This window comes from Schistocerca piceifrons, chromosome 4 (genome assembly GCF_021461385.2).
Source record: "Schistocerca piceifrons isolate TAMUIC-IGC-003096 chromosome 4, iqSchPice1.1, whole genome shotgun sequence".
NCBI lineage: Eukaryota > Metazoa > Arthropoda > Insecta > Orthoptera > Acrididae > Schistocerca > Schistocerca piceifrons.
Window position 1 is genome coordinate 264631658 of NC_060141.1, and position 72089 is coordinate 264703746.

The following is a 72089-nucleotide window of genomic DNA, read 5'->3' on the forward strand; positions in this document are numbered from 1 at the left end:
ATGATTTATTGCTGCCATTTAACGATCATGGGCAGATAAATTATTAATACTGGACTTCATGTCTACTTTATGGAAGACAGTTGTATTTAGAAATAAATTATTATCATTGCACTACATTTTTCTATTTGTGTCAGCAGTGTTATAGTGGGGACGAAATGAAAGCTTCACATGAGGAATTAATTCTAAATGTTCTATATCAGCACTATTCCCAAGATGAAATAATATTGAAGTCACATTAAATTATTTTCCAATATTTCCAAGGTTAAAATGATTTGCAGTTGGGGGCCTGTACACTGATAGGACTGCTTGCTATCTTGTATGTTTTTAAGATTATTACTGAAGTGCATCATTCAAAAGCTGTTCAGTATAGTATTAATTCAGGTCTATAACCTGGGACTTTATTCTGATTTTACCGTATATAGCCGCTCCCCATTTCCCTTTTCTTATATTATACCTACAGTAATGTGTTTCTAAATTGTACCCACCTAGTTGCACCTGTTCACTTTCTGTGACTTCCAAATATTGTCCTGTTATGTATAACACATTTGTAGAACCACCTTTAGAATCTGCAGTTTCCAGTAGTGACATGAGAAGCTTATCCTTATTATGCAACAGGCTTCTTACGTGCATGGAAAGTACAAATTTATTATTACAGCAACCCTTTATGCTCTCCGAGCTACCACTTGTTACTCCACTACTTACTGCAACTGTGTCTATTATTATTGGCAGCTCTATCTTTCAGAAAACATGTTACATTAAAAAAAGTCATAAAGAAATATTAAAAACCACATACACACTGTGCTCTGGTTAAACTGTTATACTAAATGCTTCTGGAAATTAGTTCTTCAAGTAACACTCAACTGTAGACCATGCAGTGTGTAGCATGACCATGTGAGGGAGAATACATTAGTCACAACCACACTCTCCTCTGTTGAGCATTTCCTGAATCTCTGCATTTACATATTTGGCAGAACACACTATACAGGCTTCTTCACATTGCTCAACAATAGCACAATCTTCAAATGAATGCGAATTAAGCATTTGCTTAGTTTGGCTCATGATCCAAAAGGGTCCCATCACTTTAAATAATCACTACATGATCTTTTTATGAAGATCTTTTCCCACAGCACCTAAACTGCAGATAGCATCTCTGAACTGTGCTCTTGGTTCAGAAATACTAGGTATCTTATATTCACTACCCAGATGGTTCTGTATTAATTTGGGCATTTCGTTTCCATTACTGCTCACTAGCAGAAGGGATGTTAAGATCTTTTTAATAGTTTGAGACACTGTGGAGAAATTTTGGAAGACAAAAAGAATTATCTGTCTTGCTCTTGCCCAAAATCCTCTAGTCATAAATAAAAGGTACCATTTAAGAAAGCACTAGTGGTCTGCTATTACCTGTTGTCTTCATGGAATTAACACATGTGAATACAAAGTGCTGAGAGGTTGTGTAGGAGCAATGTTCTCCATCCCAGCTTCTGCATTATTGGCTAAGGCACATGACCTTCTACCTCATTTCTACCAGTAGTACCCTTGGGTCAATCTTCTGCTGCAAAGGACTCTAATCAATTCAGTCAGTTTCACAGTGATTGCTTCAAAGTTTTTCATACAATGCTTACTGGGATGCTTCTGGGTTATGAGGATTCATCTTCTTTTAGTATTCAGTGGCTCTAATATTCAGGGAATTCCTTTCTTCTTGTCATGGGAGTCCTTCAGCTGTCACCACATCCCACATCTCTGTTTCCAAATGCTTTGATCTCGCCATTCTTCCTAGTCCTCTTCTATTCCTCTTCTCTACATTGATCCTTAGACACCCCTTAGGCAACCTTTTCTGGTTTTCCTCTTCTTCTCCTTCCAGGAGGTTGCTGCCATAAAAGTGCTCTCTTGGATCATCTGTCTTCTTCCAGTCGCTTGATATGCCCTAACCATCCTAGCTGTCATTCTTCTATTCTATATGTAATACTGCAATGGGTACGCGTCCTTTATCTTATTTCCTCATTTATTGCATAGTCAAGTTGGAAAATTTTACATGATCTTCTCAAGTGGTACTTTTCTGAAGCTCTTAGTCTCTTATTATTTCTTTCTGTGATATCCCAACAATCATTCACATAACCTGTTATTGGTTCCACTACTATGAATTTATGTAACTGAATTGTAATCTTTAAACTTATTTTTTAAGACTGAAGTACAGGATTTTTGGATAGCTTCCCTCCCTGCTTGATCCATTGCTGGATACCTCTGTTACATCTTTCAGGGAATTTCCAGAAAAAAAATATACAGTTACCTTGACTTAACATTTTCCCAGATATGGATTACAGATGTGTAGATTATTATTTAGAGGCGTGATAGGAAGGAAAAAAAAAAAAAAAGAATGAGTGATATGGATCTGTAACTACAAATAATTTTCTCACCTCCATTTTTTGCAGATGGATGCCACTTCTGAAACTTACATCCAGTAGAAAATATCCTTTGTGTAACTGACTGATTACAATCATAGCTCAAGGGAGGTCCTGGCTCAGCACAATATTGTAAATCATTGTAAATAATTATAAAAAGAATAATTATTGCTTTTTAGTGGTATAATGGTTTTGTAATCTCATAGGTAATATATCTGAGAGTTACGTGTGTCAGTGGAGTATCATGTATATAACACAGAAATCGAATTACTTGTTACATGGAAACTTAATTGCACATGCTGCATGGATTTTGTTGTTTAATGATACTGATGGCTGTATTTAACTTACTATTGAAGAATTTTTGTGTACATGGTAAATTTGTTTTATTTTTTATCATGAACTGAAGAGTTTTACAGTCTTTTTTGTAATAAAATTAACTCTAGATGGCAGCTTGTCGTCTTAATTAGATACAGGGGCTCTTTTCCTACCATGAGATACTTTAATCTGTGTTGTTATACATACCTTCTCTTCAGTTCTGTTAAATTTTATCTTTGTTTGTTTTAAGGATCAATTTTTCTCGTGTCCCATCAACTACACATTTCCTATGCAGATTATGCCATCTTTGGCCACATTTACAAGTTACAGCTACCACAAACTTGTGCTGAAGGAATATATTTAAAGAAAAGTTAAATTTCCATCAACCCTGTCTGATTTTTAAATCTTTTCCCCATGTTCCTATCATAACTATTCTCTTCACATCAGTACCAGTCATCATCAGTTTCTCTTAAACACTATTTTTTCTTCCTGATCTGAAACCAACTATTCAATATGTTTTATTCTCAACATTTGATCATCATGATCAGGTGAACCATTTACATTTGAATGATCTGCATCTACATCTACATCCATACTCTGCAAGCCACCTGACAGTGTGTGGTGGAGGGTACCTCGGTTCTCCTTTCTATTTCAGTCTTGTATTGTTCGTGGAAAGAAAGATTGTCGGTGTGCCTCTGTGTGGGCTCTAATCTCTCTGATTTTATCCTCATGGTCTCTTCATGAGATATACATAAGAGGGAGCAATATACTGCTTGACTCCTCGGTGAAGGTATGTTCTCGAAACTTCAACAAAAGCCCGTACCGGGCATCTCTCTTGCAGAGTCTTCCACTGGAGTTCATCTATCATCTCTGTAATGCTTTTGCGATTACTAAATGATCCTGTAACGAACTGTGCTGCTCTCCGTTGGATCTTCTCTATCTCTTCTATCAACCGTATCCCACACCGGTGAGCAGTATTCAAGCAGTGGGCGAACAAGTGTACTGTAACCTACTCCCTTTGTTTTCAGATTACATTTACTTAGGATTCTTCCAATGAATCTCAGTCTGGCATCTGCTTTATTGATGATTAATTTTATATGGTCATTCCATTTTAAATCTCTCCTAATGCTTACTCCCAGATAATTTTTGGAATTAACTGCTTCCAGTTGCTGACCTGCTATATTGTAGCTAAATGATAAAGGATCTTTCTTTCTATGTATTCACAGCACATAGCACTTGTCTAGATTGAGATTCAATTACCATTCTGTGCACCATGTGTCAATTCGTTGCAGATCCTCCTGCATTTCAGTACAATTTTCCATTGTTACAACCATCTGCAAAAAGCCTCAGTGAACTTCCGATGTTATCCACAAGGTCATATATATATTTTTTTGTGAATAGTAATGGTCCTATGACACTCCCCTGCTGCACACCTGAAATCACTCTTACTTCAGAAGACTTCTCTCCATAGAGGATGACAAGCTGCGTTCTGTTATCTAGGAACCCTTCAATCCAATCACACAATTGGTCTGATAGTCCATATGCTCTTACTTTGTTCATTAAACGACTGTGGGGAACTGTATCAAATGCCTTGCCGAAGTCAAGAAACACGGCATCTACCTGGGAACCCATGTCAATGGCCCTCTGAGTCTCATGGACGAATAGTGCGAGCTGGGTTTCACACAATCATCTGTTTCGAAACTCATGCTGATTCCTACAGAGTAGATTTCTAGTATCCAGAAAAGTCATTACACTCGAGCATAATACATGTTCCAAAATTCTACAACTGATCGACGTTAGAGATATAGGTCTATAGTTCTGCACATCTGTTCGACGTCCCTTTTTGAAAACGGGGATGAACTGTGCCCTTTTCCAATCTTTTGGAACACTATGCTCTTCTAGAGACCTATAGTATACTGCTGCAAGAAGAGGGGCAAGTTCCTTTGCGTACTCTGTGTTGTCTAAGAAGACACTGGCTGCTGTGCTTTTACCTTAGACTCTTTGTTGTGAACAGTGCTGTTGTTTTCTGTATCACTTAGGATACATGCAGAGTTATGTTTGTTTCCACACCCCATTTCTGTCCAACACATAAACTGCTGTGTGTCTAATTACCCAACGTCGATGAGACATTTCTCAAAGGCAGGTAGAAACTATGTCATTTTAGAAGTTTAAATTTGTCAATTACTTTGACAGCTCTTGAGTAGTTCACCAGAGATTTGACATTTAGCTCTTACTGTATCATTCCATGAATAACACACACATTTTTATCCTCTACAATTTCATGTTAACTGGAATTTGCTCCTTTAGATAAGAGCCATGTGTTATACAAATGCTGAAAAGTAACAGATAGAAAATAACTTCAATAAATGATAATTTTTTCCCCTACATGTTTGTATTTTGCCCTGTCCATTGTACACTTCCTGGAGCTTCAATATTGCTTAACATGTTTACTGTCACGATTCTGCTGGCACACACTCCTGACATCATGTGCCCACTGGCAGCCCCATGTTCCACCATGTTTAATACTGTACCATTGTTATTGTTATTATTATTATTATTATTGTGGCCTTGACTGGACCACATTTGTTAAGTATACAAAGGTTTATACAAGCAGCTGTTATTCAGTGGTACAAATTAACAATACAGGATTATAATAATTCATTTTTATAGAAAGGGCTTTTTGTCTTCTATTTTCCAAATAGTTATTCATTCTTCCAGTTTTTTTCCTATTTGTTTGAGGTCACCCTTCCTGTGGTCATGTTATGAATTTTTGTTTGTTGTGTTACGTGTGTGTGTTTTGTTGTATTTTGGTTTTGTTTGTTTCATTTTTTATGTAATCTAATGTAATTTGAAGTCCTCTTTTGTCTTCCTTAATTTCTGTAACTAATTTAATGTTGCTCTTGCTATTCTATAGTTTTTCTACTACTGTCTTGCACACACTTTTTCTGGTGTTCGGGATCAGATATCCAAAGAATGAAGTTTATATTTTCCTGATCATTTGAAGCTATTCTCCAATGTCCGTTTACTTGATACTGTTTCTTTCTTGAGTATTCTTCCAGTTTCTGCTCTATTAAATGTTTCGATGATGACTACAGTATATAATATTGTATTGTGTATTAATTTGTATTGCTTAATCAAGCTGATGCTAGTGATGAGAAATCAGATCTTCTTTGACATTTTGAACTCTGTCTTTTGTAACCTTACATACCATCCAATGATATACTATACTAAACAGAATAGAGCATGTGGCCTCTGGCATACACTTGGTGTTAAGTGTCATCTGCTGTTGTGTTCGCTGGCATGGCAGTTAATGTGTTCAGAGCACAGTGGGAGTTACTGCCATCTTAATATTGTTCATTTCAACAAATTATAGGTTGAAGTTTTATTTAGCAAAGCATTTGACTGCTTGAGAAATATGCTCGAAATTCAGTTTATTCACCTTAAATTTATTAAATTATCAATATTCCACTTGATTCATTTCTCAGATCTTTTCAGAAACATGGCAAGTATTAGTTATGATGTTGATACTGTAGAAGGAATTCTGCAGTACAGCCCTGATTTATTTCTTTAGTAACAGTGAATTATGCTTCTTTCAACTGTTCTTTATGTGGTATGTGGTGGGCTTATAGACCTGAATGAGAAAATTTGTGTGTGTGTGTGTGTGTGTGTGTGTGTGTGTGTGTGTGTGTGTGTGTGTGTGTGTGTGTGTACTTTATTATTAAAGCTGGCATACAGTCAAGCAGAACCAAAGCTGTGAAATGTAATAAGTTCTTAATGAAACTGCATATTCATTCTAAAAATAACTTATGTGAGTTTGTTCTAGTTTAGCCTGCAGTGCAGTGTAAGACATGGCTCTAAAAGGACTGAATGAGTTATTCTGAATGTAGTATTTTCTGCTGTCTGTGCTCAATCACAAAAACAAAATACAGTAGGGATACCATAAGACATCTAGACAAATACTTCTGAATTAGTCACTCGAATAATTCAGCATAATTGTGTTGTTTACCAGGAATTGAATCGAACAACTCAGATGGCCTGCTTAAACTTGTAGGGATTGGTCCAATATCTTCCTTACATGAGTGTTTATATTATGTGTGTCTTTTCGAGTTAAGATGGCAGTTCAAGAACATTCACACACGTAGTGCCTCCACCTGCTAAGCTCCAGGGTCAAGAGATGTATTGTTGCTGACTGTTCTGCACCATCGCTCGATAGAATATCATGGTGAGATGAAATTAACACAGCACTGTTTATTTTCTGCAAAAAAACTGTATGCCATCACCTCTTTGCCTAACATTCCAATTCTGATGAAAAATATTGAAGAAACAAGATATTCACCAGCTCTCTTCAAAGCTAACACTGTATTCTAATGCCTAGATCATAAATGAAGCTTATTTTTCAATGAAAATGGGTGTCCAAAATATTAAGGTTATTTTACGTCTGATGGTTACAATTACAGTTTTCCTGACAAATCATATCTGTTACTGAGAATGTTAACATTTTGTTGCTATTAGATGCTATGTGTTTTATAAATCCCTTCATCATTTCATTTCATTTCATAGTACAAATACAAAAATCCTGAAAGTTATTTGTTGTACAAGTGTATTCATGAAGGAGGCATGCAATGTGTTACAAGTAGCTACCATAGAGAGTGAACTTATGCACTGAGTGTATGATTGGCTTGTTTTGAACACCTGAAAATGGTTACAAGTTTTTATCAATGGGTAAGGATTAGGACACACACTGACACACCAATCACAAAATAAATTCTGTGTAAGTTTTAGTTGTTTTGCAAACCACTGTTTATTGCTCATTGCTTTCTTTCCTTCTTCTGTACAAGGACGATTGTGTACCTATTTATAGCATCTGAAATAAATACATCTACCTAGTTTGATAAACTATTTTTATAAAGCACAATATCTCTTTATGTTAGTTGCCATATTCCCTAATCCATAAAATATCTTTGGCTTGCTTAAAAAATATACAAATTTCTTTGTACATTAATGCCATTTTCTCATCCTGTGCTTGAAATTTTCATTTAGTTATTAAGTAGTGAGGCCTAATATTTGGGGTGCACTGTAGTTTTGTCAGTATTATGTAAAGTTTGCCTGGTTGTACAAAAATATCTTCATTTAAAAAATATCATACATAAGGTACATCATGACTTCCAATATAAAATTCCTGTGCAACAAATATTGGCACAAGTTAACTGCCTAGCACGACATCAAGAAAAACCAGTAATACAATAATATAAAATCAAACTATATTATTAATTTATGTAAAGACCATATGAAACTGTTATTTATAAAGGAGAGCTATTCTCGTTGGCCGTTAAGCTTTCAGACATGTTTATCATAAACCAATCTGTGTAACACTTTTTGAAATGTATATGACAAATTATATCAGCATGAAGGACGAATTTCGTACAATAGTATAATCTGAAGCACCAGAGGCCTTTGCAAACGAACTGTTGGTATTATGGATGTATGTTGTTAACTCAATTACATACTAAGCACCAAAGATGACTTCATTGTGTCACTTCAGTCACTGCCAAATATTGTGACATTGTGAAACTGAAAAATTCTTCTATTTTACTAAATGAATTCATTCCAAAAACAGGATGACCATAAAATTGTGACACTTAAAGGTACATTATGTGAAAACAAATTTGTGTGTGTGATGTGACTGATGCTGAAGACAAATACTCCAAACTTGACAATTTTATACACATTCTTGAGACATCACTGTTTTCTAGCATGGGGAGATGCATTTTAATGCCTTGTTATGTATTTTATATTATAGAGTATTAAACCTTAATTTCTGTATATTTTTTTGTTTGACAATGCCTTCATCTCAATTCAGTCAAGTTGTGGGAAAATATAAAAATTCAGTCAATCATGTTTAATGTGTTTTTTTAATGAACTTTCAGTACAAATTGGACATGAAAATAACAATTTTTGTAGTTTAGTACTAGTGATTGTACGTTATTGTTCCATAATTTTACCTGGTCATGATATTTAAACAAATAATTACTGAAGGAGATGCAATGTTCAGTTTGGTCATACATTCTGTACCGTATTTCTTTCTTCCCAGAAAAAAAAAAAAAGTGTCAGAAGGCATTTCAAATAATATCTTCAAATGCCTGCACATTAAATTAATTTTTACAAACACATTCAATAAAAGAAATGCAGGTCCCTGAATAGAATTTCATTTCACAAACATCCAAGATGCCAAATTGATGTAAAAATATATGGATACAGTTAAATTCTTACAGTAAAATAATATTTTGTCTTTTTATAACTATCTTGGTCAATGTATAAGGGAACTATTGTACAATGCGTGTTCACGAAATAGAGAACTGAGATGTCATTTACGCAATTTCAAGATATTATTTCCCCCTATTGCAACAAGGTGCAAGTGGGTGAAATTTCACGGCTGAACAACAAAACAGAATGGTGAATTGGTATAATTATTTATTTATTTATTTGTTTTTCTTTTAAATAAGGGATTTAACAACATGCTTAATATTTTATATTAATTTATTGCAAATTCATCACATTTTATCTACATATATATATATATAGATATATATATAATCATGAATACCTACCTAACATTAGCAGCCAATATTTTAGATTTAACAGAGTTGTACACGACAATATCACAGCACATTCATTTAAAAATTTTCTTCTGAGGGCACCATTTATATGCTTCACTTGTCATATCATTTCTCCATCACAACCAAGTACTTTGGCAATAGAAATAAATGTCCATCATATAACCTTAAAGAGCACTTCACAGCAAACAATCTACTGAGTTAACTATAATTTTGTTTGCCATTACTCAAGGCACTCAACTGAGTTTATAAATTAGCTTTGAGCAGAAATATCAACATACATTCAAAATTAAGAGTTTAAAAAAATGAAATAATCTCAATGAATGATAACTAAAGATTATTTCACTGGAAAAATGATACAGCATACAGTGAAGTTTCAACCACTTTGTGAAAACATACATAATGGTATCCTGCAATACACACAATATTTTCTATTTGTGGAATTGTGACAGTACTCCTCACAATAATACTCAACCATCAACATGACAGCTGCAGACAGCTGGGACAGCCAATATCTGGGACAGCCCAATTTTCTGACTCCAGCTTTAAACGTCAAAATTGTGACGTTTTTTTTAAAGGACTAGATTTTCATAATCAAAATTATTTTAGTGCAAATATTCCTTCTGGAACATTTCAAAATATATTTATATAGACAATATATTTATGGCATATTTTTATATTTATGTATATACTTTGCAACTATTTACACTCATTATGTAGATATATTTACAGCAGAGTACACAGAAAATTGGGCAATGCCTGGAAATCACTTCCAAATGACTGTCAAATCATAATGTGAAGGGACTTCTTTTTACATAAAAGAAATCTACTGTACACTAAGCCTACTCTCGAGTAGGATTATAAGTAGGATTATTTTATACTGTTTAGAGCAAATCTTCCACACATTCATTAGCACTGTAATATCTCTTCAAAATAAAATATCACTCAGTACTGTTTGCACCATTGAACAGTTTCTTAATTGCTGAATCAGCAATGATTATTTAAAAAAGTTAATTTGAATGATCTGCAAAAAAAAGCTTCTTAAACTGCAACAGAGTGATTCCTTTCTGTAGTTAAAGAAATCTTAATATTGTAATTTTAAAGAAGAGTCTGAAAGGACAATGCAGTACGGTTTCCAGTCGTACTATCTAAACAGTACATAATAGTCCACTTTTATATACAACTAGACACGTCACCAACGTTACAGGTAACAAGGGCTTTTCCATCACTAATTTCTCCTGGATTTGTTTATATACTTAAGTGCAAATCATCACTTTGTATATAATCTAGTCATCTATAGAACCATTTCATTATACTGACATCTCTTCACAAAACCAACAAGAACTATATCTTTAGTGCACAATAAGTTCTTCAAAAATATATTTTTTAATGCAAAGTTTAACATACGTATTACTCTGAACAAGGGAACAAAAACATGAAAGAGGACAAGCTTTACGAAAAAGGGACAGAGGCATATAGATAAATGAAGCATACAACCTATGTAAGAGCACCTCTTGACAAAAATGTGGATGTTACCCACATGACTTTTTACAGAGACCTGAGATATTAATTCAGACAAGCTTCAGACACCTCTCTCTCTCTCTCTCTCTCTCTCTCTCTCTCTCTCTCTCTCTCTCTCTCTCTCTCTCTCTCTCTCTCTCTCTCATTCTCCCTCCCTCTCTGCAGAAGAAAACAAAGGTATTAAGACTATGCCCAAACATTGGTAAAAGCTCTGTACTAGAGAACCTTCAAAATAAACATTCTATAAAAACCTTTTTACGCAACAGTCACCGTAGACCTACATCCATTTTCTGCTGTCGAATTGCAAAATGTACAAAAAGTACTGTTTAAGTGATAAAAAGGTGTCGAACGGAGAACGAAAATATATTAGTTCAGACTAAACGTTCTTTTTAAGTAAATTTAAAGGACCACGGGCTGCCAAATTGAAATATAAGAATATAAGTATCAAATTGAACAGCCCTTCACAACCTGAGCACATTTGAAGATCAATCGACTGACCAGTAATCTCACTCCCATTCGATGATACCGAAAGTGGCGCACTCGTCGCGTCCCATTACGTGCCGACAAGGACGTGCATAATGCTGTCCAGTTCGCCCTCGCCCTGTCGTGCCGAGAACTCCGACGGAGGGACGGACTTGAGAATGTCGTCGGCACTGAGAGGCGTCAGTTTCCAACTGGGAAGGAAATCGTCGAACTCGTGTCCCAAGTCCACGTCTCCGAGCAAACTGAGCGAACTGTTCGAGTCCCCGTTGGTAAATCCGAACGACGACGACGACGAGTGAGGGGGGGAGGGAGAGTAGAGTTCATTGTTATTGAGTGGGTCGAGGTCGGACTGGCTGGAGAGGCTCAGCACGGACCCCCAGTTGATGCCCCGGGCCGACTCCTCGTCGCCGACGCCAGAGTCGGCGTCGTAGTTGTCGGCGCAGGCCGCGGGGAACGGCGTGGCGCGCCCGCTGGCGGAGAAGTCCCTCAGGGTGTGCTCGTACGGCGGGATGAGGTCGGCGCCGTGCGCAGGGACGCGGTACTGTGGCGCCGCGTAAGCGGGGGCGGCCGCAGGCGAGGGGGCGGACACGTCGGCAAAGTGCGGCTGGTAGCTGGGCTCCGGCTCGGCGGGCGGCTGCGGTGTCGGAGCCGGAGGCGGGGGGGCGGCAGCCGGAACGTGCGTCACGCCGCCGCCGAAGAAGCAGCCCTCCTGCTCCATCTCGCGCTCGATGTAGCGCAGCGTGTTGCAGATGAGCACCGACCTCCGCAGGCTGGGGTCGGGGAACTGCCTGTACCTGCCTAGCTTGCACATGGAGATGTTGAGCACCGCGAGCCGCCTCTGTCGGTAGCAGGCCGCGTCCGGCCCCCGGCCGCACCAACCGGTCCTGCCGTCACAGCACTCCACGTCCTTCCCGGGGGCGGCGGGGGGCGGCGCGGCCGACGCCGGCGGTGGTGGCGGCGGCTGCGGCAGTGGCGGCGGAGGACACCTCGCGGGGACAGTCGGGGCGGCGCTATACCTGGCACTGGAGCTGCCCAGATCCAGGTACGACTTGCCGTTCTCGTCGCAGCGTATCGTCTGCTGCGAGTTCTGCGAATAGTACTCGCTGCTGCCCCAGTACTGGTGCACGGGCCTGGGGGCGGCCGGGGACGGCTGGTAGCGCACGGCCAGGCGCGCCTGGGGGCCGTACGGGGGCGGCGCACCGCCTCCCGCCCCCGCGCCGTAGCCGGACGCCTCCTCCGGGTAGTAGCCGGCGGGCGGCGGCGGCGAGGGCGCCGCCTTGAGCTCGGCCACGGAGACGGGCACGGCGTGCGGGTAGCAGACGCCGTCGCCCTCGGCGTAGCGCAGGCAGTGGTAGGCGCGCGCCGCGGGCGGCAGGTACTTCTCGGCCTTGTCGTCGTCCTCGTCGTCGTCCTCCTCGTCGTCGTCGTCCTCGTCGTCGTCGTGCTGGTGCGGCACGGGGCTGGCGAGCGCGCCGCCCAGCGCGGACGCGAGGCGCCAGTCGTCCAGGTCGGCGGCCGCCGCGTCGTGCGCGCCCTCGTCCAGCCGCACCAGCTTGGCCGGCTGGCACTTGCTGTCGTACTCCAGCTTGCGTTTGCTCGCCGTCGCTTGCAGCCCCATCATGGCAGGGCTCTGCAACAACACACAGACGGCGACCGTCAGGCGCGAGCGACAGCGACAGGGACGACGACAGGCCGGAGCCGCGCTTACGACTGCTCCATGATAACTGTACACGCAGCCTCGCGGCGCCGGCCAATGTGGGCGAGTTTATCTTTCTGCGGCTAATCTACGTATAGGCAACGGGCGATATAAGAACTGATAAAGGGTGCAAGAAAGATAAGTTCTTGCGACGCTCGAATCCATTGTTTCCTCGACAGAAACTCACAAATTTTAACGAATTCGTAATGGTTTCTCATGGTTCACACACAGTGAGAGAAATTTATTTTATAAATTGTAACTAGTCTCCTCTCTGTATTTCAGTTTTTCAGATTTTCCTGTACTTCAGATTGTTAACGATGTATTTGCAATCAAAACGAAAGAACTTAGAATTTCAGTATGGATCACCCGTGAAGCAAGTGCGTCAATTTCGTCAGACGTCCAGTGAGTCTGGAAAGCCTGACGATGGATCTTTCGTCCCGAATTACGCACCGGAAATAAAATCCCGAAAAACCGAAACAGATTGTGGTGGTAAATTCCTATGGAACCAAACTGCTGGGATCATCGATCCCCAGTCTTACACACGACTTAAAACTAACTTACGCTAAGGACAACACACACACCCGTGCCCCAGGGAGGACTCGAACCTCCGACACGGGGAGCCGCGCGAACCGTGGCAAGGGGCCTCACAACGCGCGACTACCACAAAACGAAACTACCAGTCGGACTTCTTATAAAACAAACACAGTATTTCGTATTTTAACACACCAGGAACAACTGGTTATCGTTATACAACTATTATTACTACATCTCTTCACGACCATGGTTGTTGCCGTTTGTTAACTAACGGAGCGGGCCGGAGTGGCCGAGCGGTTCTAGGCGCTACAGTCTGGAAACGCGCTACCGCTACGGTCGCAGGTTCGAATCCTGCCTCGGGCATAGATGTGTGTGATGCCCTTAGGTTACTTACGTTTAAGTAGTTCTAAGTTCTAGGGGACTGACGACCTCAGACGCTAAGTCCCATAGTGCTCAGAGCCATTTGAACCATTTGAACTAACGGAACCACGTGCGTCCTTAGTAGGAATCAACTCTGATGCGACAGTCAAACACAATAATGCTTATACAGTGTGTCTCGGGAAGAGTGGTAAATATTCAGGTATATGACAGGGACGATCATTCGAAGCACGAAAGTCTAGTAATCATGGGTTCTAAAACGCGTATCTTCAGAGCTATGAGCACTTGTTCACTGTAAGTTGTGTTTCACGGAAAGGAAGATCAGCAAACGCCCATACCTCTTAATGCATGCATTTCAGAGCCCATGTTTACTACACGTTTTTTCTTCGAATCATCGTTCCTATCATATCTCTGAATACTGGGATACTTTGTAGTGACACTACCACCTCTGCGACATATACTTAGTATACTTCTATGCCGAGCTGCTTTGTTGTATTTCTGAGTCTCTTGTCACAAATTGAATAACCGCCGCTTCCGATTTGTTAGTGCGTCGTCAAATGTTTTGAATCCGGTACATCGTAACTCGTCAGTTTTACACGCCAAGAGACGCGCTCTCTATGTGAGCCTGTTCATTCGTCGAGTTATTAAACGGAATCAAATGGCTCTGAGCACTATGGGACTTCTGAGGTCAGCAGTCCCCTAGAACTTAGAACTACTTAAACCTAACTAACCTAAGGACATCACATACATCCATGCCACGGGCAGTATTCGAAACTGCGACCGTAGCGGTCTCACGGGTCCAGACTGAAGCGCCTAGAACTGCTTGGCCACTCCGGCCGGCGCCTACTCTGCACTCATCTATATTATCAGCGATTAGAACCACATCGCCAGAACGGAGTGCGATATTTCTTTTTATGCAGATTCGAATCCATGAGCCTTCTCTTTCGGGAACACAGCTGTGATGGACAACCACAGCACGTCCTGTATGTTTTACGTGCACAAGCAGGCTTGAAGGCTACTAAATGTTAACAGTTGAACACCCTCCTTAACTATCAATAACGTGGCTAATTTGACAGGTGGGACTCGTCGTCAAATCTGATATTTATTCCTCTTTTATTCACGTAGTAAACAAAATTACCAATGCTCTAAGATCAGCGCTTCCTACAATAGTGTTCTGTGAAATCTCTGAAGTTCCATGACATGAAAAAACGAACATGACGGCTTAGAGTTAATAAATTAAATAATGTAAATGAAAATTTTAATATTATACTGTAAATCGACTTATCTGCTACAAGTATAACGACATTAAACTTATTCTGCGTTACAAAATAGCAGCATTCGATATAACGGTCAGTTTAAAAGCAGTGACTATAGGTTCTGAGAGTTTGGATTCGAAGTATTCTGTCCTCATAGCCCTCGCGTCAGCACCAGTTCAAGTAAGTCATCAAAATATGATTACGGAGGCACACAGGTGGTACAACGCGTAAGTTATCTGTATACTACTGGGTGGTTATAATTACAGGGCAGCTACTCAGAGGACCAGTGTGGAATGTAATTACCGTATTGCTGCGAAACTTCATAAATATTCTAACGTTTTAATACGGGAGCTATTTACGATTGAAGAAAATTAGTTCCCTTCTTCGCCACTAGGCGAAAATCCGACGGTGTGAATGCGAGAAAGGCGTATAGAAATGTTTCCATTTATAATGGATTAGGAACGGGACATGGGCAGTAAAGGTCAAACGAGTGAGAAAGGGATAATGTCGATTTTATTATTAACTGGCACTTACACAATTGATTCAATATGAGCGCCGGTAACATCGAAGAAATGCTATACAGCGCCAGATTTGCACCTGGAACTTTTTTTTCCAGCGTAGATATGTTCCTCATTAACGGATTACAAGTTTCGCTGCCATAATGTAATTGTAGCCCATACTAGACCTCCGTGAATATTCAATTGTAACCAACTGACTAGGCTACACTGATGATGCTGAGTCAATCCCTGTGAAATTCGTGCAAGTTTCCTCTGGTGGAGGAAATTGGGTACAATCTTTTGAACTGTAAAGTGATATATGAAACAGAGCAATAGACCAGTTGTCAGTTGTACTATGATAGGTCAGTATTTCGTTTCGTCAGTACTGGTGATAGTAAGGAAATGTTTCGTTTGCCCTCGATTCGTAACAGGAAAGTAAGGGTGGGTGGACGATGTCCCTAGAAGGAAAGATGGCCAGAAGAATGGGCGGAAAGCGTGAAGCGGCTGAGCTCGTCGGTGGCGCGGCCGCTAGCCTTGGAGACAAGGCCCGGCGCGCGCGCAGCGCCACGGGCCGGCCTTCAACCATACGCCGCAGCCGCAGCGCCAGCACGCGCCTTGCGCAACCAACAATGCCGACTGCATTATTGTCGCGAGGCATGTCCGCCCTTCCTCACTACTCCACACCACTCATCTCTGTATCTCTTCTGTACCACGAACTCTGTCGGGGAACGGAGGCTCAGAGAGTGGGCTTGCATTTCCGGCGCCAAAACTCACGAATTTACAGGGCACAGCTATTTCAATCTCTGATTCAAAAGCTATGTATTACATTTTGTCATCGTTGAAGGCAGGAACTTTGTGAAGGTGATATTTACAGCTGGTGCCGAAATGCGCAAACTTGCTTTGGAAAAGAGTAGCTTGCCTACAAATATTCCCAAAATTTTTAAATATTATTTACTATTACGCCACGATATCACATTACGTTTTTTTGTATTAGTATAGACTCGATGGTATGGGATATTTTTAATAACTAAAACATCTGACTACTCAATACTTTCTCTTTTGTTTCAGAGATGGGGAGAGGGGGACGACCCCGTTGCGATCATCACTGTATGAACAGACAATCTTCGAAACCGGATCACAATCACCATCAGCATAGCACCACTCTATAATGAAAGTTCATTTTCATCTGTACTTTAAATCTCAGGTCCCAACGAATTAATTTCGAATAGAACTCGAGGCCACCAAGTCGGTTTTCGTTATCTTATTCGTTTCTTTCGGTCACGAAGATTAACGTCTGCATTTACTGTAACGGATATGTAAGTTTTCGGTTTTATAAGAAGACTGGAGAGAAGAAGTTTTCAATGAAATGTCGGGCAATATATGTTGAATGTTACGTTACTGTCTATCTTCGTCAAGTGTTATTCAAATACGTATTTTACAGCCAATGAAAATCCAATTTATTGATTTCAAAATGTTTCCTATACGGCCTAACTCGTGGTCGTAAAGAATAAGCTACAGAAGTAGTTTTATTTCTTAGAGTTAGATCAACATTTTTATTAACCGATACAGAATTTTTTATGGCAGACGCTAATGTGGCCCACGCATTATTATTATTATTATTATTTTGGAAAGAAGGAAATATCTAATGGAGTAGCGCTTCCTCTTAGCATTTGTCGTTTACTCGTCACAGTTCCTTACTCCACGTTGCGTGATATAATCACGTTGCCGAATAAAGACGTATTACCCTTCTCCACTTTACGGTAGCTAAAAATTTACGTAGCCAATATAGTAAAACTTTTCGACAGACATTTCGTTTATGATCGGAACAGTGCGTTAAGCGATACACTTCATTCTAGTTGGTGCGTTACTGCTCACGAATTATCTAACCCCAGACAAGCAAGTGAAATTAACTATTGCGCACAGGAACAAAACGTTTTTTTTTTTAATTCTATAGCTACGAATAATGTTACAGAATCGCGGGTAGAAGCACTTTTAAAAAATAACTTTTCATTTTATTTATACATTTGATATTACGTAGGAATAGTGATTTCGTTTTCCGAAGACGATACAGAAATGAATCCGTTCTGCTGCAAGACACGCAGCTGTTTATTGAATGACGACGAAACAAACAAAAACCTGTCCCGTGCTGACAGTGGTATTCTCTGAGTTGAGCAGGGCACCAGCTAGCAACTCGACTAGCAGCAGCGCAGTTTTGTTCTAGCGAGCGAGTGCCAACTGCATGTGTTCCCGCGAAGCGCGCGGCGCGGTCGGGGATTTCCCGGCCCGCCACTAGCCAGGTAGTTTCTCCTGGTGCCTGTCCTACTTGCGAGCTCCTGGGACCTTTGCGCGCAGTAGCCCGCGAGCAGCAGCAGCAGCAAAGCCAGAACTCCCGCAAAGGACTGTTCTGTGTCTTGTACAACCGTTGACGACAGCGTTTAGCGGGAAGATCGCACCTGTAGTCACGCCACAGCTCCGGAAACTCATCCCATTACAACAACGTACATATCGTTCACGTGTTGAAAGCCTAAGTTAAAAGCACGACTAGTTAATTCCTACAGTAAATGAAATCAGCAGCTAGCCCCAGTCTTCTGACTGATACAGCGCGCCACGAATTCTCCTCTTGCACTAACTAACCTCTTCGTCTCAGAGTTACACTTGCACCTTACATCCTCAACTATTTGTTGGATGCATTCCAATTGCTGTGTTCCCCTACAGTCTTTACCCTCTACACCTCTCTGATGTCATAACACATGTTCTATCATCCTGTCCCTTCTTGTTGTCTGTGTTTTCCGTATGTTCGGTTCTGCGCCTGCTTTGTCAGTTCACGTAATTTTCACATATCTTCTGTAGCACCCCTTCTGAAATGCTTCGACTCTCTTCTGTTCCGGTTTTCCCACTGTCCACGACTCACCTTCACACAATGCATTTGTTGTTGTTAAAGATATCATACATCAGATTTCGAAACTATTTCAAATTTTTTAGTAAAATTTAACCCAAAAATTTATGTCTTTTGTGAATGTGATTTTTCACAACATATGTTGTGATATTAATATTTTCAGTTTTAGGAGCCTTACTCATCTCTTATACTTAAGTTAAACACATTTAACGAAACTGGCTTGTTCTACGGTTTTTTGCGGTATGCGCGAAATACCCCTCCCCCTCCCCCTGGTATTTCACATTATGGAAAATGCGTTGGTGTTGGTAGGGTTAACAGTCTCGTAAATCTCCTCTCTATAGTAGTTGTACTATAAGAGATTAAGAAAGCACCTTTGTTTACTCTAGGTAATTTGGAGGCAGCACGGTGAATCAAAATGTCTATGAGCTCAGCCCCCATCCTCATTCCCATTCCCCACAACGACAAAATCCTGGTTTCGACTGTGTGTAGATCATAATCTCTTACGTATTTTTAACGTAAACAGCCGTCTGATGCTGAACCTGGCAGTTTGAAACCAAAACCACTCACGGCGCTGTTTGTTCTTAGTAACTACCATTATTAAAAGTTTCTGGTTGCTCTTTTACTAACTATAAAAATCAACCTTATTTTCACTCAGCCATGATCTACTCAGTTTTCGACGAAATGTTGTTAGAAATAGTCTTCTGTTCTATCGAACAGCCCCTTACTGAAAATCGTGTGAGGCAGAATGAGCTGGGGCCCATAGGCAGGGCGGTCCCAGCCAACGTGTTCCGGCCTGGCGCGGAGCGGCGCTCGCAACCCTCTAATTTCGTCCCCTTCACTCCGCCACGCACCCTGCTCTCTCCCTCTGCCATCCACCCCTCCGCGCAGCCGCGATGCCTGCGCTCTTTCCTATTTGTGTGGGGCCGGTCCCCTCTCGGAGTGAGGTTCGTGGGGGACCCGGCGAGGGATGGAGGCTCGGCCTACGTGCATCTGCGCCGCGGCTAGAGGTCGCGTCGGTCTCTGCTCACCTCTCTACGAACCTGTTCCCCGGGCACGGCGTTGCCTCTGTGAGGCGCCAAAGTCTGTGCGCTCGCTGCGCCCCCAGAGTGCTCACTCTGCGGCTGCCAGAGACCTTTATTGTCGCCCTGTGGCTGAGCCCTTGTGGAGCATTGTTGCTGCGAGGCAGCTAGTGGGGCTGCGCCCACACCAACTGGCGGCGCTCGTAGACTTGGCAGCGCCGCAGCCGCGCGCGTTCCGTGCTGATACCCACGCTCGGCTCGGGCCTGGCCACCCGCTCGCTGCCCAGCGGCTGCGCTAAAACTGCTTCACTCTCCTACTGACACTATCGTTTTACAGTCCTCTTTAACACGCATACTCTTCATTGCTGCGCTGGTTCTGTTCCCTAGAACACGTGTCGCCAGATGGACACTGCGCGCTGCGAATCTCCCGATCGAGTGATCTTTTGTCACCTCCGCCCAGAATTTGTTATCTGCGCATGCGCCGTGCTTCGCGCCTGGGCTACTGACTGCCCAATCTTCGGCAATTTTGGCGACAAAATAGTCGGACCGTTACTAAAGTCACAACACTCTTTTAAACATTCTTTGCTTTGCAGAAATACCAGCGACAGTGGCGATAACTTCACAACTAAAAATTTGTTGGAGTGGGCAGGTTCGGCAGCAAGTGTACAACTATTCGTTTCATAAATTAAAAGGCCCTTTCTTGCTGCAATTAACAAAATTCAGTTTCCAGAAGCGTTTCGCCTAGCATATTAAAGAAATCTTCTGGAAATTAAATATTATTAATTGAAGCAAGAAAAACGCGTTTAAATTTATGAAATGATTATTTTACTAGCACCTCCCTGGTTGTGAGAAGGAAGCTGTCTATTGTATCAAAACAGTGGGGCCTCTGACGAGATAACTGAATACTGACTAAAAAAAGAAAGTTGTTGATCCGCTCATCTGAGAGAGACTGGTTTACAGCTAACCTCAATATATTTTTTATGAGCATTTAGTTTTGATCCTCTTACTCCGCATACATACGACGACCTGAAAACTTCGGCTACCTCGATAGAATAGTTATGTCACGGATTACAATGTAAATAAATGCTGTCGAGAACGTTATTACTTAATGACGTGTTTGTTGGCGTAACGAAAAATTAAAGAAATTTAGTGGGACGGACGTAAAATCCATCTTTCTACAGACTATCAATAACGTAAAGACAAAAAATTCAACAGCTTCAGATGAAATCGTGTTACTGAAAAAACAAAAGATGGCTGAGCTACTACTTTCGCATGATAATTTCTGATCAAACAACAACTACAAGTAACGATTCTTTCTGAACCTTTTCTTTTTAGTTCCGTTCTCCCAAATGCAAACACGAGGGTTTTGTAGTGAACCACAAATTCCTTAAAAATTCTATGTACTTGTTTACAATACCGGTTTTACAGCGCAAAATATCAAATATATAAAATATCAAAATGTATTTGACTACCCGAACATCCAACACTAACATCAATTTACTGATTTCAAATACCGAATAATCTCTTCATTTGGAATAATTGTTCTTTCGGTTCCGAAGTGCCACAACAATCACAGCGCCATAGGTTGCCTAGGTAACGAAGGTGTAGCTTTAGTGTGACAGACTTCCCTATCCTCGTTGTCCTCAGAACTCCCCACCACATGCGAACGTTTGAGTTCAAGCTTTCAAAGACGGACGCTACGCGGCGCTGCTTGTTCTGTTATATTATCAAGTTCCTAAGCGAAGTATTAAATTAAATTACTTTTGTGGAACTGATCATCGCAGAGAGAGAGAGAGAGAGAGAAGAATTTAAAAGTTGATGGAAGGAAACTGAATAGGTGGCATTGACTGCTAGAAACTAACTTTGTGAACAATATTTTGGAGTAATATTAGTTTCATCCGAAACATATCTAAAGTAATACTAGTTTCATCTGAAATAAAACTATGTTGTTAATGGTAGGTTCGACATTGGCAGGGACTACGCCATTTTTAAAAGAAATACGAAGGTCAAACATGTTTTACAAGCGGTTTTGAAGCTACACACATTTCCGTAGTTTCTGGTGTCATAAATGGAAGTACCGTAATAGGTTTCCTTGTATTAGGTCTGTTTAACTAGGCCTAATGTATTACTGTAGCGAATTCAGTGCAGTCTGCAGTTTACGGCTAATTGCTTAATGTAATTCGGACCTGCTTAAGCAAAATACAGTTTTTAGTTTTCTTAAGACTGATTGCAAAGGCTTTTATCTGATCTACTTTTGCACAGTACAACAGACAAGAGGAAGCTTTGTTTTCCAGCTAGTTTCAATTCACGCATGGAGTGTCACTAACTAAACCCTTAGTAGTAATACTTGTGCATGGTGCGAATGTTTTCTAGCGCAAATTATACGAACAAGTATTCGTTGTGTGCGGAAGGGCCACCATTTTTTTCAGGGATGAACAACTGTATTCTACTTACGGAGTGTTGGTAATAACGTTTTATAGAACAAGGAACTAGGGTGACATGAAACATTATTTTGTGTGACTTCGGATGCACCAGAATTCAGGTGAAGGAATCAACAGATCGTAATTCTCAATAGCAAAAATCTTGCGTGGGAAAATCGCGGAAACAGTGTGGTCATGAAAGTTTTGTCACGACTAACCCGCACCGATTTCTTGATTGTTGCGACACTAATGATCACTTAAAGGGAAAACAAGTGTCCGTGAAAATCTTATCTGCAGTGTGAATCCGAACTCCGACAAATTTTCTAAGGTTATTGCAGATTACTAGTGTGTGTGTGTGTGTGTGTGTGTGTGTGTGTGTGTGTGTGTGTTTTGTTGTTGATAACAGTATGTTCAGTTCAGTGCTCGCCCTCAAGTTTGCGTTCCGTGCTGGTCGGTTCTTTCTCGGGTTTGTTTCCCCGGCAGTGTTAATCGAACGTTAACAGTGAAACACAGCAGTATGCGTAATTTTACTGATTTAGAATTGGCCGAAAATGACCTCATGAATGAGAGTTTACTCATTGTTGTACACGTATTATCGCAAAAATAAAGGTAACTATATAAGAAACCGAACAACACAGTTACATTATTAATCTGTAACGAATCACCACAGATTATGGGTTCCTTATACCAAAATACTCTGAAAATAGCCCCGAACAGGCTACGAAATTTCGTCGGTGGAGCTCGTAAATGTAGCTCAAATGGTTCAAATAGCTCGGAGCACTACGGGACTTAACATCTGAGATGATCAGTCCCCTAGACTTAGAACTACTTAAACCTAACTAACCCAAGGACATCACAAACATCCATGTCCGAGGGAGGATTCGAAGATGCGGCCGTTGCAGCAGCGCGGTTCCAGACTGAAGCGCCTACAACCGCTCGGCCACAATGGCCGGCTCAGCACAGGTATCAGGGCAATATAGGCTACATTTCATGAAAATATGTATCTGGTCCCGCTAAAACACATCTTTCTCTTGCGTGTATTTGCAGGATTAGGTTTCGTTTCCTCTGTCTCCTTTGTGGGGAGGTAAGTATGAATAGGTGTATTCGTGATCAGCATTGTGATGATATTTCGTGAATGCGGTAGCCCGGCAAAGTGCCACCTGGAGGCTGTATAATCTAAAACATAAAAAGAACAGTCTGCATGCGAGCAATGCCAAATACAGTAAATGTAGTTTCTTGAGTGACCAAAATATTACTAGAACAAACTGCTATCAATTTACAGTACTTATTTCAAAATATGGTATCTTATGTTTTTCTGTTGATTGCTGCTCTTGTGTTTGATTTCCGTGAGTGTTGAAATTATTACTACTGGATCTTTTGCGGCTTGTGTGTGTCTGCTGTTGTAAAACCCCTTGTTTAGCTGTACGATTGCCGGAAGTGTCATGTGTTCTGTAGTAATTATTTGTTCTTTACTAAAATCTAAAATATTCCACGAGTCCACGCTCTAAGAAATAAATGTGCACGCGGAGGGGCCGCTGGATTCACTCTGTCCCAATGTGCTCAATTACAAAGGGATCTGGCACGTTTGGATGCCGGCAGGCGAGGAGAAGCGGGCAAATGGGGTGGGGGGAGTGAGCAGCCGAACAATGAGGGGGCGTGTGACAGGCGTCGCGACCCAACAGCTGATCGTCAAACGGGAGCGGGCCACGGCTGGCAGCGGAGCTAAGGCGAGACACACAGGAAGGCAGGCACGGCAAGCCAAGGCGGCTGCGGCAGCCGCGCTAGGCCGCTATCCCCTCCTAGCGGCGCGGCGCAGAGAGGCTCCCCTTGGGTTGCCTGCCGCTGGCTGAGGCAGCTGCGCGCCTAAAGGCCGGCCAGCTCGTCTCGCCTCTACACGAGGAAAACTTGGCCCGCTGCCGCTGCCAGCAGCACTGACTTACGGTTATGGTGGCGCCGCGACTGCCGCCCGCCTAGTGAAGGAGGTGGGCGCTTGGGGCGCCACAGTTTCAGTACATACAGGGCAAGCCCAGGCCTGAGTCGGTTAGACGTGAAGGTAGATCCCAATCAGTGTTCATCTATAAATCTTCACTTGTTCAAAGGGAAACTGCGATGACATTCGGTGCTGGATACATTCACGAAATGTTTTCCCCACAAACTAATTTGCGGCAATACTTTGTGATGAAGCAACGGTTATCCTTTTGTTAACTGTTCCCATGAACCTGGTAAAATGTGTTAACGTCACCGTGCTTTCTCTGAAGTAGGTGTGAGATAAAAAAAATGCGGCGCGCTCTTACAATGTAGGAACTACTTTTTGACAAGAGACATCGTAGTGAATGGCAACCCAAAAAGACGAATTAGTCTGCAGATCTGGGTGCGCCAAAGTTCTACCGGTTACAAGAACTAGCCCTATCTTAACCACAAGGTGTAGGCAAATATATTACATGTCCCAGAAAAACTATGCAGCAGACGAAAAGCTATACTGTTTCCTTCCTAGGCATTTCAGACAGATTAATTCAGTGGCTCAGTGAACCATTTCAAATACATCTAGGACTACTTTTGCAGGAGCCAGCGATACAATGCCCTTAGCTGTAATTTTACGTGATCACTGTCACATTTATTGATTTTTTTCGCCTCATCCGATAAGTTCCTTTAGACCCACGCAATTCGGGACAAGAAATAATATTTTAAACGGAATTATTGAGCAAAAGGGCGGGAGCTCATTTTAAAGATTATCATAACGTGAAGCAATGGTTCAGATGGCTCTGAGCACTATGGGACTTAACATCTGGGGTCATCAGTCCCCTAGAACTTAGAACTACGTAAACCTAACTAACCTAAGGACATCACACACATCCATGCACGAGGCAGGATTCGAACTTGCGACCGTAGCAGTCGCGCGGCTCCACACTGTACTGCCTAGAACCGCTCGGCCACGTGAAGCAATGTTAAATTATTTATTTTGGGTTGGACGGAAATTAATGGGATAGCAGAAACCATATCACTGAAGAAAGTGCTTTAGATAGATGAAGTTTAACGCAAGTGCTCGTAAGTCTATATTACGGATGACGGCTTTGATACGTGGACAAAGAGTGAATGCCTTCTGATTCTTGCGCCACGGTGGAGGCAGGGCACGGCAAAGACAGTGCGATACGGCGATGGGGCTGATAGGTCCGCGAGGATCGAGCGCGCAGTCGACGCTAAGTATCGATATGCTCCGCGGCGAGGGGCGAGAGGCGAGAGGCAGGAGGGTCTCAGCTCAGCGCAGCGCACACACGCGCGCTCTCTCCTGCTCGCGGTGAAAGCAGTTCCGTGGACGGCGGTTGCCGCCGCCGACACGAGCACCGCCACAGACGTCGGCGGCAGGCCGAACCGCCGTGGCGCTCGGCGCTTGCTCGCTGCCTCCACTTCTATTTGTTTCTCCGTCAGGCTGGCAAGGCACATGCGGCTAACTATAGCCAGTATGGCGGCGCGCTTGGCAACGCCGCCACTACCTGCGCCGCTGCCCCTGGCGCTCTGCCACCCGGCCAGCACAACGGCCGGCGTCGCTCCTCGGCGAGGGGACCGAGTTCCGCCAGCCCACGTGTGGCACCGCCACAGACACGTGCAGAGCTTTAGCGAAACCGGCGCTACGCGGCGCTCCCGTTGCGGCTCATTTCGACGTCATTTACATACAGTTAACTGCCAACTTCTAAAAAAGGCTGTTGAAGAAATCATCTAATTTCAACGAGCATACGATTTCTCCGTCTGGACAGACATCAAATTATGAAAAAGAAAGAGATTTCAACCAAATAAGTCTAATAAAATTTAGTTTTTTAACCCCCGTCTCAGGACACACGAGCAATAAAATAAACATCACTTGGATACTGTACTTCGCGAGTCATCTGGCCAATAAACATTCATACCTTTTCAGGAGATGCGCCCATTGGCCTGTTTACAAGCCATGTAGACGCTCCCGATGCTGTATCTTAAGTCGTTTAACACAGGTTATAACTGACCAAATGATTCTAACGATATGGTTCTTCAGCAACACGAAAGTTGTGGATTTACACCCATACTTAAAATTGTACGGTATATTGAGAATGTAGGCGTAGGCTCCGCCTGCATTTTTTTTTTTCATAACCCAGACCTATCATCTTATCTGCAAAAACACTTTCTATTGGAACATCACAAAGCGAATGACGAGGTGCTCTGAGATTCCCAAAGCCGACCTACCGCTAGTTCATTCGGGATATTTGGGAAACTGTCTCCATGCAAGAGCGTACCTCGAACTTAACATATGCTTTTCTTCTTAATGTAGCAATCATCTTTCGGCGTTCAAGAGACGGGCAAATTTAATAACAGATCTAAACAAATTTACATTATACCCATCCAAAACTGAGTCAAGCTTTTGACAGGAAAGCAAATGATCAGGACACGGAGTCATCTACTCTTCATCTCCTATTCCCGAGAAGCCGCCCGGTGCTCTAATCTTACGTTGGCAATGAGATAAATTTTCATAGTACGGCTTCTGGTAGTGTATAAAATATTTTGGTGTGTAGTCTTTAAAATAGTTGGCTCACCTGTTTTTTTAAAGACATTTGATAGCAATATTTATCAGAATTCCTATCTTAGAACATGTTCTATCATTTTTTTAGTCTAATTTTGTGTGAAGAATACGCAAAAGTCTTAATTAGTGCTTGTTTCAGTATGACTACCTACTACATCATGATGGTAAACCTTTGAAGCACTATCACACTATTTTATAGAGGTCGCTAATAACAATGGTGTTTAGTGCCTTTACAGTATTAGTAATAAACCAGAGAACATGCCATAGACTATTCATCTACAATGTGGGCAGAGTATGGCTGTTGAATTGATTACGTAACAGTGCCTAGCACGTGGAGCTTATTATATTTGTTTTCTTTTGTGGCAAAAAAAGTTGCGCACTTTCACGAAGCTCCGTTTGATGGCACTAATTATACCAGTTTTCATTTAATATCACACGAAATAAACAGAACCATTTCCGCTTCTATGTATTCGAGTGCTCGTTGCCCTCATTTGAGAAGACTAATCGACAACCAGTAAGAACACACAGAACAGACTTGGGGTATTTTAAAATGTTACGGTTTTAAAAGCAAGTCACACAAACAGACATCGTTACCGTAAGTGTTAGCTGACAGACTTTTTCTATTTTATTTTTTACTTTTAAATGTTGTGTGTCTACGGTCAGTAAAAGAATCCTCCTAATCAACCTAATGACGTGCATAAGTTATGGCTGTGAAATAGTAAGACAAAGCATCAAATTACTTCACGACAAGAAATCGCATACAATTAAATAGATAAAACTTATTGGAATAGATTTATCAAAATGTAAGATGTGATAAACTATCTGTTTAGGGCTTCTGTCATTTCGACTATTTTAAAGTACCTGTCTGTACAGTTCTATTACACTTGTTTTTATGTTAAACGCTGTCCCATGTCCTACGAAACCAACAGAGGAGATGGCTAAAATACAGTAACTCGCAAACATCGAAGAACATTACAGGCTTTACACTCACTAAGTTAGTCTCGGAACGGGTCATCATATGGCATTGTTTAAAGGGGTCATCTTATGGCATTGTTTAAAGAATCCCAGTATTGGTTTCAGATAATTTAGGATTCTAGAGAATTCACGCGAAGTGTGTATTGCGGCGTTCATAGACTACAGGTTTAGATGGTGGAGGGAAACAAAGCTGTTATTCTTCCTATGGCTGCTATGGGACATGCCACCAAAAGTGGCATCATTTCTTCAATGTGGTTGATTCTCGGTGCAAGCCAGTTTAGCGTGGTGGATGTGTGAGTGAGGCGCGGAGGAAAGGCGCCGCGGAGAAGCGATAGCGGCCGGCCAGCCGCGGCGAGCAAGTTTCGCAACGCAAAGGTCGGCCTCGCCGCTGCTGATACCACGGCGCCTTCCTCCACTGCGGCTGCGTCGCGCTCCTGTCCTACACCTCACTAGGCGTCTCAAATCCATCTCAGTTCCTCATAGCCGAGCATGCTTGCTGAATTAGCATCAAAACAATTGCAGCCCCAAAGTTTCTTATGCAAAATTCGTCCTACTTCATGTTCGCACTGCTATCTCTGACTACCGACTACTTCATTCTATGTACAGGCAGATCGTAATGCACCCATTACTCTGCTTAGCCGTAATGTCAACCAGTTTTAGTTTTACAAGTGGCTGGTGTCGGCTCAGTGCTATTGGTGCTGCTCCCAAAGCATCTCAGTATAAGGGCCATAATATTTTGAATTACAACAATCAAGCGTATTTGTGAAATTGGAGATCATTGTCCCGAAAAGAACCATGCGGCGTTATCGTAACTGTACAAAATGTACGAAGAGCATCCTTTCCCTCAAGTATCGGAAATCATCTGCAAGGAGCATCTGTTACCAGTGATACAAAATGCGCTTACAAGTGATTTGCCTTCAGAGAAACAATACGCCGTCTACCAACATCACGATTCAGTTTTACCTCAGAGCATTATTCCGCAAGCAGTTCAACTCATACGAACTGAAAAAGTTACTGAGGTGTACCCCGTTTAATTCATTTACAAATATATCTAACATGTCATCTTTTACCCATTAAAGTAACGTCAATGTCCAAGGGAACCTAGTTCCTACTGCACCGAGAACAAACAGTATTCTAGGGTATCTGATCAATGTACGCCACACCCTGTATCTGCTAGGTGAAAAGTCAGGAGTCCATGCATGGGGAATTTCCATGAATACCCATTCTTCACTTTTCCAGGGTGTCCCCTAATTTACATGACGTACTTCACACTGTTCCGAAGCCTGAACTGATGCCTGAGGTCCACCGGCGTATTAAGAGTCCGTTATTTCTCCGAGACAAGCGTGCGCAGCAATACAGTATGTGTTCACATTACAGGGCTAGAACATTGTGTCAGACTGGAAGAATTGCCCGCGAAATGTGAAAATTTTCAAAGGTGCAATTGGATAAAACATTATATTCTGAATCGGACTCCTTGTCTACTGCAAGTACAGCATACAGACTTACAGAACCGTGTAACTACCCATATGACGGCGCTGTTACAACACCTTTCTAAAGTTATCCTGAGGATAAGCCGGCCGGAGTGGCCGAGCGGATCTACGTGCTACAGTCTGGAACCGCGTGACCGCTACGGTCGCAGAGCCATAGTGCTCAGAGCCATTTGAACCTGAGGATAACGGCGAAAGGCTCCGTGGCGCCAGCATCGGCAACACCATACGTAGGAACTGCGTGTTGGAAGGAGCTACTTATTGTTCAAGTTACACACAACACACTGCACTTCAGGTGTCGCCAAAACCCTCATAATGACTTACGCTTCCTAACTGAAGAATCAGCCTTTACTATTTCTGATGTAACTAAACTAAACTTGGTTCAGGTGAAGGTAGCAAATCCGTGGCTACAGGATGACACCCTAAGAAATGGAAACCCGGACACTTAATCCAGAACTGTTCTCGAAATGTCAGTGCGTTACTGTAGGACGAAAGCGTTCTGAATATTTAGTTCTTTTATACAATTTTTCCATTTCTTGGTCTTATAATGTTGAACAATGAATACGAAACAAAACACAAAAAGTTCGCTTTCGCCCAAATCTTTGGAGAAGTCTGCAAGCACTTGGCGACGCGCATACAGTAACTTCTGCATTGTTAGCTGGGATATACTCTTGGACTTACAGTTTCCACCGCCTGAATAAGAAAGGCTATTAAATCTCATCCGTTGGGAGTATCCCTTTTCGCCCCTCCATACTTCTGCTAGCTGTACGATTCCATTTCTACCTGTGATCCATTCTGCTTGGTAAGATTATGCCATCTACCGGGTGTTCGTTCATATAGTACACGATTTCCAAATAATTTATCCATCAGAAGTCTTACATCTGCTGGCAGGAATGAGACAGGTTGAATAAGTAACCATGTCTTATGCGACGGAGATACTGCCGGAATGCTTTATGTCAATCACTTGTGGATACTGGCAGTCCCATGTTTTCAATACATGGCACGATTAGAAATAAATTTCTAGTATGATATCCCTGTAAGTTACACCTGGACAAGTACTTTTTTTAAAAAAGTAGGGGAGCTCGGAAGCTGGTAGGAAAATGAGGGGCATTAAACCGGTAGCCGGGCTAGCAGGGGGCGGGCGCTATTAGCTGACGACCGGTGGTGACATGCGGTGAGCTCGGCGGCGCGGCGGGACAATGACAGCGAGGCTGGTGCGCGCCGCAGGTGGCTGAGGCGGGCACGCCCCCTCCCCTCCCTGCGGCCGATGATCGGGCCGGCTCTGCGCCGCACAGCGCGCGTCTGTAGCATCCGTCACTTGGGGGGCGTGGGAGTGGCCGCAACCTGCCCCACTACTGCCATTTGTTTACACCGCGTGCCCGCGCCGCTTGTCACTTGTCAACGCGCCGCGCCGGCCTGACACGTGCTCCGGCCTCTGCGGGTCGGGAGCGCGCAAAGACGCCGGCGCCTGTGTGGACACACTGCGCGCGCTGCCGCGACTCTTACTTGTTTTGGATATCTGCCGTCCCGAAATCGCCAAGTTAGAGCTCGAGTGGCACGTTTTTACTATTTTACGCAGTATAGCGACATACAGCCGGAGCAACTGAAGAATTTATTTCGACATCATCTTCACTACGTTACCATGAGAAAATAGTAAAGACAACGCGCAAAATACTGCATAATTCCCTAAAGTTGACAGTCTATACGCCCTTATGCTGTCTCAAATAGTTAACCCATAGCTTCAAAGTTGCATTTACAGTGGACGAAAACGTAAAGCAGTATTCAAAATTTGGCTTCGTTAGGAGCGAACTGCTCATTTTCTTTTATGGAGAATGATTCCCTTCATACTTTTACATTCTGCTGTGTTTCTTGCTTAACTTATTTGCTGCATACTTCGAAGCAACTATAGCTCCATCTTCAGGCATTTTGGTATTCATCTCGTTTATGTACTCAGCATCCTTCATAGTCTTAGAGGATTCTCGGGGGCATTTACAGGATATACTTGCGATGGTATATCAGATCGATAACAGTTCCTGAAAAAGCCGTCGCTGCTTCGAAATCAATTGAAAGTAAATTAAAACAAGCAATACAGCAGAGTGGAAGAAAAAATAGTAAGAGCAATACTTTATTCTCAATAACAAGATATTTGATAACACCACAGAAGCAAGACGTTAACTACATTGAGACCAAAACAGTTTGTGACACAAAAAAAAGGCGACAAACCATGTATATAATCAGAGTCTATCGCAATTCCTTAGAGAAGCCTAACTGATCTGTAGTAATTGCAACTGCATTTCCGAAAGTCTATCGAATCTCGATCTTTAAATTTCGATGTCTTATCAGTTGCGATCAATGATTCCGAACAGTCAACATAATATTGCATGAAACTTTCTTCACGGCCCAAGACACTTTAGTTCTCCACGCATTAAGAATCGAGTTTCTCATATGTTATCACATGATCGTTTATCCTTTGTGTTAAACATGCCGAGCTAACTTATGCTGTATTATGGAAGTTCTCTCCTGGACAAAGCACACTGCTTTTAGCCGAAACATCGACCTATCATTGTCCTTCACATACAAGTTTCGTATTACACACAATATCAGTATTTAGGAGTATACACAGGCCCCAGTGTAAAACAAAAACTTTGATTCTTATTGTTGGGAAATTCTTCGGAATATAAGATTTTCACTGGTCGCGGAGCGTCCGTATTGTTGTGCACTTTGAAATTATTTGTCGACTGAGTTATCCTGCAGAAACGTGGTTCTAATACGGCAATCTACGGGGAGCAACAGGAAATAGTGGATTAGTGGAGAGCTAGTATGTATGGCCTGTTAAACGTCTGGAGATGCCGGTATTTCTATGGCTGACAGATTTAGTCTGACGACCCAGCAACATACGCGTTTTTAGAGGGGTGTTGAACAAGGCCGGGGGAGTGAATCGGTTGTGACCTTTTTGAGGAAACGATGCCCCCTTTCGTCGTAATTGATTTACGGAAACGGCAAAGAACAAATTGTGATAGTGTGACGTAAAATTCACACTCTAATCGTGTCGAGTATAGCGACCATGAATATATGGAACACTTAGCGCTACTGCGAAGTACAACAAACTTTCTCCAACATGAAAATAAATGTTCTGCGACTGTAACAGTTTGGTCAGTGTGTGCTGTTTACTCTTTTCCCTGTTTTGGAACAGTATTGGTGAAGTTGACTTTCTCCGCAGCAAAACTGATTTTTACTGAGAAAATATTACGTGAAAAAAAGTCACGTTCCTGCTACAGCGTACAAGATCGGCACGTTTGAAACGAAGTAGGGTACAAGTGAGCTGCACGAACAGAGAACGCTGTCGAGTTGCTTCTATCTGAGGCTGAGATACGGAGATGGCAAATAAAATGTTATCTGCCATTTCTTCACTAACTGCTTCGCCGTATCTCTACAGCGTTTGCCGGTACCAGTAACACATACTGTGTCTATTGGCTAGGACTCTTTTCCCCTACACCACCTCTGTAGTACATACTCCAGGGTGCAAACATTAAAATACGAATAAATATCTGCTGTGACAAAATGAATGAGAACAGACACCGCTCTCGGCGAGTCCTTTATGCCGTCGTTTTTGTTTCGAAATTACTGTGTTTTAATGTTCGAACGCGTTTCGCGTTTTCCACGAGATTACATGGCATCGTAAGGGTCACAACTCTGTCCCGCACCCCTTTCCATTGGTTTAAAAAAATCAGGAGAGCGAGTATATACTCCAGGAAATCACCTATCCTATTCTTGCCCGAGGAACATTGTTAGTAAAAAAAAAGTACGAATTATTCTTTCGGAAATGTTAACTAGTTCGAAATAATTTGCCGAGAATGACGTAACAATGTCCAACAGTCTATTCACCGTGTCCATATAATTACATAAGAGAACATTAAATTGCCGAGTTTCCTGGAAACTTTCAAAACTACACTCTTAATTTGCAGCTTCAGTACAGTGTAGATATTCCCGCCACCGAAAAGATGACACCTTGAATTCAGAAACCTTTCTCGAATAGAAAGGGAGCTTGTTTCTGGCGGCAGGTATCTCATGCAAGATTTTGCAGCCTAGCACGCAAATCGCGAAACATAATCGGTAAGAGCACGTGGCCCATCACAGACGGAGGTACTAAGGTGGAGCATCGATTGCCAGCGACACCGGCCACGTGCATAGGCCGGACGCATATGAGTATAAAACCGCGAGCACGCTGCAGGTAAACTAAAAAACGATGCATTTAAAGTTTGATGAGTACAGGCTAAATATGTAGGGGGGGGGGGGGGGGGGGAGAACACTCCACAGATGATCAAAATCAACACCCAACTTACATTTCTGAACATACTCGCGTTCTTACCTCCACCGATAATACCTAAACTGGCTGAAAAAGACATTCAGTTACAAAGAAGCTCGTTTACAGCTATCATCAATTGACTAACACTGTGAAAACTAATTGGAGCATTTGTCAGTTCTCGCTAACTTTTGCAGCGGTTCTTGCCATCGATGCGCTGATACGTTTCGTGCGGAGTAATGCACAGCAAGAATAACTCACTTGGAAATGTGTTATAGCTTTGTAATAATTTGGACAGTAACTGGCAGCTCTTTCTACTCTGTCTACGGAATATCACTATGTGCCTGACGATCACCCGCTGCACAATGACGGAAACACAAAACTGTCACCTGAACAGCAACCGCCTTTAAGTGCAGGCTGTACGAAGGTAATAACTTTCAAATATTTTGCACCACCGCGTCAAACAAATGGCATGAATACTTCAAAATCTTATCTTAATAATGTTATTGTGTTGAGACTATGAAACTTCTCTTTATGGACACACAAGTCGTCAAAGTGGCGTCCAATTGAAAGACTTGCACCAGGCCGTAGTGCCACACGATATTATTCATTAATAATGCTGGCAGAATTTTAGTTTAAGTTGGTATGCTACCTTGCTAGACGATAGACACTCCGAATCGTGATGCCACAGGCTACCAGGACTAATGACCGCTCTTCATTTCTTACGGATAGGGATCGGCTGTTGCGCTTTTATTAAATTCTAGCAAGTGGAGAAAAAAAATGAAAGAGCTAACTGAAAATTATCCGTCCAGCGTGACTCCGTCACCACGAAATCCACATAATGTAGTGGTTCGTAAAGTAAAGCTTCAAACGTCAAATTTACATTTCGTGTGTGTGTGTGTGTGTTTTTTTTTTTGTCGCTTTTCATCGATGCCAACCGAACAAAGAATTTAAGTCATTGGAATTAGGGCAAAAATATAACTGTGAATGCATTTCTTTATTGTACTATTAATCGTGTCTTCAAAATATTCTAAGGAAAACATTCAACGTTTTCCATGTTCTTTCAGTCAACTGACACTTCGAACACGAACTTTCTTAAGTTTAGCTAAAGAATTGTCGGTCGGCGAAATCTTTTTTTTTTTATCAATGAGTTTCATCATCTAGATCAAACAGAACCGAACGCCAACTGACATTAAAAGGTGTTAAGATACGTTTTTCTTTTTGCTTAAAACTTCTCTTACGTCGTTGCTACAGAATAAAATTCAACAGTCAGTCCCGTCGCAGCACATGTTACGTAAGCGAGAGACAGAGGGATATGTAGGAGGCGTTCCGTCGTAACCATAGCAACGCCAGTCGTAAAGCAAGGTGCTAGAACTTCGGATGTGACTTGCTGGGTTTGATAACAATTCCCCCTTCCCACCCCGAAGGGCATTGGGCGAGGGGGAAGCGGAAGAGGGGAAAGGATGTGCATTCCGCTCCCCCTTCCACCGGCTGAAGACCCGCTCAAATTCAAAACGATGAAACACACGCGGACAGTCCCGAACTTATCTCCCCCACCCACTGCCAACATGTGGCTGCCGAAATGTCAGCCGCGAAATAACCTGCTACAATATATCTAGTGTCCACTGGGCAACAAAGCAGCGGCTCTCAGTGACAAAGTACTATGTTTCACAGATCTTCCAATATGCAAGCACGACAAAGGACTAGAGATAAACGTAAACAAGATCATATAATTACATTAACAAACACCAATATACATAACAGTAAGTTACAATAATTTTCCTCACACATTCCTAAATTTAAGGTGAAATCTCAATTTTGCAGGTACCAATTTAAATTAGAATTGAAAATGAATCTAGACAAGGTAAAAAGCACGGAATCAAAAACTGTCAATATTATGCGAGAACTCTATGGTATGTTAAAATAACCGCACAAAAAACAACTACATGCGATTCTCATAAATATAATTTTTGACAGTAATTAAGTTAACCCCGTACAGCAATGACAGACGTGTTGTCATACCATAACAGCTATAATACACAAAATTATGGACCATAAGGACGGTGACAAGAAATTTTTGAGTTACTTCTTACCTGTAAATCACACCACATCTTGTTTCACGTCAGCCAGAAGCCATATCCGCCTATACTGGCCGGTTGCACCATGTCACACACGTAACACCTCTGCTTCAGATTCTTCGCAGTCCGCAGTCGGCGTACTGCCGTTGCCGCCGGCGAACAGCGGGCAGAATTACAGGCAACAGCGACTTGCTCTCTGCAGACCGGTTTGTTTAGCTCGGGTACGAAACGGCACGGAACCCACCTGCGCCTGTCGCACCCGCTACGACTCAGCTCTCAGCGGCTACACTGCCCACAGCCTGGCGAGCTTGGCTCGGCACAGCTCCGCTACGAACACGCCGTTCTCTTCCCTAAGTCGGGTTCGTACGCCACGTTCCTGGAGCCTTCGGCTATCTCCGGCAGAGCTCGGTTGTTGCCACCACCTCGGCAGTTTCCGTTGACGCTCGGCTCAGATTGCGGTCGGGTGGCGTGGGGGCTTCGGCTCCGCTCGGGCCCCATGACCCGAAAGCCTTGGGCTGTGACGAAATTGTCATGACGTGTTCGGCGCCGCTAGTGGACGAGCGCACCAAGTGGAATAAAGCTCAAAGCTAGATCCCCTCGCTCTCCCCCCCATCATGGAAATGGTTGGGTTTTAACGAAACGGGCTGGCTGGTTGACTAGGCTCGTCCCCAGCCCTAATGAACAATAGTTCGACCGGGTCGACGCTGCTGCCCTCTGTCAGAACTTTGGAGGCTGCATTGACGATCAACTTGGCGTCTGCCCGTCGTGCTGGCTACAATGACAAGAGGGGGGAGGGGGGGGGCGGAGGGTGGGCATTGCGATTTACAACGCAATTCCATATGAACAGGATATTCGTACAGGCTCAACGTCATAAGAGGGTTTCTGTAGGGCAGTAACATATTGCGCGCAGAACACTACTGAAAAAAAAAAAATTATCTCCGTATTATACTGTGTTTACCCTTGAGTGGAACACAGCTTCTTATTTTTTTTTATACTGAACTTATTTATATTGTTGTTGCATTTGCTGCTGATGACGAAATTTTACCAGACCCAAGCTCAATAAAGACCGTCCTTTTCTTTTTAGCATGTAGTAACTGTAACACAGAGCGTAGTATACAGACAAGGGGAATCTTATTTTACTTGAAATAGAAGATATAGATGCTTTCCGCTTTGTACACATACGCCCCCACTTCTTACGATCATCCGCCGGGAGCAGCATCGGCTTCCAACCTGTTCGCTAGATGTCTCTGGCGTTCCCTGGGAAACGCAGGCATGACGCGATGGAAGTTTCCTCGAGCCACTCGTTGTTCCCAGCTTGAGGAGCGAGATACTGTGGAAGGAAGAAAAACGTTTTCCGATCAGATGAGGAAGAGGGTTGGCGTTTACATTTTCATATGCCGTAATGAATGTATTCTTACAGTAGCGGATACGTCTGACTAATGCCGTAATGAATGTATTCTTACAGTAGCGGATACGTCTGACTGGCTTAGATTATAACTTAATGTAATCATACTCGGAAATGTGTTTCTTTCAAGAGGAAACAGCGTATCTGTATACCGGTAAGGAGTTTCGCATTTTCCAGAACGTTGTTTCTTCGCTTCGAAACGACACCTGTTATTGAATATGTTGAAAGCTTCATTGTAAATCGACTCGGATACTCCTAAGCTCCTGTATTTCTGTACTATCTAATCTTTCTTGCATACGTTCATTTTTTGGGAAGTGTTTGACGCATTCCCTCCATCAACGTTATCTCACCGAATGTATGCAGAATATAGTAATGTTTGGTTACGCCCTTTATTTATGCATTACTAATTCCATGTACTTTCGAGACAATGCACTACGACAATGCCCCACCATAGCATGGAATCCTTTTCTAGCAAATTTGTATACTACTGTCGGATTGATATTATGAACATTATGAAACTTTTTATAAACAAACTTAAAAATCTCCTGAATATTTATGTTTAGAAATATGTATCGGACGAAGATCTGTTCTGCTTTTTTGTTTGGTCACTGATGAGTGTGAAGAAACAGAAATAAAATTTGTTTTTCCTTTTATGATATGGTGAAAAGATGACTTTCGCTCTTGCACGAGCTGAGCAGTCGAATCTAGATTTCAAAGAGCCTCGTTTAATAAGAAAGCAAACATTACCCACCCACTTACGATGAAAATATGGGAAAGCATCTTAATCATAGAGGTAGCATATCGGCTGAACGAAGTAAAAGCACTCAGGTTTCGATTTGGTCACATCGATTCCCTGAAGTCATGACTCGTAGCGCATTCAGGTAACTCCCTGTTCTTTCCTTGATCAAAAGAAATTAATCGAGCCTTTATAAATACTGGACAGGAGAAACCGTCACAGAAAACATTCTTAAGAAAGCATAAGAACTTCGCTTTTACTCTCGAATGCTAATTAATGTGTGTCTTAAATCTTAGCTGGCATGAATAATTGTTGACCGCATTGAATATATCCACAGTCAAGGTGAAAACGCTTAGGACAGTCACGTCAGCACAATGGTTCGATGACTTCATAGATTATGGGAAGTGCGCGATACTACCTTCGGAATATTGTAGTTGTGTTCTTACACGCTATCATTTGGGGGAGGAGATGAACAATCTGATTCAGCGATATTTCACCGGGAGGCAAACATCATCTGAAATCTGAAGCCTTTACGTAAGTATCAGAAGTGCTTCTTTGACTCGGCGTTCATCTGAAATACGTTTTGGTATAGCTGAAAGCTAGTGAAAAAAATTCACTTACCTGCCTATTAGAAATACCAGGCCTGACTCCCATACATACGGCAGTCAAGGTCAGAGTGTTAAAAAAGATCAGGAAATTATCAAATTTCTGACTTCTGATTTGGGAGGGGATAGATGAGCATCCACTGTCTTAGATCAGTTGACAGTGATGGAACTAGAGACATACATGACTATATGTAGTTGAGATTTATTGAAATCAAGATCAGTGTCATAGGCGTTATAGGGCGTTATAAAAGGAAAAAAAAGTAGGAAAATAAGGTTTAACGTACTCCCGACGGTGATGACACTGAAACGAAGTACTAGCTCAAATACGATGGAGTTAGAGAGTGAAACAGACTGTTCGCTGTTGAAAGGAACCATCCTTAATCAGTTCAGGGAAACAACGGAAAACCTAAATCTGGATAGCTTGATGATTTGAAACCCACTGGAAGTGCCTCAGTGACGTAATCACTGTGTCCCCCCCCCCCCCCCCCCCCGGTGCTCGGTCTGAACGCTGTGAAAGCTGAAAAGACGAGTTGAATGCAGAATCGGAACGTCCAAAGTAAGAGAAAATAAGACAACGATGTTATCGACGATGGATTTCTATCCACTTCAGAGACGCTCATCCAACGGAAAAAGGAAGGTATAAACTAAAATTGGATCAGCAGCGGCAGTGAGGTAACAACCTAATGTCAAAATAACACAGCCGTTGCGTGCTTCAGTCTAACAATAACAGAGCACACATTAATTGGTGGAATTTGTTGTGAAGCTGCGGCTAAGGACAATGTTTTGACAAGCGATGAAACTTGAAAAATCTATTTCAGGAAAGTGACAATTTTTATTGCGATATTTTTAAAGATATCCTTAAACCGATCTAAAGGAAGAAACTTATGGTGGAGAACATGATGGCATGTATCAGGCATGAAGTCACTCCTCGCATCTACCGTTTGTTCCATGAGGAGGCCAATGAAACAGTGTCACGGCGTAGTGTAAATAAAGATTTTGCTTCCAAAATGTTACTTCTACACTCACTCATTTCGTTTTCCAGTAGACCTGTCAGAGAGACGAAAATGTATTAGCTTTTGCTGAAAAAAAAAGTTTGAATGTAGTTAAGATTACCTGCTGTTCACTTGTAGCGTTCTTAGACTTCATGCGGTTTCCAAAAGTCTTTGTTTTTGCTAAAAATTGAAGTTTGGATATAGCTCAACTTACCTTTGTTCACTCAATTCGTGTTGTTTCCAAAACGGGTGTTGTTTCTTCGGAACTTTTTTTCTAGTAGATCAGAAAACGGCAAATGGAGGGATGAAGGTACTGATCGTGTGAAAAGTGGGAAGAAATGAAATATTTAATGAATAGTCTTTCAGAATGTACAAGCATTTCGGTGCCCAAGGAGAGTATAGAAAATAGTTTTAACATGTTGTTTAAGCAAATCCTTCTGGATAAAAACTAAAACCTGTAGTTATAATACTTATCTGAAGCCATAACGCTTAATCAGTTAGTAACAACTAACAATGTGCTTTATTTGTAGACGACAGTGATTTAAGCGTAATGCTCGTACCAATATTCTTCCTCCACTTCTTTGCAGTGTTTTGAAATTATAAATGTTTTGAGGAAGTAAAGAAAACCCCTGTTTTTCTGAATACTTACTGTCACGTCTAAAGGTTATCTTATTTACGTTAACTGCAACGAAGCGTACTCTCGGTCTGTTCATGGAATGCTCCAAGGTGTTATCTTTGGGAATACTGTTCAGGAACACTTCGTAGGCACAGACAACTGCTTTCGGAAACTGACAAAGATGCGCATGGATAAGATTTATTGCTCTGAGGAAAAGAAAGAAATCATGTAGGGTCACATCTTTGCTCTAAGAGGGCCGGAGAAGGGCTCGGATACAGGACGCCTCGAGAAATGCTTAGTGTTTTAGCTAACCTGTAAGGAGACATGTTGCCTCAGTGGAAGAAATTTCCGTGCAAACCCAGTTTTGATCCCTTCTCCCAGATTCTTGTGGAAAGGCGTCCTCCAGCATTATATCTTCTTCATAAATGGAACTGGAGAAGTCTTCATTTGCAGCGAAGAGTATGCATACCTTTCCTTCGCTCGCCATCTTTATTCTTTTCATTTTTGTCGAACAAAAAGCATGGTGGAAGGTGCAGATGCGTGACCCGACCCTCCGTGGCTATGTTGGCCGATAGTCACGCTGGGTCACCTGTAACGATACTGAGTGACGTATTGGAATTAAAGTCATCGTGTATCTCTTTACAGAAGCCATAATCGCTGATGCTTTTGACACAGGGCTAGACAGTGTCGTATACTTCAGCTGCACACTCTATGGTATAAAAACTCTTATAGATAACTTCAGATCCAGTTCGAAGAGTATGCTCAAGATGCTGGAAGGTGCACTAAATAGTGTCTTCAGTCGATGTCAGAAAATGATACAAATGGTTGTTGCTGAGTCCCAGACTGATTTTTTTACCTTCAGCGACCTAAAATCTGAATAATCATATCTCTTTCATCACTTGTCGTATTGTAGAAATATCTCAGGGAAAGCCAACAGTTACGTTGTTCTCAAAATATAGAGAAAACGGTGTGTAGACCATCGGACTGTAACCCCTAAATCATTCTCTGGGAGACCCGCAAATGCTTAGACGGTAACTTTCAGTCTACACCTGTGTTCTTAGGTAGCAGAGCAACACCTTATGTCGTATCCGAGGAAATAAGACTTCGAATGAGTTGAACTATTCAATGTTAACGACTTCGTGCTTCCCTAGAGACACGCAAAGTGAATTTGTTCGTCAAGAGCTTGTCCAGTTTATCGCGAAATCCTAACGAGTGCGCTCTCTTTGTAACGATCCGGTGTCGTGGTGTCGCTCAGCTCAGGGGAGCCATCCGGCGACGTCACATTTCAAATTTATTCCTTTAACAAGAACCAGTATTCTCGTTATTACGGAGTCGGTATATTCGCTTTATCCAGGTTCGTTCCACAGCTGTCCTGATTTCTTCAACTAAACGAGTGTTTTCGACAGACTTGTGTTCGCAGTCAACCACCAAGGTACTTAACTAACGCGGTGCGTGTTATTGCCAAGTTACTGCGTACAAGCGCACAGATTTGAACTTGACCTACTGACGAACTTGGCACGCGAGGCTTGGGAATTGCGTTTTGCTGCCCGCCGTTGCACCGAGCCCCCCCCCCCCCCGCCCCCCCCCCCTTCCCGGCGGGTCGGTTCAAACCCCCTCCCCATAACGCCACCGCGCTCCCCACCACCAACCACCATACCATCCATTCCCCTTGACATCAACTTTGGTGTTGTTGCTGGAAGCACGGAAGGGGGTAAACTATCTAAAACTGCTGTTGCGGAACACACATGAGAAATACGTAGATGAGGTGATAATAGTAAATGAGACTACTGTCAGTGTTGCGAAAGTTACACAAATGCTATTGACATGACCAGTCTTAACATACCTTTTAGTAGGTCCCACTGCTGCGATTACTTATTGCTAAGAACGGTTTTAGGATGGCGACATTTTAAAGTTGCTGAGCGTAAATAATTTGTTTTTATCCATGTTTCACTGCACAAAACATCAGCAGCAGAGCGTTATTTGCTCGAATCTGTCAGCTTATGATGCGGTTCAGATGCACATTTATTGCACATTCATATTATAACGCAAGCGTAGAAATTGTGTAGGGAATGCGAACAACTAAAGTTTTGATGAAACTATTGTGTTCTCTCAAACCTTCACAAGGAAGTGTCACTAATGATAGTTTCCAAAAATTAAATAAAATAAACAGGAAATGGTAAGCAGTAAGAGGTAAAAATGGTAACTTAAATCTTATGTTTGAAATGTATCTAGGAAAAATGTAGCGTCTTACTTTCCTGTTTTGGAGTCTTCTGTAAACAGATGAATCCCTAATATCTTAACTTGCGTGGGGTGCATTTGTCCCGTGGGCGGTTTATGTCAATCATTTTAAAAACTGTGTGGCTGTTTCCACCTAGTTTCATGTATAGGAAAGGAGACAAACCTGTCTGTTGTGTGAGTTTAGAAGTGTTTATCACTGAAGCAGAAAAACTGACTCAGACTTGTATTTAGATAAACACGCGGTCAACGTGGAAACTACTTTATATGGCGCAGAGACTGCTGTGATATAATTTTTTTTGCGTGTATACACAGTATGTTATAAACATAAACGAAAACATCTTGAAAGTCCACAATATTGTTACTGATAGGTCGGGGAAGGAACTGATTCTACGGAAAACTGAAATAAGTTAGCTGGATCAGGTTTTTAATAAAGTTCCTCCAGAATACGAAACCATCCATGCAACAAAAAATGTAAATTAATGTGATGGTCATGATGATTACAGAAGGTAGAGGATGAACATAGCCTACTCCTCTCAAAGAGTAGCACTGAGGAAGCTGCACAGCTTAACGTTCCCATCCGAAGGACGGATCGCCATCAACAGTGTCACACGCCCTCACTTCATGAGACACTGCGGAGAATTTGGAATTAAATTCAGGACATTGAAGCAGAGACTGGTGATCAGTAACTTTTCGCACCCACCTCTCATCCACTTGGCAGCCAAATACTGGCAGTGAAAGATTCATCCACAAACAGGGTTCGGGTTCGAATCAGGTTACCTGCGCGTCGAGCACCACCGCACAGGCGTGCCTTAGCTACCTCGCCTTCGGAGGCGGATAGGTACCTAATACTTTTACTTAGAGCCTGACTGTTAAATGTGAATTTCTTTTTTCGTCACTCACGAAGACATCGCCGCCAACAGAATTGCTACCATAAATTTCTTCATGAATTTGCAGGTGGTCGCTTTCGTGAATTAGAGGTCTTTAGACTGGCGTGTAACATTATGACTTCCAAATTTGTTAAAAAGCTCTATTGACGCCGGTTGAATGAAGTATGAGTTAAGAATATTCTCAATTTTGAACTCTCGACTTTTGTAGGAAAATCTGTCAGCTATTACATCGGATGTGAGTGTCTAAGTGCCACGCCAATCAAGAAGTTCAGTGGAAATGACTTCAGTTTACTCAAAGTTTTTAATGGGAAAGTATACCTCCCTTCACTTTGCTTCTTTTGCTTTCACTTTTCTTAATACTGGTGTCGGAATGCCAAAACTGTGTTTCTTTAACGACCATAAATGTTTGTAATCTTCAGCACAGGTTCAAATGGCTCTGAGCACAATGGGACTTAACATCTGAGGTTATCAGTCCCCTAGACTTAGAACTACTTAAACCTAACTAACCTAAGGACATCACAAACATCCATGCCCGAGGGAGGATTCGAAGCTGCGGCCGTTGCAGCAGCGCGGTTCCAGACTGAAGCGCCTAGAACCGCTCGGCCACAACGGCCGGCTCAGCACAGGTATCAAGGCAATATACTATGTCATGAAAATATGTATCTGGTCCCGCTAAAACACATCTTTCTCTTGCGTGTATGTGTAGGATTAGGTTTCATTTCCTCTGTCTCCTTTGTGGGGAGGTAAGTATGAATAGGAGTAATCGTGATCAGCATTGTGATGATGTTTCGTGAATGCGGTAGCCGGGCAAAGTACCGCCTGGAGGCTGTATAATCTAAAACATAACAAGAACTGTCTGCATTCGAGCGAAGACGCTTCCCTTCTCAAGTACACTGCCAAATACCAAGCAGTAGCCTTCGTTATTCTCAATGTTCTCCGACTGCTTCTAGTATGTAGCTGCTATATATTTCTGTTGTAGTTTACATCTTGTTGCGAAGATTTCAGCAAGGAAATCTGGATGAATGATTAAATTCAGGTAATAATTTTTGCCTTGTACTTTTCATTCTTTTTTTGGGTTACAAATTGGATTATGTTAACAAAAGACATTAATTTTCTTATGGGTGTGTATACTGTTTAAGCTGCTATTCGCATGTCGCTTCCTCTCCCCTTCCTCGTAGTCAGGAGAAACCAGTTTACGAGCCACAGGATTATCCGTTATTTTAGTGACGAGGTTAACTACAAGAAACTGTTGGTTAGTCTGCATTCCGTAATACAGAAATTAGACGTACCTATACTTTTTATGGACAATAATCGGTTGTAATGAACCTGATTACGGTGATAGTTGTATTGTTACGTAACTGTTCATATGGACACGTTTTATTTACTAAATAAAATAAAAGTTAAAGCATTTCCCGACTGACACAAAGTGCCTGGCTAGTTGATCTGTCAGAAGTCAGTAACTGGTGATGGCCTTTCAAGCTGAAAACTAACCAAGAACAAAGTAAAAGCGGCGGAGCATTTATAATTTTTAATTCTTTATTTGTAAAAAAAAAAAAAATAAAAAAATACTTGGTGAAGTTTCATTATGTGCGCAATAAAGCACAACAACAACATTCAGTAGTTGAGTGGTCTGCACATAGACATTTAAACTACTCCATTTATTAAATGTAACTTCATAACTGTAAAACTAAGTATGAAAGTTGTGCAAGCTGGGACTGTGCCGATGGTAAGCCTTTTACGACTAACGGTGAGGCTTACGGAAGCGTGTGTGCCGAACATAGCCTGCCCCCCGCCCCCCACCCCTCCCGGGCCATCTGCTACCACTGTGATGGCTGTGTGTGTCAGTAAAGAAGATATGCTCATACTCATTGCCACTTAATGAACTCCATCGGGTATTATAGCATAAAACAGTGTAACGGTACTGGGAAGGAATTAACAGTCTACTTTTTCGAAACAAGGCCACGGGAGTAGACAATGTTCCATTAGAACTACTGACAGCCTTGGGAGAGCCAGTCCTGACAAAACTCTACCATCTGGTGAGAAAGATGTGTGAGACAGCGAAATTCCCTCAGACTTCAAGAACAATATAATAATTCCAATCCCAAAGAAAGCAGGTGTTGACAGATGTGAAAATTACCGAACTATCAGTTTAATAAGTCACAGCTGCAAAATACTAACGCGAATTCTTTACAGACGAATGGAATAACTGGTAGAAGCTGACCTCGAGGAAGATCAGTTTGGATTCCGTAGAAATGTTGGAACACGTGAGGCAATACTGACCCTACGACTTATCTTAGAAGAAAGATTAAGGAAAGGCAAACCTACGCTTCTAGCATTTGTAGACTTAGAGAAAGCGTTTGACAATGTCTATTGGAATACTCTCTTTCAAATTCTGAAGGTGGCAGGGGTAAAATACAGGGAGCGAAATGCTATTTACAATTTGTACAGAAACCAGATGGCAGTTATAAGAGTGGAGGGGCATGAAAGGGAAGCAGTGGTTGGGAAGGGAGTGAGACAGGGTTGTAGCCTATCCCCGATGTTACTCAATCCGTATATTGAGCAAGCAGTAAACGAAACGAAAGAAAAGTTCGGAGTAGGTATTAAAATCCATGGAGAAGAAATAAAAACTTTGAGGTTCGCCGATGACATTGTAATTCTGTCAGAGACAGCAAAGGACTTGGAAGAGCAGTTGAACGGAATGGACAGTGTCTTGAAAGGAGGGTATAAGATGAACATCAACAAAAGCAAAACGAGGATAATGGAATGTAGTCGAATTAAGTCGGGTGATGCTGAGGGAATTAGATTAGGAAATGGGACACTTAAAGTAGTAAAGGAGTTTTGCTATTTGGGGAGCAAAATAACTGATGCTGGTCGAAGTAGAGAGGATTTAAAATGTAGACTGGCAATGGCAAGGAAAGCATTTCTGAAGAAGACAAATTTGTTAACATCGAGTATAGATTTAAGTGTCAGGAAGTCGTTTCTGAAAGTATTTGTATGGAGTGAAACATGGACGAAAAAATAGTTTGGACAAGAAGAGAATAGAAGCTTTCGAAATGTGGTACTACAGAAGAATGCTGAAGATTAGATGGGTAGATCACATAACTAATGAGGAGGTATTGAATAGAATTGGGGAGAAGAGGAGTTTGTGGCACAACTTGACTAGAAGAAGGGAACGGTTGGTAGGACATGTTCTGAGGCATCAAGGGATCACCAATTTAGTACTGGAGGGCAGCGTGGAGGGTAAAAATCGTAGAGAGAGACCAAGAGATGAATACACTAAGCAGATTCAGAAGGATGTAGGCTGCAGTAGGTACTGGGAGATGAAGAGGCTTGCACAGGATGGAGTAGCGTGGAGGGCTGCATCAAACCAGTCTCAGGACTGAAGACTACAACAACAACAACTACTTTGGTGTACAGCTAAGAGTTCGGAAAAATCAATACGTTTGCTTTTCATTTTGAAATAGATTTAAAATCGCAGCACTCAAATGAATAGTAGTGAATCTCATATATTTCCTTGGTAATTACTTTGGCCTATGAAACACACAAGCCAACGTACAGCGGTACAGCGGAGATAACAACATAAACAGCGCATTGTGAATTATTTTCCTCGCCGGTGGTATAAGTTCTCTAGGTAACTAGCAGTGAATAAATGGGTGTTATTGCTCATATACAGTAGGAAAATACTCGAGTTAAAACTACTGATGACATCTGCGAGTTTCCAATTACGTTGACATTCACAAATTTAAGTTATCAAAGTATCTTATTCCAACTTTGTTTTCGTCAGTATATAAATTGTTCGAAAAGGAAAAGAAAAGTAAACACATACCAAAGAAGACACCAACTTTATCGGTCACATGGTTAATGGGAGTTCTTGCATGTTGTACACATCGCGAGTTAAGAAAACCATGTGGCGCCTGTCACGGTGCGAGAGATTTCGACGTGACGGAGTCATTTGTTGAATTATGTAAGGTGTTCAAAAAGCAAGGAAGGTATGCAATTGAGTTACAGTCAGTGAACCGAAAATTAGGGCAACGTCACGTCCTGCAAAACGCCAGGTATTCTTCGACTAATGTAATGTGTGGGTGACTAATCTGGCGATCTTGCGACGCAACATGTCTATTACGAGCATATTTTCTCGCTGCAGGATGTTACTTATCACATGCAGTAGTAAACAGAGAAAACAGGATCGTGGAGGCACTACAATAAAGACGGTGCAGAAACGTGTGTCAAATACGAAACACGCTCTGGAGTTCTCACCTTATTGCAAAACGCTGGGGTTAACTTCCGCTCCGTCTCTCCCCCGAACACTCGTCGTCAGCTCTGATTGAATCTGTTTCTTCATAGATGCTATTCCGATGATATGTCACAAATTTTTATTTAACAATGCGAACGTACTGTAAGACGTTCTGGAATGACATCTACAACGTGAAAAACATACACTGAAGCACATTGCACGTTCACTAAGCTGCACGCAATCCTATTCGAGTCTGCATATCGTTACGTTAGTGCGCTAAGACTTGAACTTGATGCTAGCAGCATGTCTCAGTAGGATCCGCCGATGTCCTTGTTTTGCTGCACTTCGTATGAATCCTGGCGCTCCCCTGCTCACTGTAGCTGTCCACGTATGTGCCGCGATACAGGCAGCAACGACAGTGCGCTTCACATTGGCAACTCGTATGACTAGCTGGTCAGCTTTGCTTTTGTAAACTTGCTGTATGTTGTCGGTCGAATGGCTGCCCTTGTTGGTTGACGGATTTCTGTACTGTAAGGTGACATTTCCACAGCAACTGCGACATATGCGAGCTTCGTTGGCCTTTCATTACAATGGTTCGACGTAACTGCATTCTGCATCAGCTGCGTTGCTTTGTGATTTGTAGGTTCGGTCGTGTTAACCGGTTAGTGAAACAATAACGTATTTATCTCTTTGTAAGAAACTTTCCCTATCCCTGTCATTCTACCCATTATCCCCTATATTTTGATTTTCTTTCCTGATGTCGCTTCCCTTAAAGAAGCGTGATTCAAATCTCCAGGTATCTTCCAGTTTTCATGTAACCGGCTTTTACCCTTGTTTCTGCTGATCTTCGTTGCTTTTATCTTTCTTTTGTTTATACTTAACCCGAACTTCATGCTCAGGATTTGCCGTTCTTAGCAGTATTTCTTCTTAGACTTACTTACTTTCAGCCAGAAGTACATTGTCATCAGCGGAATCGAATCCCATGAGCGGACAGTGCAATGACTGCGCCGAATCAGTTCTGTAGGGATAAGAAAAGATAAAGCTGTAATGTTACTGAGATTTCAGAAGGCGTTACCAGGCTACATGAAAAGCTAAAAGATTGGCATCTTTCAGGAAAGTTTACAGATTTACATTTTTCATGTGCAACGACGAAATCCTATCGATTAAAAAAATCCAATTCAATAAAAATGCCTTGTGTTTACTTCAGCGTTCTTTAATATGTATTATAATGCTCGTTGACATCGGAATGGCGTACTGATGGAGACATGATTCGTCTTAAGATATGTTGTGTAATAAGTGTTAGTGTAACTAGTGAGTGATTCGTAGGATAACTTGTGCACTTCGAAATGCGAAGGCTGCTGCCAAAAACTGGGTTTTTCGGAGTGGCGACACGTCGAAAACAGTCGAAATTCGTCCAGCATTCGATCAGATGCGTCTGCATCTTCACATCTGCGCTGTCACATATGTCGACTAAGTAGAGACATGTCCTAGTGCACCCAGTCATATATTCAAGGAAGGAAGATTACATCTCGTTAAAGGAAGGTAACATCCTTTTATAAAGATATTAGAGAAGGACTGCTCGTTTAAGAAGCATAGAGGATCCAGTCTTTGCTCATATACGTGCCCACATTAAAATAACACCCGCGTCTGCCTATCACGCCCATTTATCTCTGCCGGCCGCTGTGGACGAGCGGTTCTAGGTGCTTTAGTTCGGAACCGCGCAGCTGCTGCTGCTGTCGCAGGTTCGAAACCTGCGTAGGCATGGATGTGTGTGATGTCCTTAGGTTAGTTAGGTTTAAGTAGTTCTAAGTCTAGGGGACTGATGACCTCAGATGTTAAGTCCCATAGTTCAAAAATTGTAGTGCCTAGAACCGCTCGGCCACTCCGGCCGGCCTAAGTCCCATAGTGCTTGGAGCCATTTGAACCCATTTATCTCTACAGAAACCTAAAAATGACAACGTACAACTTTGTTGCATATACTTAACTACGACGTAGTGTTTTGTTTTCAACTTTTCTACGACAATATGTATGCATTGTGGTCAAACTCTTCGGTACCAGTCGACGATCGGTCCAGCAAGACGCTCCTGTAGCGACATTAAAATAAATTGGTTTTTCTATTTTATAACCAGGACGGAAGACAGGACCAATGTCTCATCCCTCCTCATCCATGAACATTACAGTAGCAAAATGGAGATTTTGTCATCTGTAGCTCTCAATGTAGAAATATTTATTGCAGGCACTTTTCCATATATAGCCAATTATTCTTGGAAAAATATAGAATAAAAATACCTTCAGCCGTCTAAATTTCCAGTTGTTATTTAATTTGAGTAACCAGTTTCAGCGCTACTTTACGCCATCTCTAGGCCCCTGGTCGACGTGTAGTAAAAATCCCAAATCATAACCAATCAAAACAGGGGCCAGGATTCAACGACTGGTATCCGCAGATTTTTTCTTAACATGGCGATCCCTTCGATCATCACTTGCCGACTGTTACACAAACATTCAAACCAAGCCAGTCAAAGATGGCGTAATGTAGCGCTGAAATTGTTTGCTCAAGTAAAATAACAGTTGGAAATTTAAACGTCTAAAAGGTGTTTTGATTCACCATTTTATACTGAACAGCCATGGTCCCGCAACCATCTGTATCAAGATGGACTTATATTCTTGGAAAGTCTCCAATCGGCACGAGATAGGACGGACACCCTCCACACTGTAGCAGTAGAGATTTTGTCTTTAAATCACTGTTCCTACACATCTCTAAGCCGTCAAATTCCTATAGCCTGTCAGGTAGAAAATGTTACTAACCTGTCTTTCTTCTCACCCCCTCGCACATTAACGGCTCTTAAATACTCAGTTAATAACAAATCTGGTAGGGTAGCGTGTGTTCTTGCTGCAATAAGAGAGGTACGCTACATTCATCGACGGCGTGTAGTCTGCATTAATGAGATTCTGAGTGCGAGCTGTGCTGCTCGGTATTTTCACGTTTTCACGTACGCAGAGATAGTAACCTACCCTGTAATACAATTTCTTTATTGATTTCAGTAACAGACAGTACTTATGAACCTCAACATTAGTCTCTTCTTAGCTTCTCAGTAGTATACGTGTATCTTTGACTTCCTCCAGTGTGGTTCGCTTAAAACTCACCTGTAAATGGTTCAAATGGCTCTGAGCACTATGGGACTTAACATCTGTGGTCATCAGTCCCCTAGAACTTAGAACTACTGAAACCTAACTAACCTAAGGACATCACAAACATCCATGCCCGAGGCAGGATTCGAACCTGCGACCGTAGCAGTCGCGCGGTTCCGGACTGAGCCCCTAGAACCGCTAGACCACCGCGGCCGGCCCATCTGTAAATGACCATGATATTTGTCACTAGAGTGGAGAAGCCTCTTCTCCGTTGTAATACTTCTGACATTAAATGGACTCACTGAAGCTAATTTTTATGTTATTGATGACAGTCATGCTATCTACTGTATGTGTAGTCGATATCGATTCTCGGAAGTTCGCCTGTTAAGACCTTCGCAGGGCAGAGGTGCAAAATCGCCACAAAAGTAATAACACCACCTCTCCACAATACAATCATATTACAAATTCCATGTATGGGAGAGACCACTTAGACAGATTCGTCGTGGGGCATATTAGTTATTCAGAACTGACTTTTATCATTCAGCGAGAAAACTGGACGATGTTCTGTGAGAGGACGTGTACATTGTTAATTTAGATTACGCTAAATATAGTGAAGGAACAAAAGTGACACGTCAGTGTTTTTGTTCCATCGCTTAGTGTTTATTTGTTGCAAATTATATACTGCTCGCTCTTACCCAATCGACACTAATTAATCTTAAAAGTAAGTAATCGATCATGTCGTCTGCGAGAGGTACAAAATGTTTGTTGAAAAGGCTGGAGAGTGTTGGTCTAGGTCACAAGGGAGCAGTGGCAGTAGATAAGACGGGCCTGGCTTCCAAGTATTGTTACTCAGCGGGCTATGTAGTCGGTGCAGGGTATTGTGTTTTCCGCGGCGGCATCAAGGGGCGAGAGTCGCATCTGCTTGCGCGCCCTCACCGGACGCTGTCAACAGGTGTTCCCAGTAACCACTTCCGCCATCAATTACCGCCGACAAAACCAGCTCCACAGGGTCGCCTTATCTCCCCAGTCGGCAAGAGAAAGTGCTCTAGGAGTCCCCTCCACTGCCAGCACAAAAGGAATGTAGTGCTCTTAGGAGTCTCCCTGTGGGCTTGCATGTGTATTTTAATTTCCATGTGATTTACTGGCAGACGCTGAGCGCGATGTTGACTTCGCTTCAATACAGACCCGCTTCACTGCCAGACCTTAGAGTGGTCCTGCAAAACGTGAATCTTCTTTAACACAGTATAAATAAGAGGAAATTGTTTTATTGGCGAGTTTCGTTTATAAGCTGTAAACTCATGTTCTGTGTAAACGAAAATAATCTTTTCATATATGATTTTGTTTTTCTTCGGTAGGATTCAATCATATAAAACTTTTTACAAGACATCACAATCGTTTTCGACTGTTAAAGTAATTTGTTCATTAAGTCCACTATTGCAGTTTAGGCCTTCAACTGTTTTCAAGCGGAATGCTGCGAAAATTCCATGCTTTAGTACATACCAAAATTTAAAACTTCCTAACCTGTATACACGTTATCATCACATGGACCATCTCTAATAAACGAAAGAATACATCATCATTAAGAGAGAACGATAGTGTGTTGATTGTAAAATTAGCGTAAGCTATTCTGACTGTTACAGTATTTGTCAACTTTTGTCTAAACAATATCAAGCTACTGCACATACTCTCTGTTTGACAGCAACTGACACAGTTGGCGGGAAGAATATATTCCAAAAATATATTCGTATCTGTCATTATTAAAGTAGGAATTCAGCTCTAATGTGTGAGTTCCAGTATCACACTGAAGGAGTATAACAAAGAACAGGACGAATGGACGAAGATTTTTACACTTGCGGGAAAGTGCCATAAAAATGTCGAAAACTCGTAACGAGCAGCACGGGAAAGGCGACTACGATTCGCATAACTGCACGTCCAAAATTGCAGCTATCAATTTACTCTGAGGAATCTAGGAATATTTTTCAGGTTTTTCAGGTCGCTAGGGCAGGGATCGTTAAGCCCTTTAGACCCATCTGCTAAACAAACATGTACACTAACTTTTACTGTGTCTTAGCTGCAACAGAAGTATTTTTTCCCAATAGAAACCTATAGTACACATTTGTGAATTTTCAACCTCTCCATCATGCACAATTGCTGCCAACCGTTGGGCGTTACTATGAAAATATCAACAAGTTAATATAGCAATGCGCAGCAGCTCGTTTCCACCAGAAGACCTGCTAGTGGTTTGTTCGCTATATTCCACTGTATAATTGAATATTGTTGTTGTTATTTTGCATGATAATTATTGATTGATCACTTTACTATTTATTACAATAGAGACTATTTCGTAATTAGTTATTTTAGTCCATAAAATGAAGCCAAGTGTACAAAGTACTTTATGAAAACGGGTACATAATTTTGTATAAATCTTGCATCTAAAATCATTAAAAAGTCACCTAAGAGCATTATCACATAAAGAAAAATTTTCCTTCCATCAGAAAAAATTCAGATCTGAAAGGATTAACATAGGGTTAGACCAAGAACCTGTGATAAATCACGCAGTCTTCAGCACTTCTAGCAGTCCTAGACTACCATGCACTCTTCTCTTAGTAAATGATATACTTCACGTAAAGTCGAAGACCAAACCCAACTGTCTTCTCAGTCCTCCCCAGTTCCAAACCTTTATTTCTGCCCTGTCTACACCAGCACGTTCTTCACTACTCCTACCTCTACACCCGGATATCCTATTCCACTGCATTATCAACAGGCTGCCTTTTCCCAACCCAGAAATCCGTCCTGCATTCTAGTTATCCTACCAGCTGCAGTCCTTTCCTTGCATAAAGGCTTCGATAACAGTCCTAGATTCCTGATCCACATCCTGTTACAGCATCCATTTATACACTATGTGATCAAAAGTATCCGGACACCTGGCTGAATATGACTTACAAGTTCGTGGCGCCCTCCATCGGTAATGTTGGAGTTCAATATGGTGTTGGCCCACCCTTAGCCTTGATGACAGCTTCCACTCTCGCAGGCATACGTTCAATCAGGTGCTGGAAGGTTTCTTGGGGAATGGCAACCCATTCTTCACGGAGTGCTGCACTGAGGTGAGGTATCGATGTCGGTCGGTAAAGCCTGGCACGAAGTCGGCGTTCCAAAACATCCCAAAGGTGTTCTGTGGGATTCAGGTCAGGGCTCTGTGCAAGCCAGTTCATTACAGGGATGTTACTGTCGTGCACCACATTTTAATCTTATTATTTTAATCTTTTAACTATAAAAAACTGTATGTGTATCCTAGCTTACCATCCGCTGCTTCGGTCACGAAAACTCCGTGGTCTACACAGATTTTTTGTTTGTTTTTTCTTTAATCGAATTTTTATGTTGTTTACAACTTGGGGCATCTTCTGAACTTTTCACGCTAATTAAGCCCATACAGGCATGATCTTTTCCGAATGTACTTCTGACGAAAAAGCTATTCTGGCAGCTCGAATTCGAATTCTTTGTTAATCTTGCATTTTGAGTTCTTGTGGTGATATTTCGATAAAAACTTTCATCCCCTTAACTTTAAATATATTTAATGTAACGAAATAATTTCATAAAACTTTTCATCCTTAACCGCACTCTCTTAGGGAGTTGAATTTCCAAAAACACTCAAAAACGTATTTTTTTAATTTCCAACCGAGAAGTCAAATAACAACTTTCATGTATATAGCTTAAAAATACTTTAGTAGTTCTTTAATAAAGGTTTATTATAAAAACTTTCACTGTTTTACCCCATTAGTAGTTGAATTTCAAAAAATGTCGAATCACGGTCCTTTTTTTTTATTTCTGACTGAGAAACCAAATACCAGTTTTCGTAGTTCGAGCTTCAAAATTGCCCCAATAACGAAATATTCTCAACGGCTTTACATCAATTATTTTACTCTCTTAGGAGTGGACCTTCGAACAATCGCTTCTTAAACGACGCCTGAAATACAAGATCTACATCCTCTTCAAATTTCAAGTTAGCGTTTGGGTTGGGCGGTGCTGAAGCAGTGAATCAGCCAGGCCCTATTTCATCCCCTTAGGGTTTGAATTTCCAAAAACAGTGAAACATATTTTTGCGTTTCTCACCGAGAAGCAAAAGTTTTCGCCCTCATTCACTCAGTTAGGATTGCCTTTCCAAAAACCGTGAAAGAAATATTTTTTTATTTCTAACAGAAAAGCCAAATACAAATTTTCATAGACTTAATGTAAAAAATGTGTAATGAAAAATTTCCAAAAAGACTCCCATTCCCTGTTTCATCCCCATAAGGGCTGAATTTTCAAAAGCAGAATTTGTATAGCAGCGTGTGGAAACAGTAGCCCATGGTGTCACTGCAGTTTGATCCGTCATGGCACTTCTTACAATATTTTCATTATACACTTCATTTCACCTGCGTTACAAAAATTTGTGCATATACACGATTAGACATGTTAAAATAATACTTCCAACTAAAAGTTCATTCTTTAATGGGCTTCTTGACTGCTGTCCACTGTCAATATCTCATACTTGAAAAATCCTGAAAGACCGCTCTTCCTAGCATCGGTAGCCAGTGGTCTCCCTGGAGTTTTTGCACTGCAGACACTGCCCTTTGGTCTAAAGGTCTGATATTTCTCACCGTTCAAGAGAATGTGAAATGCTTTATTCTTGTTGCAAGATTTTTCCATGGAGAAGATCTATGACAAATCGAGTGAATACCACGCAATGCACAGTTAACATAGGCAGAACTTAAGTCGACTAAGACTGGTACAATAGTTATTCAACAAGATGTTACACCGAATTCCCTATTTTTGAAACTACGTAGAGCAGAATTGTATGATAGTTTGGTGCTGCTAACTCTCGTGCCAGAAGATTTCGACATAAAGATAGTGAAGTTGGTATTGTATTAATTATTCATAGAAGATACGGCGCAATGAACAACAAAGTATTCGGAAGGCTGTCATGACTAAAATGTATTTGAAGAAGCAAATCAATTTCTCACTTAGCAATGTTAGCTTATAACAAATATTCATTGCCTGTCATTGATAATTCACTTTTCCAAGAAGTACACAGTATATTTTCAGATGTACACGAATCATTCCAGAGGTTAGTGTTGAAACATGACTAAACACAAAAACAAGGAAGAACAGTGTCTCGAAATGAAGAACATATGCTTTCAGTGTAGTAAGTGAAGAATTAAAGAGGGGACTTTTTGCCGTATTGTCCCCTGAAAGATCCAAGAGAAGTAATTCGCTGTTTTCGAGATCCTAATGTTGCACTGCTATACTCGGTATAATGGGCACATCAGATGCACCGATAATTTTACTATAATTAAATTCATCATCTAGCTAAGCACCTCTTTCACGGTATAGATTTTGCTAACAGAGGAGGAAAGTTTTCTTTCGAGTTAAGTAGTCAACGCATGTCGTAGAGGCACTGAACTTATTGATTCTAAACCAGTTCCACTCTTTGACCTCACTCACGGATGACATGACTAGTGTAGTGTCAGTGCCTTACGTTGGCCATCATCTCATTTCGTATGAGGTTACGATAAGTGAGTGAGCAATGAAACTGTTTCTGCCTAGTTACAACAGTAGTATCTATTTGTGGCATACGGAAACGCTGAATTACTCAGAAGCGAGATCTACCCTAGTAATAAAGGAGGTGTCACTGCAGTTATCTTCTGCATCTATCGCCGACTGAGATGTGCCTATGCTTAAAACAACTGCTTTATAACCATAAGAAGGGAGAACTTCAAATTCCCTCTCTGGCATCCTGAGGACAGTATTTCGCAGTTTCCGTAAATTGCTCCTTAAAAAGACCACGCCGCGCGGGATTAGCCGAGCGTTCAGGGCGCTGCAGTCATGAACTGTGTGGCTGGTCCCGGCGGAGGTTCGAGTCCTCCCTCGGGCATGGGTGTGTGTGTTTGTCCTTCGAATCATTTAGGTTACGTAGTATGTACGCTTAGGGACTGATGACCTTCGCAGTTAAGTCCCATAAGATTTCACACACATTTGAACATTTTTGAAAAAGTCCACGAACGATTTCTTTAGCCGTCTTTGTTCACCTGAAGTTGAACTCCCATAATAATGACCTCGGCGTCCAGACGTAACGCTCTAACGTTCTTTATTTCGTTCAAAAAAGCCCTGGTTTATTCCTTCACTTTTCCTAGAGATGCTGTAGTCAGAGCTTTCTCTCATTTATTCTAACCATGCTATCCCACCGTATCTATTTGCTGTGAATTTAGTTAGTACATTCCTAAATAAGAAGATACAAACCTAATTTTGTATTAATATTTTATATTTATTTCAAAAACTGTTTCATAATTGATAAAACAGTCACTACTGCGATGTAATGTTAATCCCGTTAAAACTACTTCCTTAAATTACTTCACGAATCGAGATGAAAAAGAATGTTACATTTTATTCATCTTATTGTTAGAGCTAAATTCAGAGGGTGAGGATTTCTCATGCTCGCTACATTATGTTGTTGTTGTTGTGGTCTTCAGTCCTGAGACTGGTTTGATGCAGCTCTCCATGCTACTCTATCCTGTGCAAGCTTCTTCATCTCCCAGTACTTACTGCGACCTACATCCTTCTGAATCTGCTTAGTGTATTCATCTCTCGGTCTCCCTCTACGATTTTTACCCTCCACGCTGCCCTCCAATGCTAAATTTGTGATCCCTTGATGCCTCAGAACATGTACTACCAACCGGTCCCTTCTTCTTCTCAAGTTGTGCCACTCCTCCCCAATTCTATTCAATACCTCCTCATTAGTTATGTGATCCACCCATCTAATCTTCAGTATTCTTCTGTAGCACCTCATTTCGAAAGCTTCTATTCTCATCTTGTCCAAACTATTTATCGTCCATGTTTCAAAAATGGTTCAAATGAAACTGAGCACTATGCGACTTAACTTCTGAGATCATCAGTCGCCGAGAACTTAGATCTAATTAAACCTAACTAACCTAAGGACATCACACACATCCATGCCCGAGGCAGGATTCGAACCTGCGACCGTAGCGGTCGCTCGGTTCCAGACTGCAGCGCCTAGAACCGCACGGCCACTCCGGGCGGCTGTCCATGTTTCATTTCCATACATGGCTACACTCCATACAAATACTTTCAGAAACGACTTCCTGACACTTAAATCTATACTCGATGTTAACAAATTTCTCTTCTTCAGAAACGCTTTCCTTGCCATTGCCAGTCTATATTTTATATCCTCTATACTTCGACCATCACAGTTATTTTGCTCCCCAAATATCAAAACTCATTTACTACTTTAAGCGTCTCATTTCCTAATCTAATTCCCGCAGCATCACGCAATTTAATTCGACTACATTCCATTATTCTCGTTTTGATTTTGTTGATGTTCATGTTAGATCCTCCTTTCAAGACACTGTCCATTCCGTTCAGTTGCTCTTCCAGGCCCTTTGTTGTCTCTGACAGAATTACAATGTCACCGGCGAACCTCAAAGTTTTTATTTCTTCTCCACGGATTTTAATTCCTACTCCGAATTTTTCTTTTGTTTCCTTTACTGCTTGCTCAATATACAGATTGAATAACATCTGGGAGAGGCTACAACCCTGTCTCACTCCCAACTAACCACTGCTTCCCTTTCATGTCCCTCGACTCTTATAACTGCCATCTGGTTTCTGTACAAATTGTAAATAGCCTTTCGCTCCCTGTATTTTACCCGTGCCACCTTCAAAATTTGAAAGAGAGTATTCCAGTCAAAATTGTCAAAAGCTTTCTCTAAGTCTACAAATGCTAGAAACGTGGGTTTATTGGTTGGGTTTTGCAGTAACAATTCCTACTTCCTTTGCCATCGATTCGCAATGTAAAACACGCGTATCCAAGTCAGAAAGGGTGAGATAACTGGCAAAAGGGAAGTATTGCTGGGGTACGTTTCGCCCAGAAATGCCCCCGGCGGGGCTGCGGAAGCTGCGCCGACGCCTCAGCGGCCAAGTCACGGCTGGCGGCTTTCGCTAACGGCCCGCGGTGAGTGGCAGGAAATTGACCGCAAACGATCGGCCTTCGAAGGCCGTTCGTGTTTACCGCTAGACGAGCCACCGCGCACGCCAGCCTGCACGCCGCCCAATAAATAATCGCTTTCGTCATCAGTGGGAGCATTCTGAATGCCTCCGCCAACGAGCTGCCATCAATTATCCCGGGGCGTCCAGCTAATCTTCCGACCCTCTACATTACGTCACGTAAAAATGTAGCCTCGCGTAAAGAGGACACCGGCGTATTTATCTTCATCGCAGGCGATCGCGCGCGAAACACAACAGCGGCCACGCGCCGGCTATACAGCACCCTGCTGACAAGTTTATTTCCCACCGACGGTCCTGACTAGCTGACGCCATCCATCACTCGACCGCTCAAGAGATCAACCAGATTGCGTGTCTCCGCATTTCTCAAAGCTGATAGTCCCGCCTGTTAATCGTTACGGACAGGTCAGCTGTGCTGTACTACAGCACCGCTTCGAAAACGTTTTCCTGTCCTCCGCTTGTCTTTCTGTGTGGAAATAAATCGTATTTGCGATTACTTTAAATCCACATGACTATTTTCCATTTTTTCCATCGACAAATTCCCCTCATTTTACATCACACGTGTACCGCCACTTTCCCTTACTCGTCCAGATTCCAGTAAAACTTACCTTAAACAAGCATTTCTAAGCTCGTAAGCACGCAGTTTTTCGTCGCCTGACTTGTTAGTCTCTGAACGATAGACTTTTCTTTCACATTTTCTTGCACTTCACAGCAGACAGGAAGCAGTACATAATCGTATAACTAGTTCCACGGTTGCTGTTATTTACATAAGTACTGTCCGCCTGCTTAGCTGACTGGTAAAGTGCTTGCCTCCCATGCATTGGGCCCGGGTTCGATTCCCGGCCGGTTGGAGATTTTCTCCGATCGTCGGCTGGATGCTGTGTTGTCCTCATCATCGAGATGCAAGGCGCCCGATGTGGTGTCGACTGAAATAAGACTTGCACTTGTCGGCCACATCCGAACAGGGTCTTCCGGCCAACAATGCCATACGACCATTTCATTTTTCATTCCACTTAAGTAGTTGTTCATATGCTACTATAGTGCACAGAATTCTAAACGAGATTGAGTTACAAAAAATGGCGCTGAGCACTATGGGACTTAACATCCGAGGTTATCAGTCCCCTACTACTTAAACCTAACTAACCTAAGGACATCACACACATCCATGCCCGAGGCAGGATTCGAACCTGCGACCGTAGCAGCAGCTCGGCTCCGGAGTGAAGTGCCTAGAACCGCTCGGCCACAACGGCCGGCGATTGAGTTAAACATATGAACCAAAACGTTATGACCGCCTGTTTAATAATGTGTTGATCTACCTTTGTGCGCAATGTAGGAGCGAGTCTACGTGATACAGATTAGGCGAGTTCTTGGTAGGTTTTGCCGGCCATTGTGGCCGAGCGGTTCTAGACGCTTCAGTCTGGAACCGCGCGACCGTTACGGTCGCAGGTTCGAATCCTGCCTCGGGCATGGATGTGTGTGATGTCCTTAGGTTAGTTAGGTTTAAGTAGTTCTAAGTTCTAGGGGACTGATGACCCCTGATGTTAAGTCCCATAGTGCTCAGAGCGATTTGAACCATTTGAACCTTGGTAGGTTTTCCGAGTTTGTAGCATCAGACGTCTACGCAAAGGTCACACAAATCCCCCGTAAATTACGGGCCGGTGGTTTGTGGTCGCGGATTTGGCGCCGATGGTGTCCCATATGAGTTCCGTCGGATTCACATCAGGCGAATTGGTGGCCAGTTCATCGATGTGAGTTCACTATCACAACCGTCAAGCCACTGTAGTACGATTCTGGCCGTGTGACGGACATTTATCGTGCTAGACGCTGCCATCGCAGAGGGGAAAACATAAAGCGTGAAGCGATGCAAATGGTCACATAAATGTTCACGTAGTTCATAGCTGTCATGGTGCATTCGAGTACTACCACAGCTCCCATGGAAGCCAAGGTGAATATCCCATTTCGCATAATAGTGCCTCCAGAGACCAGCGTCTACAGCGCGGTGCACGTTTCCAGTAGTCGTTCGCCAGGATGACGGCGTATCCCGACACGACTGTCGACTTGGTGTAACAAGAAACGAAATTTATCCGACCGAGTGACTCGTTTTTATTGATTATTGATCCAAGGTCCAACCTCAGTGATCCAGTACCCACTGCGAACGAAATTGACGAGGTCGTTAGGTCAACATGGGATCGTCTGCTGCGGAGTCCCATATTCAACAATGTGCGCTGAAAGGTGTGCTCCAAGACATTTGTGCCACAACTAGGTTTATACTGTGTCGTCAGATGTGCCACAGATCTCTTGCCTATTACAGCTGACCTCTACCATTATTTTAATTTATTTCAAAACAAGACAATTACGAAATCTTTATTTTCTGGTTTAGATTAATATTTCATGAGCGTGAGCAATAAATTCTTCGCAACAGAGACAAATGTGATTCAGGGTTAAACAATATCTCTGCCCTTCCCTGAATTATGGGCAAAGACAGCGCGTAATAATTTGCTTTTCATTCATATTTGAATTACTTAATTTCTCTCTCAACAAAAACATATTAAATTCTGTTCAAGTCAAAGTTACAGAGAACCTTCGCTTGTGTGGTTGCGTTTGAAACATCTTTACTGAATAAATGATCTACACCGCGTAAACTAATAAAATATCGGACTCAGTAAAAAAATAAGTTGTGTGCAGGTTCTATTAAACGGAAGATACAAGTAATGACTATTAAGACTGGATATACCTTAGTATCAGTACGTAAAACCATACTAGCTTCAACTAGCACAATTACAGTGGCCACACTTAATTTAGGTATTGCAGAATAATAAAGGATAGGAGCTGACACAAAAAAGGTTTATTGAATCCTTATTATTATTTCAATCAGAAGGGACACTAACATTCATCAGAGCAAAGGCAGCCATCTTGCAGATCAACTTAAGATCAGACCAGACAAGATAATGAAAGAATAGATATTGAACGACTCACTGTCGTGTAATAGTGTATTTAGCAAAACATAAAACAACTGTATATTTTACGCTTATTCTTAGACAAACATGCCATTTTACATAAATTGGTAACACTGTAAGCTATATTTATTTTGTTTTTGTATGTACTTAAAATGATTTTTAGAATGGGAACCTTTCTTAAATTATTCAACGACTTTAAAGGGGGTGCCACATTATTCATCATCTTTCAACCAATTTTCACAGACGCTCACCATAGTAGCACACGAGCAACCAACCACCTTCTCCGTTTCCGCGCTGGTCGCTCTCGGATGCCGGACATAACAACTTGCCGTTTGTCAAAGTGCCTTTGCGGCCCGTAACGAAGCTAGCATGATTCCCATTGCCTATTCATCTCTACTATGCGTTCCTACAACGCCACCAGGCGTCACTTAACCTCACTGTGGGCAGTGGTCATACAATTGACTTCTCCACAAAGTTTTTCATGTAATTTTTTAAAATTTGGATGTTCTGTATTCTGTCCTACTACAGTTTCAACACGTCATCTGCTGAAATCGTGTGGGCAGACATAAATATTATCATGCAGAGTGTAGTAGTAAACCTGCGCTACAGATGAAATGAGGGGGAATAGAAAACACAAATGTTGTTCCCAAAAGTGAATGAGATGCAAATATCAAATACACTAATGAACACAAAATTTCATGGTAATAAATTGCGAAGCATCAAAGTTTATTCAAATTAATAAAAAAGGAAGTCACAAATTCATTCTGTCATTAAGATCTCAAGAACAGGAGATTAACTCACTCACTTTATTAAGCATGTAGCCTATGGGTGACTGCTATTGTGACTCCAATTTTTAGGCATGTTTATTTATAACTACATTATGATATCATTGCTAGAATCCGAATAATGTCACTGTAATGAATGATAGGTTGTTCATTAACGGCGAATCACTCAATTTCTCCTTTTTTGGAGTGAAGTGATCTGGTGGGAAACGAAGCTTCTGTTATTGATTTACCAGATACACTTTTTTTACCCGAAATCGAAATTTGCAGACATACAAGAGTTATGCATGAATTGGATAATATGAATCTCATATACACTCAGTGGATAAATTTGTAATTAACTGCTCATAAGAAAATGAGAAAGCTCATAACTGTAATCGAGTCTGTAATTAGTATGTAGAAAGGGAACTGCATTCTCTTTCCAAGATACACCGTATTATTTTGCTGTCGTGAGTCCTGCAATATGAAATACTCACATCTTTATATAATGGTTGCGAGTATGGGAAACCACTCTAAATTTAACACAAAAACTTTTGTGATTGGTTTAGGTGTATTAAAAGTTTAAACAACTCACACAAGTTATGTTACTTATATTTTAATACTCTTCTAACAAACGTAAAAACCAGAGAGTGACACAGCCTTTTTTAAAAATATTATCTATTCTGCTTATAACTGAACACAGCACACTGCTTCAACCTTAGTCTCATGCTAGTCTTAATAAATCATTCTTTTTGCGGAGTTGTTGTGGTACCCAGCAAAAATATGAACAGACTGACAATGTTATGAAATACAAGTGCCAGGCGCCAGTCGAACGACGCTAATCGATGACACGGGAAGGCTAATGATGTACAAAGTTAAAACGCCTTTAAATGAGGCATGAAAAAAAGTTGCGTCTTTCGCGTGACGTAACCGTAATTTGGGTGCTTTCACGCGTAATTTTGGTGACGCCACTTGAGTGTCTTCACTTTAGTTGAATTTGTGAGTCCGGAATAAGGTCCAATGCACGCAGAAATGGTATACTTCGAATTGAATCAAATGTATCGTCCTCATCAGACCAAGGTAGTGATGCAACGGATCTTTCGCAACTTGTGAATGTCCAGCAGCGAAGATGTTAAGTGCATCCAGTTTGGTTGAAAGATAAGACAAGAAGTATGACATATCTAATATAGTGAAGGAAATGAACATGTATTGCAGCTGTTTCCAGAATATTTATATAATGTGGCAAAGGTGTTTCTATATTGTGTTACACAAACTGAAGGACGGCATCAAAGGAAAATGTCAAATTAGAGTAAATATCTAACCTTGTCTACTGTGGAACTAGCTCAGTGGTCTGTACTGTAAGTTACACACATAAGAATAAAGGCACCATCATATATGGGATGTGCCTTATGGAACTACAGAGGATTTTCATAGTAGCCATAGTGACTGTTCATGGAAAACCAAGATAGTGAAATGAACGGAAAACTTATTAATGAAATAGGTCTGCTGTTTTTATAGAATTTTTAATATATCCATGTACATTTCGAAGCCTGAGCTTCGTCATCAAGGCTTTCTGTTGTTATGTAAGCATCTTTACAGCAGTGTGAACAAGCCAGAAACAAGTATCCTTAGAAGTTATTCTCTATTTTTAATTTCAGCTTGCGAAATTGCGATGGAATATATACTGAATTACGGAGTATATATAGATTTTTAGTTAAGACTTACAGCATATCTGTGAATTTTGTGATATATTTTGCAAATGTGATCGCAGTGAAGCAACTTCTACATGTTCGATATACACAGTTTTCAAAGCTGACATTACAATTTTCGGACAATATCACAAATCGCAGGGATATTTCAGTACCAGAAAGATAATAAATAATTTACATGCTATACACCACAACTTCATCTTCAAACAATTTTTTTACTTACAAATTCCGTAGAAAAAATAATATCATCTGTTTTTGTCGTTGACTTAAATGAAACATTACACTATATCTCATGCTACCTAATCTGGTTACACCTGTCAGTTCATATGTAAAAACCTTTTTTTTATTTGTCATATTATTAAACATTTATTGCGTATTCTATATTTTTGAATATTTCTGCACAAAATACTCACTTCTGTTTGAATTCCATATGACTTTTAAATAATTCATTTTTTTAAAACTTCTGTAGTACTAATGTTCAATAGACAATATTATTATTTTTTCTGTAGAATACCTTAGTAAAAAGGTGTTTGAGGATTAAGTTTTGTTTTGTAACATGTAAGTTATTTGAAGCTCTGAAATACCCAAACTGTTTCTCAGGCTTTTTTGAAACTTTTTGACCCTGCATATCATGGTGGGTAGTTCAGATTTCAGCAATTGCCTTTTTTATGCTGTCAAGTGTAGATGTGCACAATGCTCGATATTGTCTGACTTGAATGTGGTGTGTACCGCTACGTAATTTACTGTGGAACAAGTTAGTGATTAGATACAAGGTATGTGTATGGTAGTAATTTACCAAGAGTGAGATAAGGGCCCTACAAAACAACATGCTCCGCATGTACCAGGAGGCAATGCCTCCAACTGGAGATTCCAAGGGAATACGTTCAGATCGCAATTAAACAAATGAAGAAGAGAATGAATAATTCCTACAAAGCTACAGTTAGAGTAATATTGTTTACATGGCATTATAAATCTCATCCTCAAATCTAGTTTTATTCGTATTTTGCAGCTGTGAGCATGATTGTATTCGATACATTGAAAATGTGAATCATAATGCCTTATGTCACAATTTTTTGTGTTTTATTAAATCACACGATGTATTTTGATCCCTGTGGATCCATCATCAGGTGCAAAACAATGTAACACATAATTTACATCTGCTCTTGAGTGAGATAATGTGAAATGCGTCTTCCTATTATGAGAAGGTTAGGGGTTAGATTTTTTAATTTGTGAACCAAGCGATGGAAAATACGATGAGAAACAGTGAAAAACTTAACGAAAAATCGAGTAAGAATATTTCAACGTACGAACGCCAGCGGATGCTGATTTATCCTTTCTGTGGTCGCACATCACACCACTCCAAGCACACACTGGTTTGTATATTACAGAACACTTCACAGATACAGTTTAATATGAGGTGACCAAAGGTAAAATATATTATGTAATGTCATATACCAGAGTTTTAAATAAATTGATGTATGAATAAAGTTAATTTAAAGTAAATCTTTAAAATTTCTGAAATTACCTATGGGTCGCGAAATCTGTCTGTTAATTTAATATGGATTCTGGCTTTGTGATTTTATGTAGGTACATTTCCAGATCTTCTAATAGATCTAGGATCTTACCTTTGGTGCGATTGTGTGGTGCTACCTAATTGTTTTCTATCCTTCTGAGAATGTGTTTAGCTTCTGACATATGCTGCACAATGACAATTTTCGAAGTGGTTAAGCTTGATAACATTCAAGTCTTCTCAGGAACAAGTTTTGAAATTTTTGCCTGTTTTCCTTACACAGTAGGCAGGACAAATAGGGCATGATACTACATATGCTTCACTGTTATTGACTTTTTGGGTGTGTGTTTGTATGTTGTGGATTAATAAGGGCTGAATTTGTTCTTAGTGCAGAATGAAATTGTGATATATGGCTTTTTGTATTATGTTAGCAATTTTATTGCGACATGGCCCTTAGTTATGGGATCCTGACAAATAATTATTATGGTAATTTATTAGCTAATTGTTGTGTACTTTTCTATCTAAATTATAAATCGTTTTAGCTGTGTAGCCATTGTTTATGGTAAAAATTTTACAAGGTCCAATTCTGTTTTAAAGCTGTTTCCTTCTAAGTTAAGTAAGTGTGTGTATGTGAGTTTTCTGTGTAAAAAATAAAAAACCTTCAAAACCACTACCAGTGTCCATAAGTTCAGCACACAGATGTTTCAAAGATCTTTTACTGATTAGAGAAACAATAGATATAAATGTTAATACAGTTCAGCTTCAATATAAGGCTAGACATGATTTTCTGTTGTATGTTACAATTATTAATAAAACTCCTTATATTGAAATGAATTGTAGTCGCATCCTTTCATGAAGAGTGTCAATGATACACTTATTAAATTTGTGAATAAAATGCATATAGCTAAAATTTGTGCAAATTTTGAGACTAGTATGGTCATTGTTAAATCCATTTCTCATTGTACAGTGACTGACTTTCTATCATCTGGCTTGTAAAATGGTTTGCTAGATTATGCCTTTCACCAGTGAAACATTGCTATAGACGTGCATCATGTCTGGGGATCCAAGCTATAATGGAGATTGAAATTGTTTCCAAATGTGTTAAAGTGCTAATTTCCGAGTTCGACTGGGATGAGATGTGCGGTGCAGAGCGCTACATCAACCAGTTTGGATCCACTGGGGGTTAAATTGTATGTCGTGGTGAAAAGCGTGGCTGCACTCGACGTATTCTTTTTATCTACGGTATCTAAAGTCTATGGTTGCACTATCACAGGAATGTTCGACTGGGATGAGTCATATGTTGGCGCCCAGTACTGATCTCCATCTAGTTGCTGTTTAACACCGCCAGTAGTAGCATTTGATGTGTTGGGTGCAGGTCGTCTGTCTTGACCACACAAGTTGCTGAGTGGGATGGAGAGCAGCAACTCCTTGTCCTGCTCTAACAAGTGGGCTATGTGGGCAACAGGATCCCACGTGATCGCTACCGGGTCAGACGAGACGGGTGCCGTTGCTGTAGGTTCCGATGAGATGGCGGTCAAGGCTCATGCAGGTCCTGACGCGTTGCGGAACTAGGCATGTTGGGGCTCGACTTTGGTGAACAACGACAATAAAGCATTAGATATGAGCCAATACGTGAAAACTAAAATAAAAAGGCTAACCGGCGAGACAGAACAATGTGAAGTTTGATAATTACTTTTCAGTTTAATCCTATTCTGCATGACTGCACTGGAGTTCGACTGCTGCTGCTGCTGCTGCTGGCACTTCATGGTTCTTCTTCTTCTTCGCCTGCTGTCTGACTGACCAAGACCGAGGCTCCGGAGATGCTGAGCTTAACCTATATCTCCTACAATGAGGTCACCGGATACTTCAATCCTATTGGCCGATGTCGAACACGTGACTCGATTAAGGGCTCCTATTGGATCCCGCCATTTCCCCCACCCCAGAAAGTCATCAGCTGACGTCACGATAGAGCCGTCTGGTGGCGACGATATGAACTAGACCTGCACCACATGGTGGATACACTGGGTCCACCCATATTGAATAATGGTACTTGCATCATCACCTGACGTCAGGAGAGTGCCCTCTACTGGCACTGATATAAACTAAGCCAGTTGGAGTCCTGACCCAGGGGAGAACACATCTGCTTGAAATTGGTTAAATAATAAAGAGAAGTCCTTTTTCCCCGCTATTTTCTTTGCTTAGTAGAGATAAGCAGGGTGTGGTGCATTATCCTGCTGGAATTTGAACTTTGCGCCATTTTTCTGGAGGGTTAGGTTAGTGGAGGTAGACAATTGACCTTATTCCCATCAAAATTCAAACTTCCCGCCAAAATCCGCGATCTTGAGCGACGTCACGACCGCCATCTTGATTGACGTCACGGCCGCCATCTTGAATGACATCGCCGCTATCTTAATGACGTCATCGACGCCATCTTGGATAATGGTACTTTGGGGTAACACTCCCCTTGTTCCAATACTCACCTGAGCTGCTTCGTCTCAGATGACCTGAGCTTCGACGAGAAACGAAGTTATAAATTGTTACGTTCAGTGAAAGTGTGTCAGTTGCTTCCCTACTATTGAGGCAAGACCAGCATAATTTTTCTCGTTTCAGTATTGTAGTCTTCTGGTTACTGAGGCTTTTTGCTCAGTTGTGTCTTATGTTTTAACTAAATCATCCCACAAAGCGCTCACTAAAAAATGTGGTTTCTTAATTTCGTCGTTAGTTCTATCACACCTGACTAAACTAGATAAAAATAACCACAGCGGTCGTGAAAAAAGCAAGAAATGTCACTTCTCGATTGAATTTGTTATGGTAATATTAGTCAGTCTTTCATCATGTCAGTTATACAGTGTGATCGAAAAGTGACAAAAAAGCAATTAATCAGGAAGACGAAAAGGGTTGCCATTATATGATGTTTCACAAAATAAGGAAAAAAGAAAACATTTATTCCCACAACAGTGTTAATTTTTATCGACAAGCGGTGCCTTAGCAGGTTGTCTTTTAGTGTCCATATGATTATCTTCAGGTTTCTCAGACGGCTTTCATCTCCTGGATCGTTGTTGTTTCAACACGACGTTGCTGTACCAAATGAAAAATAATGGTGGTTGATCGTTAGTCGTATGGGCAGACGAGATGTGCATTTCACCCAAAACAGTGTAAAAGTAGTAAGCAGGTCCTCACTTTTGGAACTTTTGCCGATAACTCAACTAAAGTTCCACCTGTATTTCAAAATTAAATTTTCTGGCTTTTTTTTGTTATAAAAAAAGCCGCGTCTTTGTGCATATTTATGGAACCCTTATGTCGCTGATGGCACTTACTGAATTACTTAAATGTTCAAATGTGAGTGAATCCCTAAGGGACCAAACTGCTGAGGTCATCGGTCCCTAGACTTACACACTACTTTAAACTAACTTATGCTAAGAACAACACACACACCCATGCCCGAGGGAAGACTCGAACCTCCAGCGAGAGGTGCCGCGCAGTCCGTGACATGGTGCCTCAAACCGCACGGCCACTCCGCGCGGCTGAATTACTCAGTTTTCATTTTTTTTTCTCTGTAACTCACTCATCAAGAGTTCACAAGAGTTAGGTGATACGGGAAAGGTGCGTAGACCAACATTTGTCCTCACAGGTGTAAGAAGCACTAACCAACTACGTTTGGGCTAGCAGTCGCTAAATCACAACGAAAATTCGATGCATGATTGCTGTCTTTGTGTTACAACTCAAACAGGCATCGAACTACTACTAGCTAGCAACTATTTGACTAGATGAATATCTTTGGTGAATTAGATAATATTCATAGATATTACCATATTGAATATTATAACTAAAGTGTTTAATTTCTCTTAAAATGTTTAGGTGGATGGGTGTTCGGTTACTTCAAATTTTTGTCTGACTTAAACACAACAGACACAGTTTCGATATCGGCATCCCAAGCGTCCCAACGACACCAACCGTAACATCTTTAAGCATATCTCTAGTAACAACAGTATGAACTTATAAAAATATAATGAATGAACGTGCGTACTCGTGATTACTACGGGTCAGGCGCTATTAGAGGAGTCAAAGTATATTTGCTCATGCTCGTATTGATTTATTTACGTTGGTGAAATATTCTGTAGAAAAACGAGGGTCTAAGTTCAATAAAGAAGAATTACATATTCTCATGCATTGTATTTGCAACAAATGTGACTAGTAATTCAGATAAATGGATCCTAAATGTATAGCTGTAACTAAAGCTGTTTGTAAAATTCATACACCAGAGACGGATAATCTTCATTTTTCACTTCTGCTACGCTAAAAAGATAGCACAGAATTTCTGTTCATGGTAAACATAGAGCTTCGTTCATAAACGACCCCGTTTAAGTTAAACAAATGCCTCATTGAAAATAGTCTGGGCTGTGCCTCGGGGAATCCCTCACATACGTGGGACTGAGCGTAGGCAACCACCTGGCCTGGGACAGCCAGGCCATTCGGGCCGTATACCTGGTAGGGAGGCCGGAATTCCAGGTAGCGAGCGGAGCCGAGGGTACAAAGAGAGCCGGCAGCTACAGGGCACAATGGTTGAGCCCGGGTCCAGGTAGGCCCGCACCTCCGACTCGCGGCTGCCGAGTGTTGCAGTGCCGCATCCTCGCTACTCACATCGCATTATCCTAGCAGTGGGGCTCCGCTGAGATCTGTCTTCCGGTACTAGTAGGCTGTCTGGGTCACTCCTTTGGAAAGCAAATTTTTGAAAAATACTCTACCACATATTCCTTAGTCGATTTGTAAGATATTTGCATAGGAAGACCAACATAGATCTCAAAAACCATTCTTCTCCTTCTCTACTCGTCCCTAAATGTCACAACAATTATTTGCCACTAGGCGACTGCTTCTAGTGTGGCGTCAGTCTCATCAAACAGCTGCACTGTCTAATCAGTTGAACATTTTGCAAGTGGAATTAATTAAAAAACTGCTGTCTGTTCTCCTACATACAAGCACAATTCTTTCAGAATTCTGTAGTCGACGTCTGTCCATAAAAAAAATTACCCTACACCGTCTCATCTTCTGTTTCAACTATTAACTACAGCTTTTTGAGTACAGGTTAACAGTTTCTGCCCAGTAAGGCTACGCTAATTGTCGGTAATAGGAAAAAAAACCGGTTCAAATGGCTCTGAGCAGTATGGGACTTAACATCTGTGGTCATCAGTCCCCTAGAACTTAGAACTACTTAAACCTAACTAACCTAAGGACATCACACACATCCATGCCCGAGGCAGGATTCGAACCTGCGACCGTAGCGGTCGCGCGGTTCCAGACTGTAGCGCCTAGAACCGCTCGGCCACTCCGTCCGGATCGGTAATAGGAGAAAGAGTATTTGATACTAATATGACAGTTCACGAGCAACCTGCCTACTCAGTATGTTTCACTCTTTCTAAAAGATGTGAAGAAGAACAGCAAATATCAGTTTAAAGGCAACAAATGCTGATTTTCATTAAGGCGCCCGAACCAGACTACCCTAAATTCGCTAAACGAATGTTCTTCTATTTATCTACTTTTAAACATAGAGATTACGAACTCGAAGGCAACTTGTTTCGCCAGTAGTACATACTGTGCAAAGAAGATAATGAAATGTGTCTGATATTTATCGCTCCACTTTCTGCAAAATAAAATTTACAAACAAAATTTATTTCGCAAGTACGGGTCACAGCATGAGCTTCAACATTCACTGAGATATTTATAATTTGGCTGTGCAATTGTTGCATGGCATTTTCCTCTTCTCAACTTTAATGAGTTATATCAGTGAAACCGTACAGGTCTGCACAAGAAACAATAGCACAGTCTAGCGTAGACTGCACCTGATCTTTGTGCCTCTCATTCTCATACTTCACCGACGATGCGTTGTATAGAACGCGAGTAAGAGATGTCTTCATGATGATATTTGGTCTCCAAACAAGAACAAGTGTGAAACAAGTATCTTCGTTAGATACGTAGCACACAGCGTGCTAAATAGCACCGTAAAGAGCGAAGAAGGCTACATTTTAACCGAACTAAGGACTGTTGTCGCCCTGTTCATGGGCAGCGAGGGCAGATAATGCTTGTAAATTTTCGCATGAATTGCAATCAATTTGAACTTATGATTACCATCTTATGTATTTGCGAAACAATTGTCAATTTTTTTTTAGTGAATTGACGGTCCATGTTTCTTATTCCTGTGACGTTTTCAGATGAAGAAACCAGTAGGCTGTGCCATCTTATGCTGCCCTTCTTTGTCTGCGCGGATATACTTTGCTACTTCCAGTTAATGTGGATCCTACAAAACAGTAGAATCCCAAAAGAGGATGTACGAGCGTTTCGCGAGGAATGTGTTGATGTGATATGTCATGACTTCGTCTCCTGTGCCAACCTCTTCATCTCAGAGTAGCACTTACACCAAAAGGCCTCAAATATTTGTTGAGTATGTTTCAAGCTCTCTTATCCTGCACAGTTTTTAACATTTATAGCTTCCTCTAGTAACATGGAAGTTATTCCCTGATGTCTTAAAACAAGTGCTACATCCCGTACCTCCTTCTAGTCAGTGTTTTCCATATATTTCCTTCCTCGCTACAAATGGACCGATTCTCTTCTTATCCGATTTTCCACAGTGCAGGATTCACTGCTATACAATGCTGTACTCCAAACTCACACTCTGAGAAATTTCTTCCTCAAATTAAGGCCTATGTTTGACAGTAGTACTTTTCTTTTGGGCTGAAACGTCTTCTTTGCCTGTGCTAGTCTGCTGTTTATATCCTTCTTGTTTCGTCCGTTCTTGTTTATTTTGCTTCCAAGGTAGCAAAATTCCTTAACTTCGACTACTTTGTGG

At 41.6% G+C, this 72089-nt stretch overlaps 1 protein-coding gene across 1 annotated transcript; it reads right to left on the minus strand.

The window, feature by feature from the left end:
* Positions 1-7516: 7516 nt before the first annotated feature.
* LOC124795579 (protein enabled homolog) lies at positions 7517-35758 on the minus strand. Its single transcript, XM_047259651.1, has 2 exons — positions 35433-35758; positions 7517-12962 (listed from the first exon to the last, which is right to left on the minus strand). The coding sequence occupies exons 1-2, from the start codon at positions 35448-35450 to the stop codon at positions 11403-11405; spliced, it is 1578 nt and encodes a 525-aa protein (XP_047115607.1). The 5' UTR covers positions 35451-35758; the 3' UTR covers positions 7517-11402.
* Between the last annotated feature and the right edge of the window lie 36331 nt (positions 35759-72089).